This window comes from Cnephaeus nilssonii (assembly GCF_951640355.1).
Source record: "Cnephaeus nilssonii genome assembly, chromosome: X".
In the NCBI taxonomy this organism is placed as follows: Eukaryota; Metazoa; Chordata; class Mammalia; order Chiroptera; family Vespertilionidae; genus Cnephaeus; species Cnephaeus nilssonii.
This window is the reverse complement of record NC_137071.1, coordinates 94,401,157-94,473,245: the sequence shown is the minus strand read 5'-3', so window position 1 is coordinate 94,473,245 and position 72,089 is coordinate 94,401,157.

Below are 72,089 nucleotides of genomic sequence, written 5' to 3'. Positions count from 1 at the left end.
TATCACGTTTATTGATTTGCGGATATTGTACCATCCTTGCATTCCTGGTATAAAACCTACTTGGTCATGGTGTATGATCTTTCTGATGTACTGCTGGATCCGATTTGCTAGAATTTTGTGGAGGATTTTGGCATCTATGTTCATGAGGGATATTGCCTGTAATTCTCTTTCATTGTGTTGTCTTTATCTGGTTTTGGTATTAGGGTGATGCTGGCTTCATCGATGGAGACTGGAAGTGTTCCTTCCTCTTGAATTTTTTTGGAATTGTCTGAGGAGGATAGGTTTTAGTTCTTCCTTGAATGTTTGGTAAAACTCTCCTGTGAAGCCATCTGGCCCCAGGCTTTTGTTTACTGGAAACATTTGATGACTGCTTTAATTTCTTCTATAGTTACTGGCCTGTTGAGCTGTTTATATTCTTCCTGATTGAGTTTTGGAAGGTTGTATTTTCCTAGGAATATTTCCATTTCCTCCAGGTTGTCTAGTTTGTTGGAATAGAGTTGTTCATAATATTTTTTAACAATCCTTCGTATTTCGTCGGGGTCTGTTGTTATTTCAACTCTTTCATTTCTGATTTGGTTTATTTGGGTCCTCTCTCTTTGCTTCTTGGTGATCCTGGCTAGAGGTTCATCAATCTTGTTTATCCGTTCAAAGAACCAGCTCTTGGTTTTGTAGATCCTTTGTATTGTTTCTTTGGTCTATGTCGTTTATCTCCGCTCTGATCTTTATTATTTCTTTCCTTCTGCTTACACTGGGCTTTTCTTGTTGCTCTCTCTCTACCTCTTTGAGTTGTATGGTTAGGTAATTCATTACCATTGTTTCTTGTTTTTTGCAGTAGGCTTGTAGAGCTATGAACTTCCCTCTCAGGACTGTTTTCGCTGTGTCCCATAGATTTTGGATTGTTGTGTTTTCATTGTCATTTGTTGCCATGATGTTTTTTATTTCTTCCTTGATGTCTTTGGTAACCCAGTCATGGTTTAATAGCATGCTGTTTAGTCTCCATGTGTTTGATTTCTTTGGGTTGTTTTTATTGTAGTTGATTTCCAGTTTTATGCCACTGTGATCTGAGAAGATAGTTGATATGATTTCTATTTTCTTGAATTTGGAGAGACTTTGCCTATGTCCTAACATATGGTCTATCTTTGAAAATGACCCATGTGCACTTGAGAAGAATGTATATTCTGTTGCTTTGGGGTGAAATGTTCTGAAGATGTCGATTAATTCCATCTGGTCTAGTGAGTCATTTAGGATTGATGTTTCTTTGCTGATTTTTTGTTTAGAGGATTTGTCCAATGGTGGTAGTGGGGTATTGAAATCTCCTACTATGATTGTATTGCTGTCAATCTCTCCTTTGATATCTTCCAGGAGTTTTTTTTTTAATGTATTTTGGTGCTCCTGTATTGGATGCATTTATGTTTACCAGAGTTATTTCTTCTTGTTGCATTGCTCCCTTTAGTATTATGAAGTGGCCTTCATTATCTCTTGTTATGTCCTTGACTTTGAGATCTAATTTGTCAGATATAAGTATTGCTACCCCAGATTTTTTTGCATTTCCCTTCGCCTGGAAAACCTTTTTCCATCCCTTTACTCTCAGTCTGTATGCGTCCTTTTTTCTGAGTTGGGTTTCCTGTAGACAGCAGATATATGGGTTTTGTTTTCTAACCAAACTGTTACCCTGTGTCTTTTGATTGGGGAATTCAATCCATTTACATTTAAAGTTATTATTGATAGCCACTTATTTGTCGCCATTTTTATTCTATACCCCTGTGTTCCTTCTTTGCTTCCTATTTCTTTCTTTCTTTTTTTTTTTTTTTTTTACAGCAGACCTTTTAGCATTTCTTGCATTGCTGGTTTGGTGGTGATAAACTCCCTTAGTCCTTTTTTGTCTGTGAAGCTCCTGATTTCACCTTCAATTTTGATTGATATCCTTGCTGGGTACAGCATTCTTGGATTGAGTGCCTTCCTTTGCATGACTTTGTATATTTCATTCCATTCCCTTCTGGCCTGATGAGTTTCTGTTGAGAAATCAGTTGCTAGTCTGATTGGGGATCCTTTGTATGTAACTGTCTGTCTCTCTCTAGCCGCTTTTAAGATTCTTATTTTGTCGTTGGTGTTTGCCAATTTAATTATAATGTGCCTTGGCGTAGGTCTTTTGGGGTTCATTTTGCTTGGAACTCTGTGAGCTTCTTGGATTTGTGTGGGTTTTTCTTCCCTATATCAGGGAAGTTTTCTGTTATTATTTCTTCAAACAGGTTTTCTATTCCTGGCTCAGTTTCCTTCCCTTCTGGTACCCCTATTATCCTGATGTCGTTTTGTTTCGTGTTGTCCCAAAGTTCCCTTAGGCTCTTCTCATGCTTTCTAATTTTTGTTTCTAGAAGCTGTTGTACTTGGGTATTTTTTTCCATCTTGTCTTCTAGCTCACTTATGTGGTCCTCTGCTTCTTCTATTCTACTCTTGATGCTTTCTATTGTGTTCTTACAGCAGCGATGTCATTTTTCATTTCTTCTCGTTTCTTCTTCATTTCCTCTTGGTTCCTACTCATATTGTCAAATTTGTCTTCCATCCTTTTCAGCCACCTTATGACCATTTCTCTGAATTCTTTCTCTGATAGGTTGATTGCTTTTAATTCGTTTACTTCCTTTTCTGGTGATGCCTGCTTTTCTTTCCTATGGGGGGCTATTTCTTTGTCTCCCCATGGTCTCTCTTCTCTGGATGTCTGGTTATATAGTTCTCTCTCTCCTGTGTTGACTTAAATGTAGAAAATACAACACAACCAGGTACAACACACGAGGCACTGAACAGAATTGTATTCACAATATTAATAACTTCCAATAAAGGTGACCACCAGAGAAAGACAAATTAGGGAATAGGAGAGGAAGAGGAAGAGTAAAAAGAAAGAACAACAACAAAAAAAGTGTGTGAATATGAACTTGGGAAAAGAGAAGAAAAAATAGAAAAGGAAAAAAGTAAGAGAGACAAGAACGATACTAAGAGAGAAAAGGGGAACAAACTATATATATGGGGAGTAAACTCCAATAGAACAACCACTAATCCCAGCAAATTCCAGCAACACGAACCTGGAGATTAATACAAACTGCAACACCAACTAATATCAAGTGAGGCAAGGGAAACAGAAGTAAAAAACAAACAAAAACAAAGCAAACAAAAGAACCAAACAAACAAAAAGAATAATCAAAACAATTTCATAAAAAACATAAAAATTCAATCTAATCAACATTCAAGCACACAACAAGAAAAGGCCAGAGAGAAAATCAATTTTTATTTATTTATTTAAGGTAGCATAGAGAGAGGTTTGTATGGACTTGGAGAAGGGTGTTGGGAATTAGATATATAAGTAGGGTGAAATTTTAGCAGAGGGTAAACTGAAATAGTAGGGAAAATCTAAAGCCAGAAAGGGTTAAGATAAACAGGAGACCAAAAGGGGAAAGGTTAGGAGGAGAGTGATGGCATAAAGTTAGCGTTGAGATAGGGTAAAATGATTGTAGAGGAAAGATGCAAATAGGATGTAGGACACTAATCCCAAAATAAAACAAAGAGAAAATCAAATGACATTTAACAAAAAAAGTAAAATAATAGTAATAATAATGCTGAATGAAAATAAAAATGTAATAATTAAAAAGGTGAAAATCGAGTGTCGAAAAAGAAAAAAGTTTAGTTTCTTAAGTAAAAGATGCAAAAAAATTACAAAAAAATTACAAAAAAATTACAAAAATAATTTAAAATAAAAAATAGGAAGAATAAAATGTGCAGTAGCAGCTGTCATTCACTTCCTCTATTGTTCTGTTTGGTACGCCTGTTTCCCAGTCTGGGCTGTATTTCAGTTCCCTTTGTTCCACTGCTCCTCAGTGTTGTAAGCCAGTCCTGATTTTTCAGCAGGCCATGTCTTAATTTCTCGTATTTATTTTTTATTACACCAGAGACAATGTGTGTTTCAGCCCCTGGGTGGCAATGTTTCTGAATTGACTTCCGGGCCTCTCTAGCTTTTTTTTTTTTTCCCCCTCTATGGCACTCACTACTGGTTTGTGTAGGTGTGAGCCTCAGAGCTGCCTCTCTGATGGTCACACCCAGCTCTGCTCCCCAGGTTCCAGAAAAACAACTTCCCCCTGCAGTCTTTCAGGGTATTCCCAAACTCGGTTTTCCTATGTATTGGGCTTAGTAATCAGAGTCGGAAAGAGCCAAAGTGTGCTGACAGTGGGTTTGCGCGCAAGACTAAGGAGCCTGCACTCCTTTGAAAATTCTTAGTCTGACCCTCCTTGTCAGATTAAAATGAGTTGCTTTTTAGAGATCCCTTCTGTTAGCAGCTCAGAGGACCCCCTTCCACATTCACGGATCACAGCAGCTCCAACTGCTGCAGATTTTTCTAGGCACAGACCTCCCCGGTCCTGCCAGTCCCGTGGCTCACACGCTTCCCTCTCCTGCTGCAGGGATGAGAAACCACACCTTATCCCAGGCAAAATCTGACCTTTCCTTGGTGCAGTGAAGAGTTCCTTTGAATCTGCGCGTTTGCGCCGATTGGGGACCAGTGTTCTGGTGCTCACAGCTGTTCAGTGTTTGCAGTTGTCGCTGAAAGTCAGGTTTCCAATAAAATCCTCCTTCCCTTGCAAGATGGCGAGGTTTCCCCCTCTGAGCCTGCAGCTTTGGGAGGGGACGCAGCCGCTGTGGGTGCTGCACGGTCAGGGCGGGTATACACATTTTTAAATAAAAATCCATTTCATTCACTACTTCTATATGTTTGAAGCCATAAGGGGATGTTTTCTGTTAGCTTAGTTAACCATAATGACTAGAAGTTCAATAATGGATTATTTGCAGCCCTATAATTATATGAAGAGTATTTCAGCTTTGTGCTTTTTGTTCTGTTATTATTTTTCATCCACTTTTCCTGTTTCTGTCCTTTCCTTGATTGTTTTTATCTCTTTACCTTACTTGGCTGATTTTTCGTTCTCTACGTTTCTTTATACTCAATTCATATTAATATTTTGTACATTATAGAAAAATGAAAAGATGGCATTCTACTTATTATGCTTTCAATTCTATTTTAAGCCTTACATTTTCTAGTTGTCTCCAAAATATTGTTGGACCCTGTTGTCTCCACTCATTGAATGTATTCCCTCCACCATGCAAGTTCTTCAATTAGTTATATTTCACCATCTCTTCCGATGCTTATGCATACATCTTGTCACTTGCTGATTTCATTTGCTCCTCAGCTTGCTGCATTTGGGTAGTTTCCTGGAGAAAAATTCTGAACATTTCCCCCCCTATCCAGGATAGCAAAACTGAAACATTAAAACAAAACTGCTATAAAGTTACTTTTCAATGGAAATAACTTTTACTCCCATTTTAGCTAATTTTGTCCAATTTCCACAAGAAAGTAGAGTTATTTCAGCATAAAAAATGAAAGAAAAATATAAATTGAAAATATAAATTAATATGTTTCCAGCTTGTTTTTACTTAATATTTGAACCTGGGAAATTTGTATGACATTGTCAGTGTAACTGTAGGAGAAAATAGGCACTTGGATTCTCAGTGTTTATATTGAATAGTCTTTTGAAATTATTTAAAAATATTATTAGCTTTGCACATTCAGTTTAGAACAAATGGAATAAACCCTTCCCACTTATAAAGTTTTCATTTCTTCCTCTTTGTTTTTATTTTTGGTTTTCTAATATCATGTGTATCTTTTAAAAAAAATCTTTATTGTTGAAAGTAATCTTACCTAATAAAATAGCAATATGCAAATCAACCACACCTTCGCTATGCCCTGGCCACACCCACCAGCCAATCAGGGCAAGTATGCGAATTAACCCAACCAAGATGGCAGTTAATTTGCATACATACCTGGGTCCGGGGAACCTCTTCGGCACCCAAGCCACTCTCAGCCGGCCATCAGGCGGAGGCTTTAGGCTTGGGAAGGGGCCGAGCCTGCCATCAGAGGGGCAGGGTCCCCTTCCCAAGCCTAAAGCCTGGGGCAGAGGCTTTAAGTGTGGGAAGGGGACTAGCCTGCGATGGGAGAGGCAGGGTGTGTGGGGGGGAACCACTTCCCAAGCCTCAACCTGGGGCAGAGGCTTTAGGCTTGGGAAGGGGCCGAGCCTGCAATCAGAGGTGTGGGTGGGAAACCCCTTCCCAAACCTAAACCTGGGGTGGAGGCTTTAGGCTTGAGAAGGGGCCAAGCCTGCGATCAGAGGTACGATGGGGGGGAGTGGAGGGGCGAGGAAGGATGACTCCTTCCCAAGCCTAAACCTGGGGCAGTGGCTTTAGGCTTAGGAAGGGGCCAAGCCTATGATCAGAGGTGCCGGGGTGGGGGGGGCACCTTCCCAAGCCTAAAGCCTGGGGTGGAGGCTTTAGACTTGGGAAGGGGCTGAGCCTGCAATCGGAGATTCCGGGTGGGGGGTGGGGGGACGACCCCTTCCCAAGCCTAAACCTGGGGTGGAGGCTTTAGGCTTGGGAAGGGGCCAAGCCTATTATTGGAGGTGTGTGTGTGGGAGGGACCCCTTCCCAAGCATAAAGCCTGGGGCGGAGGCTTTAGGCTTGGGGAAGTGCTGGGGGAACCCCTTCCCAAGCCTAAACCTGGGGCGGAGGCTTTAGGCTTGGGGAAGTGCTGGGGGGAACCCCTTCCCAAGCCTAAAGCCTGGGGTGGAGGCTTTAGGCTTAGGCTTAGGAAGGGGCCAAGCCTATGATCAGAGGTGCGGGGGGGGGGCGGGGGCGGGGAACCCCTTCCCAAGCCTAAAGCCTGGGGTGGAGGCTTTAGGCTTGGGGAGGTGCTGGGGGGGACCCCTTCCCAAGCCTAAACCTGGGGAGGAGGCTTTTGGCTTGGGAAGGGGCTGAGCTTGGGATCAGAGGGAAGAGGAAAAAAGTCAATGGAAACATATCCTCAGGTGAGGATAAAAAGAAAAATAAAGAAATGTCATATTCTATGAAAGACACATCTTGAAAATGCTTAAAGAAATTTGTCATTTTTTCACGGTGAAGGGACTGGGGTCTGTGTTGATGAAAATACCTTGGCGGCTGCGATGACTGACAGTGGCTGCAGCAGAGGGGTGATGGGGCGGGCGCCTTCCCCTGATCAGCCTGGTAGCCTCAAGCAAAGGGAAGCCAGACTTCGGTTTAGGCTTAGGTCCATAGGACATCCCCTGAGGGCTCCCAGTATGTGAGAGGGGGCAGGCTGGGCTGAGGGACCGCTCCCCAGTGCACAAATTTCATGCACCGGGCCCCTAGTATGTATGTATGTATGTATATATATATATATATATATATTTATGTATATATATATATATATATATATATATATATATATATATATATACACCCCTTTTTTCCCATTGACCTCTATCCTCCTGTCCCCCCCCAGGCCTTCACCACACTATTGTCTGTGTTTATGGGTTATGCATATATACATTATATGCATATTAGTTCATTGGTTGATCTCTTCCCCTCAGACCCTCCCCTGCTTTCCCTCTGAGGTTTGACAGTCTGTTTGATGTTTCTGTGTCTCTGGTTCTATTTTTGTTCATCAGTTTATGTTGTTCATTAGATTCCATTTATGAGTGAGATCATGCTTAATGAATGAAGTTCCGTATGCTAAACCTCTATTCTTTTCATTTTCTCTGATTTTTGTCCATTCTCTTTCTTTTATTTTCATTTTCCTGAGGATTCTAGAAGGACTGTTAACAATCGTGTATGTTTAATCCAATATTTTTAATGACACACCCCCTCCTCTTTCCCCCCTTTTAAAAAAATCTACTTCAACTACCCTCTTATATTAACAGTACTTATTTGGAACTTGTTTATTAAGAGGTCACAAATAACACATCCATAAATAACTACACCCAATTCTCATTAGATTGTTATTCTCACTACCTTTGGCCGAGGGTAATTTTATGGTTATATTTTGACATAGAAATATTACTGATTATAAAAGTATATGTTCATTAAACTTTCAAAATCTGGATCAAAATTGTAGGGGTGTTGGAGGGTCTAAAGTGAAATGAGATTTCTTGCTTTTAGTTTTATTTTTATTTACTCTACACACCAGAATGAAGATATGTAGGCGTAAGATGGGCTCCACAGTGTAGACATGGACCCAAAGGGGAAACAGACTTTTAAGTCTATTGAATGCAATCTGAGAAGTTTTGAGCTTTGCCTGTGGGAAGATATTGGAACATAATTGAAAAGAGTAATAGGTTTGACCTTGGAATTTCCTACACTAGAATCTGACCTGCACCACATAGAGGTATCTGACTTTGAGCACTTCATTTTACTTTTCTGATTTTCATTTTTTTTTTGTACCTAAAATTAAGATAATTAAATGTACCCAAGTCATGTTTTTGCTGTGTTGTTTAAATGAAATATTATATGTAAATATAATATATCAAAGTATAAGCTTTCTGGAACACTAAATTATAGAAATTTATCCCAAGGAAACATGCAAGCATATCTGTACTAGGATTTCACTGAAAAGTTTATAATGGCAAAAAGGAAAAAAACAACCACAAAAATGTTTGTTGATTACTGATTGGTTATACAAATTATGATCCATTCATACAATGTAGTACTATCCATTTTATTTACTTAATTTTTAGTACCATGCCAATTTCAAAATGAAATTTAATTATTCTTTAAAGCACATAGCATAGTGGTTAAAAGTATGAACTCTAGAGGCCAACTACCGGGCTTTGCTTTCTGATGATCCACCTACATAACTGCATGATTTTAGACAAGCCATTCAACCTCTCTGTGCATTAGTTTTTTTATTTCATAAAAATGGTCAATATTAGTAGCTAACTCTTTGGTTAAAGGACTTAAAATATCACCTGGCATATAGTAAGTTCTTTTTTTATTTTTTAAAGTTTCTTTATTGATAAGGTATTACATATGTGTCCTCATCCTCCCATTACCTTCCCAACATCCCCCCACTCATGCCCTCACCCCCCTGTTGTCTGTGGCCATTGGTTAGGCTTATATGCATGCAGACAAGTCCTTAGGTTGGTCTCTCCTCCTTACCCCCACCCTCCCCTACCTTCCCTCTCAGGTGTGATGGTCTGATCAATGCTTCCCTGTCTCTGGATCTGTTTTTGTTCATCAGTTTATGTTGTTCATTATTTCCCATAGATGAGTAAGATCATGTCATATTTATCTTTCTCTGACTGGCTTATTTCGCTTAGCATAATGCTCTCCAGTTCCATCCATGTTGTTGCAAATGGTAAGAATTGTTTCTTTTTTACAGCAGTATAGTATTCCATTGTGTAGATGTACCACAGTTTTTTAATTCACTCATGTGCTGATGGGCACTTAGGCTGTTTCCAAATCTTAGCTTTGGTAAATTGTGCTGCTATAAACATAGGGGTGCATATATCCTTTCTGATTGGTCTTTCTAGTTTCTTGGGATATATTCCTAGAACTGGAATCACTGGGTCAAATGTGAGTTCCATTTTTAGTTTTTTGAGGAAACGCCATACTGTTCTCCACAGTGGCTGCACCAGTCTGCATTCCCACCAGCAGTGCAAGGGTTCCTCTTTATCCACATCCTCTCCAACACTTGCCATTTGTTTATTTGTTGATGATAGCCATTCTGACAGGTGTGAGATGGTACCGCATTGTCATTTTGATTTGCATCTCTCAGATAATTAGTGACTTTGAGCACGTTTTCATATGTTTCTTGGCCTTCCTTCTGTCTTCTTTGAAAAGTTTCTATTTAGGTCCGTTGCCCATTTTTTGATTGGATTGTTTATCTTCCCTTTGTTAAGTTGTATGATTTCCCTGTAAATGTTGGAGATTAAACCCTTATCGGTGATAACATTGGCAAATATGTTCTCCAATGGAGTGGGCTTTCTTGTAGTTTTGTTGATGGTTTCCTTTGCTGTGCAAAAGCTTTTTATTTTGATGTAGTCCCATTTGTTTATTTTCTCTTTAGTTTCCATTGGCCTAGAAGTGGTATCAGTGAAGAAATTGCTTCGGCATATGTCTGAGATTTTGCTGCCTGTGGATTACTCTAGTATTTTTACAGTTTCCAGTCTTATATTTAAGTCCTTTATCCACTTTGAGTTATTTTTGTGTATAGTGTAAGTTGGTGGTCTAGTTTCATTTTTTTGCATGTATCTGTTCAATTTTCCCAACACCATTTATTGAAGAGACTGTCTTGACTCCATGGTAAGTTCATGCCTCCTTTGTTTTACATAATCATTTATTGGCTGTTTATAGCCAGATAATAACATATATGTTGTTATGTTTTCAGAAATGCTTTGACTATTTCATTTTACAAATTGAATTCCTTAAGGTAGTTTTGCATATTTCAATATGCCTTATGTGTCAGGTGAAGTACCAAGTTCAGTAAGGCACAGACATTTGACAAAGGGCAGATAATAAGAAGCATGTTCTGGGAGCATTGTGTGGCTCTTTATTCTAGAACGCTGTTGACTCCATAAACATTTTCTAAGAGCAGATGTTCAGTAATACATCTGACCTTTGGTAAAAGAAAAATATGGAATTATGCAGAAGGCACATTGCCAATATAGAAATTATCCTTGAATAAATTCATGGGTAAGTTGATTGATTTGTATTACCATAATGAAATATGGGAAAATAGAAAACCTACTGCAGTGATCTGAATTACAGCTAGAAAAGCTAGGTAATATTTGTTTATTCCAATGTTCTTAGAAGGGTCATTTAATGGCCTTGCCTTTACATTTGCTGGCCCTCTCATCTGTAAATGTACTAGATAAACAGTGATACTAAAACATATATTTCCTTTAAGCTCCAGGTTGCTGGTTTTCAAAAATATCTTCTGGTCTAATCTTTACAACAAACAACTAGCATTGCTATGAATTAATTAAGTAGGATGGGTGGTTTATTCCCTTTGTATAGGTAAAGGAATAGGCATTCCTGCCTAAAATCACTTGTGTAGAAGCACACAAGCTGATAAACAATAAAACTGAGACTTCAATATCCTGAGCTGTTGAATTTAATCCAGTGGTCTTTGCACTATACAATTCACTTATTCATCCATTGAACTAGTGCAATAAACTTTGTGAAGACCTGTACAAAGTGGGATTCAAAGAAGTAGAAGGCAGTAGACAGTCTTTGAATCCGTAATGTCAAACCCTGTTAATTGGATTGGGGATACAAAATGCAAAATGGCTCATGAAGAATAGTATCATATGTAACAGTAGAAATGGTCATTTTGAGCTTATGATCTTCCATAAAGACCTAATGGAAGAGAATCCTATCTAATAAAAGAGTAATATGCAAATTAACCATCACTCTGCTACACCAACAAGCCACGCTCACCAACCACACCCACCAGCCAATCAGAAGTGAATATGCAAATAAACCTAACCAAGTTGGCTACCGCCACAGAGAGCAAGAGGGAGGCTTGGGTTTCCCCAGCAATGGAAGAAGCCAAGCTTTCCGCCTGCCCTTGCTGGCCTACGCCTCCACTCAAGGCTACAAAGTTTCAATGATAGAAGATACATAAATCCAAACAGAAATGGTGGCAGCCACGAAACTGGAAAGAGCAGGAGGTTAGGGTTGCCCTGGCGATGGAGGAAGCCAAGCTTTCCACACACCCTAGATGGCCAAGGCCTCCGCTTAAGGCTACAAAGTTTCAATTATAGAAGATACATAAATCCCAACAGAAATTGCTGCCACCACGGAGCAAGCAGAAGGCTTGGCTCTGCTCCAGGTTACAAAGTTTCAATTGTAGAAGATAAATAAACCCCAGATACCAGGGCCTCCACTTGGGTCACCAGGTGGCGTGGCCGGCCTGCAAACCATCACAGGCCCCTCGCCCAGGCCATCCCACGCCCCAAGGGAACCCCCACCCTGATCTGGGATATCCTTCAGTGCAAACCAGCTGGCCCCCACCCATGCACCAGGCTTCTATCCTATCTTTTTTTTTAATATGTTTTATTGATTTTTCACAGAGAGGAAGAGAGAAGGAAAGAGAGCCAGAAACATTGATGAGAGAGAAACATCGATCAGCTGCCTCCTGCACACCCCCCACCGGGGTCGTGCCCGCAACCAAGGTACATGCCCTTTACTGGAATCGAACCTGGGACCCCTGAATCTGCAGGCCGATGCTTTATCCACTGAGCCAAACTGGTTTCTGCATCTAATAAAAGAGTAATATGCAGATTTACCTTCACTCCAACACATGAGATGGCTGCCCCCATGTGGTCAAAGATGGCTGCCCCCATGTGGACACAAGATGGCCACCACAATATAGCCAGCAGGGGAGGGCAGTTGGGAGGGACCAGGCCTGCAAAGATGGACAGTTGAGGGTGATCAAGCCTGCAGGGGAGGGCAGTTAGGGATGACCAAGCCAGCAGAGGAGGGAAGTTGGGGGCGACCAGGCTTGCAGGGAAGGGCAGTTGGGAGGGACACAGGCCTGCAGGGGAGAGCAGTTGGGGGGGACCAGGCCTGCAGGTGAGGGCAGTTAGGGGCAAACAGGCTGGCAGGGGAGCAGTTAGGCATCAATCAGGCTGGCAGGGGAGTGGTTAGGGGGTGATCAGGCTGGCAGGCAGAAGCGGTTAGGGGCAATCAGGAAGGCAGGCAGGGGAGCAGTTGGGAGCCAGCAGTCCTGGATTGTGAGAGGGATTTCCAACTGCCCATTTGGGCAATCGGACATCCCTCGAGGGGTCCCAGATTGGAGAGGGTGCAAGCTGGGCTGAGGGACACCCCCCCATGCACGAATTTCATGCACCAGTCCTCTAGTCTATAATAAGAGGGAAATATGCTAATTAGACTGGAAATCTTCCGGACGTCATTCCGGACATCCTTCCTGATGAAGTCAGAGCCAGAGGGAAGCCAGCATGGGTCCCAAGTGCCAGCGGACAGACAGAGGAGGGAAGCTGCTCGGGTCCCAGGTGCTGGAGGGAAGCAGGATTGGATTGCTGGCAGCAGGGGGAAGGAAGGCCTACTCTTGCACAAATTTCTGTGCATCGGGCCTCTAGTGATTATATAGTCTCCTAGAAGTAATTATAAGTGTTAGGGTAATTGTGAAGGTTGAGAAAAGGTGGCAGATAACATTAAGTAGCAAAGGTCTGGAGTACAAAATAAACTTATTCACTGTGGAGAGGGACAAAAGGAGTGGAAGCAAGATGTGATGAGAAGACTACTGATTTTCAATTCTTCTCTCTCTCTCTTCTCCTTCCAGCAACCCCATGATGTGAATTTTGGTATATTTGAAGCTGTCCCAGAGGCTCCTTACACTATCCTCATTTTTTTGAATTCTTTCTTTTCTTTTCTTTTTTCCCCCCTCCTTTTCCTTTTCTTTTTTTTTTTTCTGTTCTGATTGGGTGTTTTCTGTTTCCTTATCTTCCAAATTTCTGATTTGATTCTCTGTTTATTTACTCCACTGTTGATTCCCTATAATGTATTCTTTATTTCAGTTCATGTATTCTTCATTTCTGATTGGCTCTTTTTAATTTTTTCTAGTTCTATTTTTATGTTTCTTATTTCTTTTTGAAGTTTTCACTAATTTCATCTACTCTTCCCCTTAAGTTCTGAACACCCTTATAAGCAGTATTTTAAACTCTGCATTTACTAGATTGCTTGTCTATGTTTTGTTTAGTTACTTTTCTGGAGTTTTGTTCTGTTCTTTCATTTGGGACATGTTTCTTTGTCTCTTCATTTTGGCAGCCTCCCTGTGTTTGTTTCTATGTATTAGGTAGAGCTGCTATATCTCCCAGGTTTGGTAGTAGCCTAATGAGCAGATGTCTCATTAGGATCAAATGGCACAGCCTCCCCATTCACCAAGCTCAGCACTCCAGGTTTCCCCCTAGGTGGGCTGTGTACACCTTCCTGTATTAGTTGAGCCTTGATAGCTATTAGCATGTCAATGGGAGTGATTTATCCACAAGCTTATTGGATACAAGGACTGACTGTAATCACCATGGAGGATCAGCTGTGCAGGGGCCCACCCCCAAAATCAAGACTTAATTCATCAGAGCTCTGGTGCCCGTTGAGTCTGCCCTTTGAGTGTGTCACTTGTGGATGTGGTTTGGGGGAGCTTTGACATGGTCTGAAGCTGTCCACCAAGTGAAGTTGGAAATAGTTTTGAAATTTTGATTTCAACATATTAGGTTTAACTGTGTTTTGTTATCAAAACATAGATATATTAGATTCATATTTTGTAATCATCTTTGAGTCATTCTAGTACTCTAATCCACCAGAGTGATTACCTTAAAATGTCAAGAAAACAAAAATCAGCAAATATATATTGATTTTTGATCATTATTTGAATTGAAAGGCCAAAGTTGACTTGCAGCTCAATAACATTCTAATCAAATTATATCTACTTTTTTCTAAATCAATTCTTCCCTCATGTACCAAAGCTACAATTAGTAGGATAATAAATATTATCTTTGATATACCATGAAATAAATGTTCATAAGCTTGTCTTTAAGATATTTATCTATAGACTAGGGGCCTGGTGCACAAAATTCGTGCACTGGGGGGGTGTCTCCTCAGCCCAGCCTGCCCCCTCTCACATACTGGGAGCCCTCAGGGGATGTTCTACTGACGGCTTAGGCCCGCTCCCCATAAGGAGCGGGCCTAAGCCGAAGTCTGGCCTCCTTTTGTGAGAGACAACCAGGCTGATCAGGGAAAGGCAGCAGCCCCATCACCCCACTGCTGGAGCCACTGCAAGTCACCACAGCCACCAAGGTGTTTTCATCAACACGGACTCCAGTCCCTTCACCAAGAAAAAATGACAACTTTCTTTAGGCATTTTCAAGATGTGTCTTTCATAGAATATGACATTTCTTTCTTTTATCCTCACCTGAGTATGTTTCCATTGACTTTTAGAGAATGTGAAAGAGAAAGGGAAAAACAGAGAGAAACATCAAAGTGAGAGGAATACTTAGATTGCTTGCCTCCTTCATAAGCCCTGACCTGTGCCCCAGCCAGGGAGGAGCCTGCAACTTAGGTACATGCCCTTGATCAGAATCTAACCTGGACTCTGTGGTTGGCAAACCTAGGCATTATCCACTGAGCCAAACCATGTAGGACAGGTTATGACATTTCTTAGCCCTCCAGCAGCGGACCTTCGTTTTTTTTTTCTCCAGGAGTGTGGTGGAAAAGCCCTAGATCACCTTTTTGGATTCTTATACCCAAGTTACTAAGAATATTACCAGTGGCATACAGGGAGCTTAGCCAATGAGCGGTCAGAAAAGGTATTTCCTCTGTAGTTCACACCTATCTCCTGTGATTTCCGGCTCCGCCCCTGCCAAGGCCTAAAGCCTACAGCCCTTGGCAGGGGACCCCCAGCTGGCTCGATCGCCAGGCTCCGCCCCTGGCCAAGGCCTCAAGCCTCTGTTTGAGGCTCGGGCCCTGGGGAGGGACCCCCAGCTGGTTCTGATCGCCCGCAGGGACCCACAGCTGGTGCAATCGCCCGGATCCACCACGGCCAAGGCTGCAAGCCTCTAGGCTTGGGCTCTGGGCAGGGACCCCCAGCTGGCTCCAATCGCCCTCAGGGGACCCCAGCTGGCTCTGATCACCAGGATCCGATCGCCAGGCTCTGCCCCAATGGCCAAGGCTGCAAGCCTCTGTCCAAGGCTTGGGCTCTGGGCAGGACCCCCAGCTGGCTCTGATCGCCCCGCTCCACCCCCAGCCAATGCCGCAAGCCTCTGTTTGAGGCTCGGGCCCTGGGCAGGGACCCCCAGCTGTCTCCCATCGTGGGTCTCCACCCCCAGCCAAGGCTGCAAGCCTCTGGCTGAGGCTTGGGCCCTGGTCAGGGATCCCCAGCTGGCTCCAATCACTGCAGGGGACCCCAGCTGGTTCCAATGACCCAGCTCCGCCCCCAGCCAATGCCGAAAGCCTCTGACTGAGGCTCAGGCCCTGGGCAGGGACCCCCAGCTGGCTCCGATCGCCTGCAGGGGACCCCAGCTGGCTCTGATCACCTGTGGGGGACTCCCGCTGGCTCCGATCTTCCCCTCTGATCTTCGACTCCAATATCCCAGTTCCAACAACCACCGCTCTCCGAGGCTGCAGCCATCTTGGTTAAGTGTATTTGCATATTCGCTTTCTGATTGGCTGGTAGGCGTGGCTTGTGAGTGTAGCGAAGTGATGATTTGCATATTACTGTTTTATTAGATAGGATTAAAATTTTTGGTTTCATGGAGTATAAATGCTAAATTGTCCATAAGTAAATATTTTACATAAGAAACATTTTGCAATCTAGAAAAACCATGTAATATATTCAAAAATGAAAAAGAAACCGTTAGCTAAATTTTATCCTCTTATAATATAGAAATGTTTTATATTAAAAAGAGTGGCTCCTCTAATGTTAAAGATGGTGATAACTGAGTATGGTTTAGGTATGAATATATATTTTGTAGCAGGGAGATAAGAGCATTCCCATCTGATACCTTACATTTTCTCTGTAAAGTTATTATGTACGATAATCTGTGAGTGGGAATGAGTTAAGTGGTAAGGGAGTTAATTGTGTTGATATTTATGGAGAGTGGGAATGTTGATTAAAGGGATGTGGTAGGCTTGCTAGGCAATGTTGAGGGCCCATTTACAGCTGATGGTTATGAATTTACAATGAAACCCATTGGTGTTTTTGTATGTAATATGGTGTCCAATATTATACCCACAAACATTTTTCAACAAGGGTCCCAGCTTGAGCCTAAAATGTGTTTCCTATGGGAACCATTCATGTCCACAGGGCCAGTTAGAGAAACTCATAGGTGTTAAGGGGTAAAGCATTCTTCTGTAGCAGCATCTAAAATATAACAAGAATGAAACTGATGTATAGAATTGCAATGTCTGTGTTAATTCAACCTAGCAGAGATAACCATACAAGTGCCAATAATACTTACGTTCCATCCCTTTCTGGAGCTAAGAGAAAATGATGAATTTAACTTGGATATTTCTGGAATGCAAGTTTAGGAAAACTTTCTTGGCAAATATGAGAAAGCAGAAATATGTTGCGGAGGCAGAAGAAGCTTATTGAAATTTTAAATCAGAAACATTCTAAAAATGAGAGAATGATGGATTCAAATATGGTAATTGTCATGTGTTTGCTTATCTCCTCTATAACAGGGTCTTTCCAGTGTCTCTAGTCCTGATTCCCAAGAGGGAGGATCTCTATCTGCCCTTTTCTGCACTCAACTGTCTATCAATGCCTTTTATGCAGAGTGAGCCACCATTAACATGCTTGCCTCCAAGAGTTTTCTGTGATGAATATGATTGAACCTCCTTCTTTAAACTCTATACTATCAAGGCATATGGGAAAAAGATGATGCTAGGTGTGGCTTTCTACAATTACTCCTAGTCCATTAGTCTGGGGGAAGGGTGGGTATTCCAAAGAAGTCCTGAATAAAGGATATATGTTCTCAGAGAAGTACTTATGAAACACATGGGGTTACACTTATTAATTAAAAATTATTTTGGTTTTAGCATTCCCTTTAAAATGTCCCTGGTACTGCTTCTCCTGTGCATCTGTAAATTTGAGAGGATGATAACTATGTAAGGTTCCCTTGAGATAATAGAACTGTGAAAGGTGCCCTTGAGATAATGGACAATAAAGTAATTTAAAACTGTAAAACAATAAGCAAATAGAATTTCCTATTTGCTAACCCAAATTTTCTTTCAACCAACAGCTATTTTATGCCCTCAGGTTTGAAAGCAGCTATCAATTGTGTTCAGCTTTTCCTTGCTCAATCTCTAATTATTCTAGAAATAATTTTCTCTCAAATTAATTCATCACATACTTAGTCCTTACCATGTATCAGGCAGTATGTACTAGGTACTGGGACACAGTGGTAACTATAACAAACATGGTCCCTGCTGCCATGAAGCTTATGTTCAGGTCATGTAAGCACCTCCTTTACCACTATATACCAAAATACCTTGGGAGAATTTCCATTTGGTCCTCTGAATGGGCTGACCTCTAATAGCAATAAAGTTGGTAACCTGGTAATAGCACCTTTAGGCTCCCATGCTTATTTGGCCTTTAACATTCCTTAGAGAAATGTGTATTTTTTCCTTAAAGTGTGTTTTGTGTTGAGTTCATTATCATTATTGATAGTATCTTTATCAGCATTGCTGATAACTGAGTTATCATCATTCCTTATGGAGTAAAATGTGTAATAACTTTAAGCTGTTCTGAGCCAAGGTTAATGGAGGAAAATACAGAGTAACCATTTGCATGGTGGTTTACATTTTTTGAGAAGGATGTGGTTTATTTGCTTTAGCTTGTTATCACTGGTGGAATCTGGACTTTTATTTACTGAATAGTGTGCAGATTTTCTGATTTTTATTTTACATAATACCTTGTTTTAGAGCATCAACAGAGTAGTTGCTAAGTAACCATATCGTTCCATTGGCCCTAAGATTTTAATGCAAGAGATATAAATGTATGCTGCTGTAGAAAGCATTTTCTTTAGATAAATGCTTTTTTTCTGTTATGCAATAGGATTCATTGTTTTTCTTCTAAGGCTTGTCTACAGAAGTGGAGAATTGAAGTGACCATTGCTTTCAAAATAAAAGCAGAAGTGTTGAGATAAATTAACCACTTGGCTGAACTTATTTATCAAATTCATCAATTAATTGCTGGAGTTTCTGCTTCATTGCCTGGCTATACTCAGGGCAGTTTTCAGGCTCAACAATGGCATATTGATATGAAGTCTTATGCAAATTAGCAGAATATTCTTTTGAGATACCTGTCAAGTGAAGGCAGGTTTACATACCCATTTGTAAACATAGATGTATGTTTACAAATGGGTATGTATACCCAAGAGTGTCCTGAATTTCTAAATAGATGTATACCCAAGAGTGTCCTGAATTTCTGTTGTTTTCTTAGAAAAATACTCTCCAAAACTTTCCCTGTTGGGGATAAAAAAAGCATGATAAAGGCAAAATTTGGGAAATATTGTCTTTTCAGCTTGTGCATCATTCTAGCTCTAATGTTCAAACCCTACTAATAGGGTTTGAAAGTGCTGGGTAAAAGAATTCACAGCTTGTGTCTTTAAGGAATCCACAATCCAATGAGAAAAAAAAAGCAAAGCACAGGCAGGGATAATTGCAGGGGTGGGATTATACTATAATACAAGTGTTGTGCTGCTATGAAAGTCTAGGGATGACAGCAAGCATATCTACTTGGTCAGGGAAGAATCAGGGAAGGCTTCAGACAGTATGATGTATTGAAAACAAATGGGGCTCCAGAAGGACTAAGAAATTTAGGCAGGCCTGTATCCCTCGACAAAAACATACATATTTTGTAATATACACTGAGTGACCAGATCATTATGATCTCTGAATGCATAATAATCTTGCTACTCAGTGTATATCCTATATAATAAAAGGCTAATATACAAATTGTCCCCTCGACCAGGAGTTCGACCAGCAAGCAGGCTGGCCAACTGCCCATGTCCCCTCCCCCTGGCCAGGCTGGTCAGACCCCACCCATGCATGAATTCATGCACCAGGCCTCTAATATATATATATATATATATATATATATATATATATATATACACACACACACACACTGAGTGGCCAGATTATTATGCATTCAGAGATCATAATAATCTGGCCACTCAGTGTATATATACTAGAGGCCCAGTGCATGAAAATTCATGCACTGCAGGGGGGTCCCTCAGCCTGGCCTGCACCCTCTCACAGTCCAGGAGCCCTCAGAGGTGGGAGGCGACCCAGTGATCAGGGAAAGGCGATGCCCCATCACACCTCTGCTGCTGCCACTGCCAGCAGCGCAAGCTTCGGCTGGCCCTGGTTACCTGAGCCTCGGGCCGGCTCTGGGCAGCTGGGCAGCCACCATCCAAGGTTTGCCTGTGCCTCGGGCCATCCCTGGACAGCTGGGGGGCTGAGGGGACTGGAGGACTCTGGAGGCAGGCGCAGTGGGGCTGAGAGGACTGGATCCTGCCATCTTATGGCTGTGGGTGCCGCCATCTTTGAGGGTGGGGCAGTCAATTAGCATATTCCCTCCTTATTGGCTGTGGGCACCGCCATCTTTGTGATGGCGTGAGGGTCAATTGGCATATTCCCTCTTTATTAGATAGAATACAGAGAGACAGAGAGAGAGAGAGAGAGAGAGAGAGAGAGAGAGAGGCAGAGAGTGAGAGGCAGAGAGACCTTTCCTCAGACTAAGTTAACAGAAATGAGGAGAAAAGTTAAGGTCTGAGCTGTGACTATAACCTGCTGTTTCATGATATCCCATAGGAATAAGAATTCCTGTATTAGTACGTAGGAGGCCAGAAGACTGGAATTGAGTTCCTTGGGAGAACTAACCTATTCCTACCTATGAAGCTAACATGTTTATAAAAATACACATTGCAAACTAGAAATTACCCTAATGACCTTGAACAGTGGAAAGGATAAATTGTAGTACAGTCAGACAATTAAATACAATGTAGCAATGAGTACTGATAAAATCCAACTGCATGTGACAACATTTAGGATTCTCAGAAACATAATGTCAGGAGAAAAAACACACAAAAGGTTTATATGACTCCATTTATATAAAGTTAAAAAACAGACAAAATTAATCTCTGTCATTAGAATTCAGAATAGTGGTTAACCTTGCTGGTGGGAAGATAGTGAATAGATAGGGACATTGAGGGCTTTTGGGGTGTGCAACATATTCTATTATTATTATCATTATTATTGTTATCATTATTATTATTATTTGGATGCTGATTACACATGTGAAAGTTTGTAAAAATTCTTTAAGTTGTATACCTGTAACTATACAGTATTTTTCTTTATTTATATTATCCTACCTAATAAAAGGGTAATATGCAAATAACCATCACTCCGCTACGCCCATGATTGGGCCGGTGGGAGGCTGGGGGCGGGACTCGGGGTGGCCTATCCGGCCATTGAGAAGATCAAGATGGCGGCGCCCAGTCCTCTTAGCCCCAGCAGAGTCCACCCAGTAGCAGCAGTCCAGGGTGTCCGGCTGGGAGGCACCAGCGCCCAGTGTGAGCCACAGGATCGCTGGCAAGTGGCGGCAGTTTGGGGGCGGGGGTCTCAGCCACCCCCAAGCCACAGGATCCCCTGGCAAGGTGGGGTGAGACCCCCGCTCCCAAGCCAAAGGATCTCCTGGCAAAGCGGGGCGGCTGGGGGGTAGGGCTTCTCAGCCGCCCCCAAGCCCTAGGATCACGGGCAAGCCAGAGCTGCTGGGGGGCGGGGGTCTCAGCCTCCCCCAAGCTGCAGGATCCCCTGGCAAGCTGGGCTGAGACCCCTGCTACAAAGCCGCAGGATCCCCTGGCAAGCCCGGCTGAGACCCCCACCCCAAAGCCTTGCAATCCTCTGGCAAGCCGGGGTGGCTCTGGGGTGGGGGGTCTCAGCCGCCCCCAAGCTGTAGGATCCCCTGGCAAGCCGGGGCGGTTTGGGGGCAGGGGTCTCAGCTACCCACAAGCCACAGGATCCCCTGGCAAGCTGCAGGATCCACTGGCAAGCCGGGGCAGCTTGGGGACAGGGTCTCAGCTGCCCCCAAGCTGCAGGATCCCCTGGCTGTGAGGACAGCTTGGGCTGGGGTCTCATGTCTGCAGGGCCCGGCACCTAAACCACAGGATCCCTTGGCCAGGCTTGCTGCTTGGGCTGCGGTCTCATGCCTGCAGGGCCGGGCACCCCCACTGCATGATCACCCAGCCAGTGGCAGCAGCCTGGGCTTGGGTCTCAGGCTGGGAGGGTGGTGCACCCCCACCATGCTATCTTCAGGCCAGCGAAGGCAGCCTGGGCTGGAGCTGTGCACCCCCACCGGGCTATCCCCAGCCAGGCTGAGATGGCAGCCTGGGCAGGGGTCTCAGCCTGGCTGGGCTGAGGCGGCAGCCTGGGCTGGGGTCTCAGCCTGGCCAGGGCTTGATCCTCTTCCAGTGGTGGCAGCCTGGGGTCTCAACCATTGAGTCACGCCAGCCAGGCAGATATGGAGGAATCTTAAATGTTGTTTTTTTATATAATGTATATTTTATTGATTTTTTTACAGAGAGGAGGGGAAAGGGATATAGAGCTAGAAACATCTATGAGAGAGAAACATTGATCAGCTGCCTCCTGCACACTCCCCACTGGGTATGTGCCCTCATCCAAGGTACATGCCCTTGACCAGAATCAAACCTGGGACCCTTGATTCTGCAGGCCAATGCTCCATCCACTGAGCCAAACCAGTTAGGACTGTCCAATATGCTAAAGAAAAAACCCTATCTAATAAAGAGGAAATATGCAAGGGAGGGCATTTGGGGGTGACCGTGGTATCAGGGGAGGGTAGTTAGGCATTGATCGGGCTGGCAGGGGAGTGGTTAGGGGGTGATCGGGCTGGCAAGCAGAGCAGTTAGGGGCAATCAGGAAGGCAGGCAGGCAAGTAGTTGGGAGACAGCAGTCCTAGATTGTGAAAGGGATGTCCGACTGCCTGTAAACAGGGTCCAATGGGTCCCAGATTGGAGAGGGTGCAGGTTGGGCGGAGAGACACCCCCCCCACCTCCCGTGCATGAATTTCGTGCACCAGGCCTCTAGTGCTTCAATAAAAAGTTTTAAAAGGGAAGTGGAAAAATTTCACTGATTGGCCTTGAAAGCAGCAAGGAAACTCAACCTCTATCTCCTTGCTCAAATTGTGTGGAAAGAAATAGAAAAGTCACCCAGATGTGTGCCACATACAAGCATGGGTTCTAATTTTATACTGCTTACATGGGTTAAATTCTACAAGTCTCAAAATAAAGTAAAAATGAAAGAAGGGGCATTAAAATCTGTTTGGGAGCCCACTTAAATGGGAAAAGAGAACTGCATTGTAAGGGCTGTTTTGCACCCCAAAGTGCTACTGTTGTAATTAAGTAGTTGTTAATAACAGGAAAGGAGAAAGGGAAGGCCAAATATTATAAGTATATCATTTGGGCAGCTTTAACAGAAAGCTAAAGAGTTATACTCACCAGAGAGCTACTGGTCACTGGACAGGGAGGAGACTAGATGGATGCCCAGTAAAGTTGGGGTGATGTCAGGAAGTTACTTGCTTGTCAGTCACAATTGGGGAAAAGTCATTGGTCAGAATGGGTGTCACCACTGCAAGGGCATGGAATTTGGGATATTTCATTCCCTAAACAAAGGAATTTACTCTCTTGTGCTCTTGTGCACTCTTGGTTGCTCTCTGGGTTCCTCTTATGCTCTTGGGACTCTTGTTGCAGGACACATGCTCTCTTGGCTCCCCTGCATTTACCCACATGGCCCTTGGCCATGTGGACCCCACACTCAGTGGACTGATGGACTGTAACTAGCCTGATGCTCCAACATGAAAAAGAAACTCTAGATTTCCTAAACTCTTTACTTCTATTTTAATGAAACGCCAGCTCCACTTCTTCCAGGACTAGATTAAGAGAAATGGGACTTTAGAATCCCAGAGATGTAATTCCATGCAAATAAAAATCACTCAGTCTCCCGTGCAAGTCTAAGAAAATTCCTTTTCTTGCGATATTGTAAAGATCTCACCCCAGCACCCAGTGAGGAATAGGACATCCCAATTTCTCTACTAACAAAAGCACATAAGAGTCAATGAGAATTGCAAAAGCAAATAAAGCAACTTTACGCTAGGGATTAGCCATATAAAAAAGAAATACAATGCATATGATGAAATTAGCCACCATGAGCAAGAGCCAACCAATATAAAAACTACAGATATAGTGAGGGTTAAAAAATTAATTTTCCTCCCAGCTTCTAAATTCTTCTAACTGGGCTAATAACCAAATTAACAGAGACAAAATAATAGGAGAAAATGTCCAAAGCTTATTATACAAATGTACATTCAGGATTCCATAAGCATATGAAAACTCAAAGAGTCATTGGGCATGTCAACCTAAAAAAATTCAAATCTGTAGATAATTTTTATTAGTTTATTTGAATGAAACTGACAACTGCAGGGAAGCAAAACCTCAAGGGATTGAGAAAATTCTCTGGAAAATGGCAGTTTTGCACCCTGCTTTATACATTACTGAAAAGTTAACATGGTGGTGCATAGGCAGACTAAATTGCCATCTCAGATGGTGGATAAAGAAAATTGAATTTATTTAAGGAAAGGAGATGGGGGATGGGCTATCCAAAGGAAAAAGCTACCCAGCACCTACGAAAGGGATATTGGGTCGATGATAGTAGCTCCCAGGTGTTGGAGTTTCATCCTTATATGCAGTCACTGGCAAGAAGCTCTTGTGATAAGTGGGTCTTAGGGCTGAATTGGTGGGCTTGGAACTTGGATGTGTGATCAGGTGTCTTTAGGACAGGTTTAATTCCTTATATAGTCTGCTTCCTGATGTCCAACACGTTTTCCTGGTTTTTGTCCTCCTATGGGGGGAAGTTTGGTCAAGTCTTCCTGGTCTTATTCTCCTGTGGAAGGATGCTTGTAAATGATTATATTGCCTATAGTCCTAACAATTACAATCAAAAGAGAAGATATAAGTGGGTTATATGAAATGCATTGGTGATAGATTAAGGAGGCAGGAGAAAGCAAAGGGGGTGGGACCTCTAGGACTGGATAAAATGTAAAATGATAGTCATTTTATCCTTAACTAACTAAGGGTAGTTAACAGTCAACAATTAAGATGATTATAATAACAACCAGAGGCCTGGTGCGTGAAATTCGTGCACGAGGGCGGTGTCCCTCAGCCCAGCCTGCACCCGCTCCAATCTGGGATCCCTCAAGAGATGTCCGACTGCTCGTTTAGGCCAGATCCCAGTAGGATCAGACCTAAACAGGCAGTCGGACATCCCTCTCACAATCCAGGACTGCTGGCTCCCAACTGCTCACCTGCCTGCCTTCCTGATTGCCCCTAACTGCTTTTGCCTGCCAGCCTGATCACCCCCTAACCAACTCCCCTGACAGCCTGTTTGCCCCTAACTGCCCTCCCTGGTAGGCCTGGTCACCCCTAACTGCCCTTCCCTGCAGGCCCAGTTGACCCAACTTCCCTCCTCTGCTGGCCTGGTCCCTCTCAACTGCCTTCCCCTGCTGGCCGTATTGCCCCCAACTGCCCTCCCTTGCAGGTCTGGTCCCTCCCAATTGCCCTCTCCTGCTGGCCATCTTGTGGCGGCCATCTCGTGTCCACATGGGGGCAGCCATCTTTGACCACATGGGGGCAACCATCTTGTGTGTTGGAATGACAGTCAATTTGCATATTACTCTTTTATTAGATAGGATAGAGGGCTAGTGCATGGGTGGGGACCAGCTGATTTGCCCTGAAGGGTGTCCCAGATCAGGGTGGGGGTTCCCTTGCAGCATGGGGCAGCCTGCGCGAGGGGCCTGTGGTGGTTTGCAGGCCGGCCACGGCCCCTGGAGACACAAGTGGAGGCCATGGTATCTGGGATTTATTTATCTTCTATAATTGAAACTTTGTAGCCTTGAGCGGAGGCCAGGGCCGACCAGGAAGCTTGGCTTCCTCCATTGTCGGTGGCAACCCAAGCCTCCTGCTCTCTCCAGCTCTGTGGCTGCCACCATTTTATTGGGATTTATTTATCTTCTATAATTGAAACTTTGTAGCCTTGAGTGGAGGCCAAGGCCAACCAAGAAGCTTGGCTTCCTCCATCGCCGGGGGCAACCCAAGCCTCCTGCTCTCTCCAGCTCTGTGGCTGCCACCATTTTATTGGGATTTATTTATCTTCTATAATTGAAACTTTGTAGCCTTGAGTGGAGGCCAGGGCCAGCCAGAGCGGGAGTGAAGCTTGGCTTCCTCCATTGCTGGGGAAACCCAATCCTCCTGCTTGCTCCATGGCTACAGCCATCTTGGTTGGGCTAATTTGCATACTTGCTCCTGATTGGCTGGTGGGTGTGGCTTGTGGGCATAGCAGAGGTACAGTCAATTTGCATGTTTCTCTTTTATTAGTGTAGATACCGGAGTTTGTGGTCTGCTCTGGGGATGTGCCAGTGCTTTGAGGGGTCTGGTAGAAGGGAATTTGCTTTGCAAAGGAATATTTATCAGTTATGTTATCCTAAATGCAAAAAGACAACAGACAGGCTTAGTGAAGGTGAAGATTGACCTTGTTAAGGAAAAATAGTGCCTTAGGACTTGACTACCCACTATGAACTACCTTTAATTAAAATCTTTTCATTTCAGACCATCTATGTAGTTGCTTTAGGTCTCTGGGTTTATAAGGCCACCATACAGGCCTCCCCAGTGTTTGTCAGATTTATTATGTGGCCCCTTTTTGTCCACAGGCACTTGAGGTTTATATGCCAGTTTGGACTAAGGAGAAAGGGAGGGGGCAGGGGTCTTGGAATTTAAGGGGAAATAGGCAATTTACAGGTGGCTAAGACAGAGCAGAACATGTGATAAACAAATTCCTGCTAGGCAACCCAGACACAGTGGGAGGGGGGCAGGATCTAGTTAACAGGATTCTGGTGGGTTTCTTCCTATCTAATGCTAGCATGAATATGTTAGAATCCTTTCCTGGAGCAGGGCTTGCCATCTTAATCTCTTAGGCAGGAAAGAAAGAGGGTCAAATTTTCTTTTTAAGTCTTATTTTTTCCTAATAATCAGTTTAGAATAAATATCCCAAAGGCACATGTTGGGGTGGTAAAACTTTGTTCCCTTCATTAGCAAACCAAGAAATGCAAGTAACAGAATAATCTGGAAAATATCTATAAAAATAGTATGTTTGAAATTATATAAAAGGTAAAAAATAAATATAAGTCATAATGGATTTAAGAGTATTTTTTAATAAAAGAACAAACAGAAGATCAATAAATAAAATGAAAATATAATTTGCATACACATAATCCAATAAATTCAATAAGCATGCTTGATTAATGGGCAGATATTGGGCATTTCACCTAACAAATAGAGAATATATATTTTTCAAACACATTTGTTGAAATATTTACCAAAAAAATTACCTTGAACAAGGCTACAAAAGAAGGTTAAATACTTACTAAAAGAATTATATCATGCAGATGACATTTTGTGATTACAACAAATTAAATAAATTTGAAAACTTAGATACAGTGAGATTTTGCTAGAAAAATATTTTTTACATTGAGACAGTATGTATATATCACTTGATTATACACAGTGCTTTTCTTTCTCAAATGATATCTAACAGTGAAATCTTAATTTTTAAAAATTGACAACTTTGTCAGTTTGTACAGCTATTTTTCATGTTTATAAAATTATCATATTATTTCAAAGTAAACATGCTATATTTAAATTTTTCTTCACATTCAAGATTAAACTCTATCTGAAAAAATTCTTAGCGCATACATTTGAGTTTGCAGATATTATTTAGTGGTTTTACTTTTTGGCAACCATACTAAGCATTCTGCTCTACCCAACAGTTCCCAGCATCACTTCCTTAATAAGAGCTTAAAAGAGCAAAGACCCATATTTCAAGGTTTCTATAAAATAATTGATTTCTTAGGGCATGATCCTATCATACCTGATGATATTCCAGGCTGGCATAGATTTAGACTTTTCCTCTGTCTTGCTAAAACTTACTGTATAATGCAAGAGTCATTTTATTGACCCACCTGATCCAATTAATCCATGCCTATATTTTTAACCTTATTACCTCATTGTAACTATGGGAAAGTATTTCAGTTTGACATATTTCTTACTCATCTTAACCTCTTGATATAAAAAGACAGAATTTCTTAGCAATAGATATTGCAATAAAATATATACACCAGAAAGAACTGGCATAAGTGAGATGATTTAAATCAACCCTGATAGAAAGAAATGTTGGAAATATGAAAGAAATGTTGCATTTCATATCACATAATTTATAAAGCAGGTACAAACATGATGCTACTGTGTACTTACGTATGTGGATGCACACCTACACACATCCATCTGCACTCACATCGAGACAGGGGAGCTAGGAAATGCATACATTATCACCTCATCCCATTTCACAATTGAATAAACAGACTCAAAGTTTAAGAGAACCTTATCAATGTCATATAGTTTAATATGCAAATATTTGTGGCAGAGTTCACAAGTTTTTTTTTTGTTGTTGTTAATTATATTTTATTGATTTTTCACAGAGAGGAAGGGAGAGGGATAGAGAGCTAGAAACATCTATGAGAGAGAGACATCGACCAGCCGCCTCCTGCACACCCCCCACCGGGGGATGTGCCCGCAACCAATGTACATGCCTTTGACTGGAATCGAACCTGGGACCTTCCAGTCCGCAGACCGACACTCTATCCACTGAGCCAAACCGGTTTCGGCAACAAGTATTTTCTTTTTACTGCACACTACAGACTAATCTAAGTTGAGGGTAGTTACTCATTGGGAGTAAGGAATGTCACTCATTTTCTCTCTGCTTTTATTGCTTACTTAATCACTATTTCTTAGTTGCCTACTATATGCCAGGAAATATAATTGAATCTTCAGTGCGTAACTGAATTCCCTTTTGCCTTATGGTCCTGCTTTTAATAGCTACATTGCCTTCCATGCTTCTTTGATTACTCTCTGACACTAACAATTTGATAATTTCAGCCACAAAGTAACCAAGTTCTATCAAAGCAAACCAGGGTGGTGAACTTCTGTAACTGGAGGTGGATCTTGGTAGGTGGTTTGTACTTTTGTGCAGAGAAATAATGGCTTACCCTAACCTGTTTGGCTCAGTGGATAGAGCGTCGGCCTGCAGATTGAAGGGTCCCAGGTTCGATTCCAGTCAAGGGCATGTACCTTGGTTGTGGGCACATCTCCAGTAGGGAGTGTGCAAGAGGCAGCTGATCAATGTTTCTCTCTCATTGATGTTTCTAACTCTCTATCCCTCTCCCTTCCTCTCTGTAAAAAAAATCAATAAAATATATTTTTTTAAAAAGAAAGAAATAATGACTATTTTCTGTGCAGAATGCTTCTCAGAATTGGGCCATAGATCAATTTCTTATGGAAAGGTAAGAGGGGGCACTTAAAATTGAGGGAAAAAAGTACCATCTACAAATTTAAATCCATATTGGGAAATTTTCTCAAATATCCTTGACACATTTTTACTAGATATTGGGAATTTAGCAAAACTATTAATTGGATAGGGACATTACATCTGCTCTGTTTGACACAACAAGGGCATGTGGCTGAAATCTACAAACATCATTTGGCTACTATGTGTAAGGTGACTCTGCATTATGGCTTCTGGCCAATTCATTATTATTATAGATGTCCAACCTTTGTATCTGACTGTAATTCCTTGGAAGGACTTGAATATGGTTGATTTTTAGACTGCCAAGAACCCTAATAAAAAATTATAAAATATCCCATTACTTCACAAAAACCTAGTTAGAAAGGAGTTGCTTGAATTTCACTTATTTTCAAAATATCCAGTTGTGTAACCAATTTTAAAGCCTTTTCTTTTTTTTAAAAAAAGGTTCTGCATATGCATCCACATAGCCAACCATTTCTCATTCCCAAGATGGGAAGCAACTGCAATTGGAGTCCCTATACTGTAATGGTTTGTGGCAGTTTTTCCTTATTAAAATACTGAAATTCATTGCAGTTTAGCAAAGGTGTCATAACAAAAGCATTTGTCTAGGTTCTTGAGAAAATACCGTCAGAACTCACAGAGAGAGACTGTGCATGAATACTACATGTTATTTTTATGTTTTAAGTCTTTAAAAAAATAAATACAAATATGTTTGAAAACAATAGAAACATATAATATTCAGTCTTTTTGAGAATGACTTGCAGTAAACAATGTCTATATCCTGTGAAGGTTGCAGTGGTCAGGGCTGATAGAACTGTCTGGGTGATGCTCCAGGCCCATGTTTATCTGTTGTGAACTTGTTTAGTTATTTGCCAAGTCCATTGCAAGCAGTCAGCATTGCCTTCTCATCCAGCCTGCTACATGTTAATATGCAGGACAAAACTTGCTGCAGATATTTAGGTCATTTAACTGCTGTAGTAAAATACAAATTAACAGGAAAATTGCTGACATCATTAGTATAAAGCATTAACATCTGCAGGTTACACCTGCCAAATGCATAATATCTGTTAATTATAGTTGTAATAGAAGACCATTTGGAGTATGAATCAGAATTTATGTAAACATATTTCTATTTTCAGAAATATAGATTTCTACTTGTATAAATTAATTTATAAAAATGAAGAAAATCCTATATGTGGGTAGGGATATAGGCGAATTAAATATTTTAAGTATATTTTTATTGATTTCAGAGAGGAAGGGAGAGGGAGAGAGAGATAGGAACATTAATGATGAGAGAATCATGGATATGCTGCCTCCTGCGGCCCCCTACTGGGGATCCAGCCCGCAACCTGGGCATGTGCCCTCAACTAGAATCAAACCTGGGACCCTTCAGTCCACAGGCTGATGCTCTATCCACTGAGCCAAACTGGCTAGGGCTGAATTAAATATTTTTGAGGATGAATCCAATCTGTCAATTCTTATATATTTTTCCCAAGAAAATTTTTTAAGTTTAATGTTGGAAATACAGAAACATAAACTTTCAATTTTTGTTTAAATTATACAGTGATTGTTTGGTTATAATAATTGACTTCTATGTTATCTTGTGTGACTTTCATTATTACATGTGACATAGTGATTCTTACTCCTCCCTACTGTTTTCAATGAACCTCAACATTTAAACATGAAACGTAGGAGTTTGGAGGATAGGAAAATCATCACTGTTATAAGTAACCAATGACTCTTCCTCAATTTGACAGACTTGACTTGTTTTTTTTTCCCTGAGTCCTGTCCTTGACAAAAGGAAATATCAGATAGCATTTAGGAAGTTCCTCTGCACAAAATTTTCCATGCAGTTAGTGATATATAGCCAGATTCCCCAAATGCCCTTTAAACAGACCTGTTACTGATTATCAGCTTTTCTCTACCAGCCAAATTTGCATTATTTTTCATAATTTTTATATTATCCTTTCCCTGGTTACACATACTCAAAAGAATTGATTAGATTAAAGTAACATTTGTACCCTGGAGGAAGTTTTCCTCAATAATTCTATGATAAATGGAGGGAATGCATTGGAAAAAGAACACACTAGAAGAACTGCAAATAGTGTGTAGAGATTATGGAAAATGACCATATAAATGAATAAGGATTAGGAAATTGATGAGCCAGAGATATGTTACAATAAAAATCCAGTAACATCTCAAAAGCTGCAGGGGTTAGATATAGTTACAGGACATCAAAGCATGACATTCTAGATGCAAATTAATTTCAGTCCACAAACAAGGCATGCAACTTTAACTTCATTTTCTAAAACAACCCACTTTTAAAAAATCTCAAAATGTAGGGTAACAAAAAATTCCTATCTATATAGGGTTCCTTCCTTTCCTTGGGGCTATGCTTGAATTCTGAAGGTCACTTTTGTCAAGGTGTCAAAGAGACTAATTTTGTCTTCTATTTCATGTGTATCCACCCTGATATTTAATGAAATGTCCACCAGTCCATCCTATCAGCCAAAAAAAAAAAAAAAAAAAAAAAAAAAGGCATACATGTCCCAAGGATGATACCTTCCATTGTTTACTTTCTGGTCCCTTTGGGTCCCTCTGTCCTCTACATTCTTCACATGTTGGGCATATAGAAAGCACTGTGCTGCCTCTGCCTCATATTTGGGAAAAGGAAAATCCCTAAGACTAAGGCTTGATTTTTTAAGGGAGTCACAGAGCGATCTCTACTTTATAATCTGCCCCTTCCCTGATCTGTGCCCTGGCCACAGGGCAGGATAGACTCACAAACCTCTAGGGCAGTGATGGGCAACCTTTTGAGCTTGGTGTGTCAAACTTTGCCAAAAAACTGAGCATAACTTGGGTAGTGTGTCACTTTGAGGAAAAAACATTATTTCGCAAATGTTTCATCCTCAGGAACAGCAAATGTTTCATCCTCGGCATGCGGCCGCCTCAGTGGCCGCGTGTTATCAGAAATGGCTACATGTGTCAGTGCTGAAACGCGTGTCATAGGTTCACCATCACTGTGATAGAGAATCATTGATGGGCTGCCTCTTGCCTTGCCCCCTACTGGGGATTGAGCCAGCAACCTGGGCATGCGCCCTGACCAAGAATCAAACTGTGACCTCCTGGTAAAAACAGAACCAGAGACATAGAAGCATTGATCAGGCCATCAAACCTCAAAGGGAAGGTAGGGGAGGGTGGGGGTAAAGGGGAGAGATCAACCAAAGGACTTGTATGCATGCATATAAGCCTAACCAATGAACACAGACACTAGGGGGGTAAGGGAATGAGTGGGGGAGAGAATGGGGGGATAGGACACATAAGTAATACCTTAATCAATAAAGAAAAAAAAAAGTCAATGCTCAACCACTGAACCACTACAGCTGGGGACACTCTGTATTTTTGACAAAGAATTTTTTTCCACAATACATAAATAACCTCTATAATTCATTAAAAAGAAGATAAAAAGAAAAACAATAAAATGGGCAAAGTATGTGAATGAGATACTTCTACACTCTTACCAGAATGGCTAAAATTTAAAAAGACTGGCAGTTCTAAATGTTGGTGAAAGGAAATGGAACTCAAACATTTTGAGAATGGAAACTAGTTTGGCAGTTTCATATGAAGTTAAACATGCACTTACCATACAGCCCAATACTGGTAATTTCACTCCAAGATATTTACCCAAGAGAAATGAAAATATATGTCCAGGAAAAGAATTGTTCATGAATGGCCACAGCCGTTTTATTCAAAATAGCCAAAATTGTAAACAAATCAAATGCCACAAAAAGATAAATAAATCAATCATGCTATATCCATACAATGGAATACTGATAAAAAGATAAAAATAAACAAATCATTGATACCTGCAATAACATGACTGAATTTCAAAAGAAGCCAGATGAATGAAGTAGGCTAGAAAAATACCTATTATAGTCCATTAATATGATATATTAAATAGTCTAAAATATAGTGAGAGAGAGCAGATAAGTAGTTGCCTGTAACTGGAGTTGAGGGAAATGTATTGGCCTGTAAAGAAGCACCAAGGAATTTGTTGATTTTTTGGTGCTGTTTTAAGTCTAGATTGTGGTGGTGGTTACCCAAGTCCATAAATTTATACCTCAATAAAATTGACAAAATACAATATGAACTGTCTTGGCTATGAAGAAAATTATAAAAGGCAAAAGACACCAATGCAACAAGATTCTCACCCACACCTGTCACAATGGCTATCATAAAGAAATCAACAAACAGCAAGTGCTGGCAAGGATGTGGACAAAATGGAACCCTTGTGCACTGTTTTATTTTATTTTTTTTGTTTTGTTTTGTTTTTTTTTTCGGGTTGAAGAGTTTTTTATTTTTTATTTTATTTTATTTTTATTTTATTTTATTTATTTTATTTTTTTTCAAATTCAAATTGTTTATTGTAAGTATATATTAATATAATTCTTTCTTTTACCTTCAATTAACTTTTTTTTTTTAATTTCTTTATTGATTAAGGTGTCACATATTTGTCCTCATCCCCCCATTCCCATCCCACACCCCTCCCCATGGATGCCCCAACCCTCTGTTGAACTTAAGCATTGGTTAGGCTCATATGCATGCACAAAAGACCTTTGGTTGATCTCTCCCCCCTCCCCCCACCCTCCCCTATCCTCCCTCTGAGGCCCGATAGTCCGATTGATGCCTCCTTGTTTCTGGTTCTGTTCTTGTTCATCAGTCTATGTTGTTCATCATTTCCCCTAGATGAGCGAAATCATGTGTCACTAGAGATATACTTATAAGAATTGAATGTGCGACGAGCAACAATAGTCATGCTGACAGGAAAATGAATCAGTCTGTAGTGAGTTTCTTTCTGGTCCAACAGTTCTTTTGAGACCCAATATCAATGTCCACCAGTTCCTTATGAGTACATGTCGGCACTGACCCCTCAGCTCTGGATGGTGGACAAATGATGGTAATGCAGGTCCGACTCCCTCTGGTTTGGTTTCGGCCGGATCCAGGGGCACGGCTTCACCCGGCTCCAGGGGCCCACGGCCTCACCCGGACCCGGGATCCAGCCTCACCCGGCTCCAGGGGCCCACGGCCTCACCCGGACCCGGGACCCAGGCTCACCCGGATCCAGGGGCCCACGGCCTCACCCGGACCCGGGACCCAGGCTCACCCGGATCCAGGGGCCCACGGCCTCACCCGGACCCGGGACCCAGGCTCACCCGGATCCAGGGGCCCACGGCCTCACCCGGACCCGGGACCCAGGCTCACCCGGATCCAGGGGCCCACGGCCTCACCCGGACCCGGGACCCAGGCTCACCCGGATCCAGGGGCCCACGGCCTCACCCGGACCCGGGACCCAGGCTCACCCGGATCCAGGGGCCCACGGCCTCACCCGGACCCGGGACCCAGGCTCACCCGGATCCAGGGGCCCACGGCCTCACCCGGACCCGGGACCCAGGCTCACCCGGATCCAGGGGCCCACGGCCTCACCCGGACCCGGGACCCAGGCTCACCCGGATCCAGGGGCCCACGGCCTCACCCGGACCCGGGACCCAGGCTCACCCGGATCCAGGGGCCCACGGCCTCACCCGGACCCGGGACCCAGGCTCACCCGGATCCAGGGGCCCACGGCCTCACCCGCCTTGTGCACTGTTGATGGGAATGCAGACTGGTGCAGACACTGTGGAAAACAGTATGGAGTTTCCTTAAAATGTAAAAATGAAACTGTCTTTGACCAAGCAATTCCACTTCTGGGGATTTATCTAAAGAAAACAAAAACACTAATTCAAAAGATATATGTACTCCTATGTTCATTGCAGCATTATTTACAACTAGAGGCCCGGTGCACGAAATTCGTGCACTGGGGAGGGTGTCCCTCAGCTCAGCTCGCACCCTCTCTAATATGGGACCCCTCGGGGGATGTCCAACTGCAGGTTTAGGCCCGATCCCTGTGGAATCGGGCCTAAACCTGCAGTTGGACATCCCTCTCACAATCCGGGACCGCTGGCTCCTAACCACTCACCTACCTGCCTGATTTCCCCCTAACTGCTCCCTTGCTGGCCTGATTGCCCCCTAACTGCTCCTCTGCGGGCCTGATTGCCCCCAAATACCCTCCCCTGCTGGCCTGATCACCCCCAAGGCTTTTATTAGTATAGATATGACCCTGCACAGAAAATTTTACTAACCCTGCTTTACAATAAGGGCTTGACGATTGAATCATTAGTACCAGACACCAAGATTTCCTTTCTTTGAATAGTGGAGGGAATACTTATCTTGTCTTTAAGTTGCCCGGAAATTAAAATGAGATAATGACTTAGAAAAGTATAAAAGCACCATATAAAGACAACTGTCTTTTTAATGAAGTGGCAAAATGAAAAACACTTTTTATTCTCCCCTTCCTTCCTTTACAGCTTTTATTTAAACTTTGAAATTTATAAAAATTTCACTCCAATTTTCATTTCTTTACATTCAACATTATTTTGTATTGGTTTCAGGTTTTATATTAGTTACAGAATAGTGGTTAGACAATCATATACTTTACAAAGTGTTCCCCGATATTTCTAGTACCCACCTGGCATCATACCATCATTACAACACTATTGACTATATTCCCTATTTAAGTGACAATGGGTTTATAGGTTCTTTTCAGTCTTTCTTTTGTGTTGCTTGTCCTTCCTTTTCTTTCTCACTTCTTCCCTCATTTTCTTTATATAGTATCTCAATTGGCCATCAAAGCTCAGTGAAGGCACTGGGACACGCTTAATCCATTTTACAGACCAGGAAACTGAGGCCAATTCCAGTTGGCTGTGGAACTTGACTCAGCACACAGGAAGCCCTCAGAGCCATGCTCTTTGCGCTTCCTAAGGGGGAGCAGCCCAGCAAACAGAAGAAACCTTCCAGTCAGGCTTCCGAGCCTCTTTCTCAAGCACCTCTTCATTGCGGATGCTCCACATTCTTTCCTCTCCCCCCATTCTTTACTGCCCCCCCCCTTCTCCGAAGCAGGTGGAAGGCTTCCCACTCACTGCCTAGGCATGCTCTGCTATGGGGCAGGGTGTAGCGAGCTTACTTTTGGGTCAAGGCAGGAGCAGGAGTCACTGCCTCTGAAGTGTGAAGGCCGCCTGAGCGAGGCCCATTAGCACTGGGAGCTTCTCTGAATCACATCAGTCAGTCCAGTACCCTGCAGTGCAGCACCCCTCCACTGAGGTGGCACCACCCCTCAACCCCCGCCTCAGGGGTGAGGGTCCTGGCCCTCTGCCAGGAGTCCTTCCATGCCCCCTGGTCCCTGGCTGGGCCCACCCACGTCTTGGGGGCACTGCAGAACCTCTGTCTCTCTGCAGATGAGGCAGATCCCTGCCCTAGGTCTCCGAAAAGCTATGAATCTGTGGCCAGAGGCCTGGTCTGGGTCTCAGCAACCACTTGCCTGCAATGTTCCCAGGGACCCTGGGAGCGGCTGGGCGAGTCCCGCCTCACCTCCCCGGGGTGCCGATCTCCCGAGGGACCCCTGGGAGAGGCTGGATGGGCTGGCTATGCCAGCCGGGTTGCCGATCTCCCGGCCATGCCCCCTAGGTTGCCGATCTCCCTAGGGACCCCCCTGAGAGGCTGGATGGGCCCGGCCACACCCCCCCAGGTTGGCAATCTCCCCAGGGACCCCGGGAGCGGCGGGATGGGCCGGGCCACGACCCCCCAGGTGGCCGATCGCCCCCGGGACCCCCGGGAGGGGCGGGATGGGCCTGGCCACGCCCCCCCCAGGCAGCCGATCGCCCCCAGGACCCCCGGGAGCGGCGGGATGGGCCCGGCCACACCCCCCAGGCGGCTGATCGCCCCCGGGACCCCTGGGAGCGGCGGGATGGGCCCGGCCACGCCCCCCCCATGTTGCCAATCTATCCGATACCCTCTTGAGTGTCTGGGCAGCCAGGTCTCACCTCCCCGGGGCAGCGATCTCCCCAGGGACCCCTGAACTAAGAGGACTGGGCGCCGCCATCTTGATCTTCTCAACGGCCGGATAGGCCACCTGGAGTCCCGCCGCGGGCGTAGCGGAGGTGCGGTCAAGTTGCATGTTTCTGTATTATAAGGTAGGATAACCAAGATATAGAAGTAACCTAAGCATCCATTGATAGATAAATGGGCAAAGAAGATGTGGTACATATATAAAATGGAATATTACTCAGTCATAACAAATGAAATCTTACCATTTGAAACAACATAAATGAACCTAAGGGGTATTATGCTAAGTGAAATGAGTCAGACAGAGAAATAAAAATACCATATTATTTCACTTATACTAGTACGTGGAAGAACAAAATACATGAGCAAACAAAACAAAAACAGAATCTTAGATTAAGAGAACAAATTAATGGTCATAGATAGGAGGATGGAAGGTGAAAGATATAAAGACATACAAATTGTCAGTTTTAAAAATGGTCATGTAGATGTAAAGTACAGCATAGGTAATATAGTCCATAATATTGTAATAACTATGGTTTTTATCAGATAGGTTCTAGACTTACAGTGGTAATTACTTTATAAGGTATATATACATGTCTAATCACTGTGTCTTACACCTAAATATTATATAATAGTATATGTAAACTGTAATGAAAAATAAATTAATAAAATCCCAAGATTCTCATTTGGGAAAAATATGTCTTATACAATGCCCAAATGTCCAGGATTATTTAAAATTTTTTATCAGATTGATGAGTAATGCAAACTAGGCATTTTCTAAAATAGAGGCACAGTAGATTTTAGGAAAGAAAAATTATAAGTACAGAGAAAATGTAAAATGGTATATGTATGTGCATGTACATATGTACACACTTATATATGTTTCCTGAAATAGAATGGAATTGTATGCTAGCAATGTGATTATTAAATTAGCAAAGGTGATTACACTATAAGCTAAGGCAGTGATGGCGAACCTATGACATGCGTGTCAGCACTGTCATGCGTAGCCATTTCTGATGACACGCGGCCACTGAGTAGGCCGCATGCCAAGGATGAAACATTTGGTGCTCCTGAAGATGAAACATTTGCGAAATAATGTTTTTTCCTCAAAGTGACATACTACCCGAGTTATGCTCAGTTTTTTGGCGAAGTTTGACACACCAAGCTCAAAAGGTTGCCCATCACTGCTCTATCATCATTGATGTTTCTATCTCTCTCTCCTTCTCCCTCTCCCTTATTCTCTGAAATCAATAAGAATATATAAAAAAATGCAGGGTGGACAAAAGAGGGTTTACAGTTGCTCATATAGATAATAATACAATTATTAATAAACTAGTGGTCCTGTGCATGAAATTCATACACAGGGGGAGGTGTCCATCAGTCCGACCTACACCCTCTCCAATCTGGGAACCTCAGGGGATGTCCAGCTGCCAGTTTAGACCCGATCCCTGTGGATCTAAACCAGCAGCTGGACATCCCTCTCGCAATCCGGGACCGCTGGCTCATAACCGCTCATCTGCCTGCCTGCCTGATTGCCCCTAACCACTCTGCCTGCCAGCCTTCTCGCCCCCAAATGCCCCCCCTTGCTGGCCTCATGGCCCCCAACTGCCTTCCCCAGCCCTCCTCATGGCCCGCAACTGCCCTCCCCTACTGGCCTCATTGACCCCAACTGCCCTCCCCTGCCAGCCTTATGGCCCACAACTGCCCTACCCAGCCAGCCTGATGGCCCCCAACTGCCCTTCCCAGCTGGCCTGATGGCCCCCAACTGCCCTCCCCAGCCTACCTCTTGGCCCCCAACTGCCTTCCCCAGCTTGCCTCATAGCCCCATCTGCCCCCCTGCTGGCCTGATCACCCCACCTGCCCCCTTGCCAGCCAGCTTGCCCCCAACTGCCCCCCCCGCTGGCCTGTTCACCCCTAACTGCCCCCCCCTGCCAGCTTGATTGCCACCACCTGCCCCCCTGCTGACCTGCTCGGCCTCAACTGCCCACTCTGCCGGCCAGCTCGCTACCAACTGCCCCCCCCCCATGCTGGCCTGCTTGCCCCCCAACTGCCCCCCTACCAGCATGGTTGCCCCCAACTTCCCCCCCTGCCACCCTGATAACCCCTAACTACCTCTGCCTTGGCCCCACCACCATGGCTTTGTCTGGAAGGATGTCCAGAAGGTCTCCTGGTCTAATTAGCATATTACTCTTTTATTAGTATAGATATATTATATAGAATAAGATTGCTTAAATGCGGGTGGGGGAGCCTTTTTCAGCAGGAGGAGATGCTCTTGGCAGACAAAAAAAACATAATCCCTATATCTGGACTGATAGCCAGCCATATGCACTATATTGCCAAAGCAGTCATTAAAAAATTGAACCACTTTCTTACACCTTACACCAAACAGTTGTGCCCTTAAAACCCCTCCTCAGCGCTCACCTTAGGTTCTGCCTTCATAGTTCACCAAGATTAGGTTCTGATTGGCCGGTTTCTATGCCAGTCAGCATCAAAAGCTCTGCCTCCTAGGCAGCCATTGACTCCTCACACTTCACCCAGATTTGGTTCTGATTGGTCAGTTTCTATGCCAGTCAGCGTCTCCAGGCCTATCTCTGGGCCTGACCAAAGAGGTGGGGCTGATCAGCAGCCCTGGGGAGGCCCAGAGAGAAAGAGAGGCATGGCTGCTGGTGAAGCCTGGAGAGAAAGAGAGAGGCAACGACTGATCAACAGCTGCCACTGAGGCTGCAGATCAGACCCTGCCTTTCTTTCTGCAGGCCTCTCTCCGGGGGTAATCTGCAGCCCCCTCAGCAGTCAGTGCTGGGTCGCTGCCCTGGCACCAGCTGCAGTCAGTGCTGGGTCGCCATGGCAACCCAGCACTGACTTCTGGTGTTAGGTCAAGCCTTCAGTTGCTACGGACCCTGGATCTTTATATATATATAGATAATAACTCAAAAATAAACTGTGTTTCACTTACAACTGTAAACCTACTTTTGCACCACCCTGTATATATTGTGAATATTTTCACCCAGTGGGAGGTTTACCTTTCCATTTTCTTAACAGTGTCTTTCCAGAAAATTTTAATATTGATAAAGTCCAATCTGTTCAGATTTTTTCTTTGGTCTGTGCTTTTTATGTTCTACCTAAGGAATATGCCTAGCTAAGGTTATGAAGATTTTCTTCCAAGAATTCTTCAATAAATTTTTGTTTTGGCTTTTACTTTTAGGTCTGTCATCTGTATCAATTAATTTCCATATTGTGAGGTAAGGGTCAATGTTCATTTTTTTTTCTAAGTAGATATCCAATTGTTTCAGCACCATTTGTTGTAAAGACTGTTTTTCCTCATTGAGTTACCTTGGCACTATTGTCAAAATCAATGTGTGGGCTTAGTTCTGGAATCTTTAGTGTGTTTCATTGGTTTGCATGTCACTCCCTTTCAGCAATACTATACTACCTTGATTACTGTAGCTTTATATTGTCTTGAAATCAGGTATTGGAAGTCCTCCAAATTGGCTCTGTTTTATTTTAAATTGATTTTGGAGAGAGAAAGAGAGAGAAACGAGAGAGAGAGAGAGAGAGAGAGAGAGAGAGAGAAGCTCTGTTTTATTTTTAAATTGATTTTGGAGAGAGAAAGAGAGAGAAATACGAGAGAGAAAGAGGGAGAGAGAGAGAGAGAGAGAGAGAGAGAGAGAGAGAGAGAGAGAGAAATATGGATGAGAAAAAAATTGAAAATCGAGCAGCTCCCTCCCATACACACCCCAGCCAAGGATTTAACCAACAACCCAGTTATGTGCCCTGAGGAAGAATTGAGCCTGAAACTTTTTGATGCAGGAGATGATGGTCCAACCAGTTGAGCCACACCGGTCAGGGCACAAATTGGCTTTTTTTCTAATTTATTTTAGCTATTTCTGGTCCTTTGATCTCAGTACAAATTTCAGAATTGGCTTATTGATTTATACAAACTATTTTATACATTTAGAATGAGACTATGTTCAATTGAGAGACCAATTTGGGGTCAGTTTACATCTTAACAATTGAGGTTTCTGATCCATAAATGTGGCATATCTCCACATATATGTTTCTTTAAAATTTCTCTCATCAATGTTTTATAGTTTTCAGGGTACCAGTATTACAAATATTTTATTAATATCTCTTGTTTTTTGTTGCCATTATAAATATTACTTCATAAATTTCATTTTCAAATTGTTCATTTTTTACTAGTATATACATAAATACCATTTATTTGTTTGTTTGTTTATTTATTTATTTTGTTAAGCCTCATCTGATGATATTTTTTCCCATTGATTTTCTTAGAGAGAGGGGAAGGGAAGGAAGAAGGGGGAGAGAGAAACATCAATGTGAGAGAGACATATCACTCGGTTGCTTCTCCCATGTGCTCTGAAAGGGTTGGGGATCCTATTACCCAGGTACATGCCCTAGACTGGGAACCCAACCCACAACCCCTCTGTCCAAGGGCCACTGAGCAAAACAGGCCAGGGCAGTACCATTTATTTTTTATATTGACCTTGTATCCTGAAACCTTTTGTATTTTCTATTTCTAATTGTTTTTTTTTTTTTTTGTAGATTCCTTCTATTTTTTTACATAGATAGTAATGCCATCTATGAATAAATTTAGTTTTATTTCTTCCTTTCTATTTTCTATGCTTTTCATTTCTTTTCCTTTTTTTATTTCACAACATATGGCTTTTAGTACATATTGAACACTTTCTGAAGGACTTATTTTGTTTTTTATTGTTTGTTTTTTTTTTGGTGATGTCAGTTAATTTGTCCAAATTGAATTGTATAGGGACTTTGTAATGGAGCCCCTGTGGCTATGGATAAGCTGTTAATTAGTAAGTTGATGCTCAATCACACTGGTCATCAGAAATACACAAATAAAAATAACAATGAGATATCATTTTATATCTATCAGATTTGCAAACTGTAGAGTACCAGATAATATCAAATGGTGATGATATGGGAAAAGGGAAGTCCATAAAACAGCTTTTGAGAATGTAACCTGGTACAACCATACTGGAGAGACATCTGTCTCTCATTAGTGAAATTAACAAATGTTTGTGCGTATTTACCTATACATCATCTGGGTATTTGCCTCAGATGAACTTTCATAGAAGTCCAATTACAAAATTCTGTATGGTAGTGGAAAGTTGTAGGCTAGATATCCATCACTAGGGGAATGAGTAAATATAATGTAATGGATGTACACCATAAAATGCTCTGCAGATATTAGAAGCAATGAAGTAGGTTTATATATCGCAACATGGATAAATCTTTAAAATTTATCATTTTATGAAATTAAAGTTGAATTCTAGAATATAAAGCAATTTATGTAAATAAAAGCCACATATACACTCATAACCATACTATCTTATATAATAAAGAGGTAATATTCAAATTGACCCTCATGCCCTCATAAGATGGCTACCTACGACCAGGCCAGAAGGGGGTTTAGTGAGGGACGACCAAATGACTGCACAAGCAGGCTGCATGGGCGACCAGACCAGCAGGGGTTTAGTGAAGGACGATCAAACGACTGAACAGCAGGCTGCATGGGGTGACCAGGCCAGCGGGGGGTGGGGCAGTTGGGGGCGATTAGGCTGGCAGGGGCGCAGAGAGGAGTGACTAGGCCATCAGGGGGCAGTTAGGGGTGACGAGGCTGGCAGGGGGCAGTTAGAAGCGACAAAGCTGGCAGGGAGGGGGCATTTGGGGGTGATCAGGCCAGCACACAGAGGCAGTGAGGGGCAATCAGGCTGGCTGGAGGGGGCAGTTAGGGGCAACCAGGCAGGCAGGCAAGTGAGTGATTAGGAGCCAGGGGTCCAGGATTGTGAGAGGGATGTCCTACTGCCAGTTTAGGCCCAATCCCACAGGGGTCCCAGATTGGAGAGGGTGCAGGCTGGGCTGAGGGGACCGCCCCCCATGCATGAATTTCGTACACTGGGCCTCTAGTATATTTTATAAAGGTACACACTATCCTATATAATAAAGACATAATATACAAATTGACCCTCGCACAAGATAGCCGCCCCCATGTGGTCAAAGATGTCTGCCACAAGATGGCCAGAAGGGAGGGGTAGTGTGGGCAATTAGTCCAGTAGGGGAGGGCAGTTAGGGGTGACCAGGCCAGCAGGGGAGGGAGGGCAGTTGGGGGGGACCAGACCAGCAGGGGGGGACAAAGCCTGCAGGGGAGGGCAGTTGGGGGGAACAGGCCTAGAGGGGAGGGCAGTTGGGGGTGACTGGACCGGCAGGGTAGGGCAGTTGGGGATTACCAGGCCAGCAGGGGAGGGCAGTTGGGGCAATTGGGCCAGCAGGGGAGCAGTTAAGTGTCCATCAGGCTGGCAGGGGAGTGGTTAGGGGGTGATCAGACTGGCAGGCAGGTGAGTGGTTGGGAGCCAGCAGTCCCGAATTGTGAGAAGATATCTAACTGACGGTTTAGGCTGGACCCCTGGGATTGGGCCTAAACCGGCAGTTGGACATCTCCCAAGGGGTCCCAGATTGGAGAGGGTGCACACTGGGTGAGGGAAACCACCACCCCCAGTGCATGAATTTCAGTAGAGTATGATATACACCAATATATATAATGTGATCCCAATTTTGTTTCATTTTATATATATGGCTTTAAAATGAAACAAAATTGGGATCACATGATATATATTAGTATATATCCTGCTATATATATATATAGTAGTAGTACTGTAAGGAACAGCATAACAGGAACATGGCTGGTAAAAGAAAGTGGTTTTGTCCTGGCCAGTGGTTAGAGCTTCGGCCCACACAGGAAAGGGTCTTGGGTTTGATTCCAGGTTAAGCACACATACCTGGGTTGCAGGTTCAATCCCCAGCCTGTGTTCGGGTGCGTGCAAAAGGCAACCAATCAATGTGTCTCTCTCACATCAATGTTTCTCTCTCTATTCCCTCCCTCTTTTACTCTCTAAAAATCAATGGAAAAATATCCTTGGGTGAGGATTAACAAAAAGTAAAGAAAGAATGGTTTTTAGTTTATCATTGTATCTTTCTCAGTTTTCCAAATTCTTCCCAATAACACTGTATAACTTTTATAATCAAAAGGATAACTGTTATTTTGCTAAAATCATATGAATAAGAAAACTAACAACATTTCTGCAAAGTAGCATGATCAGTATTATTCAATTGAAGTGAATAAACCCTTGTTTCAGGAGAGAGACCACCAATAATCCATAGAAAGATGGTTTGAGAAAATACCTGTCCTGAAGATGGTCAAGACATCACTTTTCCATTGATACAACAATTTCTCTTCACCTGAAGAAAGCATTGCTTAAATGCAGGTATTTTGTCTTTTGAGGATGATAATTAGTCTGTGGAGTAAGGGCTCTTTATCCAGACCAAGACTATCATATTAACTAGAGGCCCAGTGCATGATTTAATCATGCACGTGTAGGCTGTCTGTCCGCTGGTCAGGACCCGGTGTGGTTGGCAGCTCCAAAGTCCCTGGGCCCCTAGGGCGAGGCGGGGCGGGGGCATGGTCCTCCGGTGGCCGGAGCCCAGGCCAGGGTCTTGCCTTCGCCTCCCACCCAGGAATGCTGGGGCCGCCGCCGCCTCCTCTGCCTTTGTGGAAACCCGCGTCCTCTGCAGACACCGGGACACCGGGACACCGCTGCATGCTCCTGCGGCCCAACTGCCGCCAGACTCCTCCCCCGGGAGCCGCGTCGCCCGCCCACCCATGCCGCCTCCAAACCTCCAAAACGCCAGCTCGCTGCCCCAGAGGCCCATCTGTGCTGCAGCACAGCCATGGCACAGACGCTGAGCTCGCGTCACCGCTGGCAACGTGAGCTCAGCATCCTGCCGGCCCAATCACCACCCCAGCCACCCCGAGTCCCGCCCCCTGTGTCTCCCGCTGGCCCAATCGTGGGCATAGCGGAGTGATGGTAATTTACATATTACCTTTTTATTGTGTAGGATGTTTAGAAATGGCACAAGTTTAAGTATTATACTTCTAAAGGTGGAGTAAAATAAATTAATAAGATCACAAACCATTAAGAAGTAATCCTAATATATAAGAACCCTGGGTCGTAAACCAGTAATGACCAAGGCTCAACCAACCGCAAGTCAGTCCTGCAGTCAGCTCTGGATTGCCGTGGAAACCCAGCCACTGACTGCTTCCACTGCAGGTGTGGTGCCCCAGCACTGACTGCTGAGGGGGCTGTGATCAGGGCCAGAGAGAGGCCTGAAGAAAGAAGCAGGGACTTATCCGTTGCCTCTGAGGCAGCTTTTGATTAGCACTTGCCTCTCTCTTTCTCTCCCAGTCTGGCGAGCAGCCAGGCCTCCATTTCTGCACTGGGGCTGCTGATCAGCCCCAACTTTCTGATCAGGCCCTGTTGATAGGCCCAGAGACACTGACTGGCATAGGAACCAACCAATCAGAACTAAATGTGGGTGCTGTGGGAAGCCAATGACTGACTAGAAGGTGGAGCTTTTGATGCTGACTGGCATAGAAACTGACCAATCTAAACCAAATCTGGGTGCTGTGGGGAGCCAATGGCTGCCTAGGAGGTGGAACTTTTGATACTCACTGGCATAGAAACCGACCAATCAGAACCAAATCTGGGTGCTGTGGGGATCCAATGGCTGCCTAGGAGGTGGAGCTTTTCATGCTGACTGGCATAGAAACTGACCAATCAGAACCAAATTGGCCAGTAGAGGAGGGCGGTTGGGGGTGAGATCAGACCTACAGGGGAGGGCAGTTGGGGGCAAGATCAGGCCGGCAGGCAGAGGCAGTTAGGGGCGATTGGGCAGGCAGGCAGGTGAGCAGTTAAGAGCCAGCAGTCCCAGATTGCAAGAGGGATGTCCAACTGCCAGCAGTCGGACATCCCCCAAGAGGTCCCAAATTGGAGAGGGTGCAGGCTGGGCTGAGGGAATCCCCCCTCTATGCACAAATTTCGTGCACTGGGCCTCTAGTTATAAATATAAAAGCACTAAGAGGAAAAGCTAAAAACCAACTAATGGACTGTGGTGAGGATGGGAAAATGATGCTAGTATTGTGATAGAACCAGGAGTAGCCTTTAAACTGGAAAGATAATAAGATCTTAAGGTAATAGAAAACATTATTAAACACTAATAGAAATTAAGACATGAGTGTAATAAGAAAATATGTTTGTTTTTTATTCTTGACTAACCTGAATTTTTAAAAATTTTAAAAAAAATTTATTGGGGTGACATTAGTCAACATGAACATATAGGTTTCATTTGTGGATTATTAATTTTCAAAATCTGTATATAGAACCATGTGCACACCACCCAAAGTAAAATATTCTCCTGTCACCTCATATTAGGACCCCTTTCTTTCCCCCAACCCCCTCCCTCTGAAAACCACCACACTGCTGTTTGTGTTCATAAGTTTCAGTTTTATATTACACATGAGTTAAATCATATAGTTCTTAGATTTTTCTGTTTGACTTATTTCACTTCACATAATGTTCTCAAGGTCCATCCATGTTGTTGTAAATGATGCTATTTCATTCTTTCTTATGGCCATGTAGTACTCCATTGTGTACATATACCACATCGTCTTTATCCAGTCTTCTATTGTAGGACACTTTGGCTGTTTCCAACTCTTGGCCACCATGAATAATGCTGCAATGAACATAGGGACACATATATCCTTGCACATGCAAACAAATGAAACTGGATTGCAGTTTATGCCCATGTACAAAAATTAATTCAAAATGGAACAAAGACTTAAACATAAGACCCAAAACTATAAGTCACATAGAAAAAAAACAGGTAGCAAATTTATGGACCTGGGTGGTAGAGAACATTTTATGGACTTGACCCCAAAAGCAAGGGAGGTAAAGGCAAAAATAATGAATGGGACTATATCAAACTGAAGAGCTCCTGCATGGCAAAATAAACTGACAACAAAACAAACAGGCATCCAACAAGATGGGAGATGATATTTGCAAACAGTAGCTCTGACAAAATATAATTTCCAAAATATATAAAGAACTCCTAAAACTCAGCACCAAACAAATAAATAATCCAATCAAAAAGTGGGCAGAAAATATACAAACATATTCTCGACCAAAAGTTAATAAAAAGAGAAGCAGTCCAGAGACGGAAGACGCTGATGTGGCCTTCCCATACTAGCAGTTAGCAGCTGTGCATCACTGCAGATTGCCCAGGACCAAACCAGAGAGAGTCGGACCTGCATTACCACCATTTGTCCACCATCCAGAACTGAAATGTCAGTGCTGACATGTACACATAAGGAACTGTTGGACATTGAAATTGGGTCTCAAAAGAACTGTTGGCCCAGAAAGAAACTCACTACAGACATTCATTTGCCTGTCACCATAACCATTATTGCTTGTCTCATTTTCGGTTCTTATAAGTGTATTTCTAATAGCACATGATCTCACTCATCTAGGGGAAATAATGAACAACATAGACTGATGAACAAGAACAGACCCAGAAACAAGGAGGCATGGATCAGACTGTCGGGCCTCAGGGGGAGGGTAGGGAAGGGTGGGGGTAAAGGGGGAGATCAACCAAAGGACTTGTGTGCAGGCATATGAGCCTAACCGGCGGTTAAGGACAACAGGGGGGTGGGGGCATGTGTGGGGAGGGGGGTGGGATGGGAATGGGGGAACGAGGACAAATATGTGATACCTTAATCAATAAAGAAATTTAAAAAATAAAATAAAATAAAATAAAAATTAATTTTATAAAAAAAAAAAAGTGGGCAGAAGACCTGAAAATACACTGCTCCCAAGAAAACTTGCAAACAGCCAATAAATATATGAAAAGATGTTCAAGCTCACTGGCAATCAGGGAAACACATATTAAAACTACAAGGAGATACCAGCTTACAGCAGTTAGAGTGGCCATTATCAACAAGACAAGCAACAAGTGTTGGAGAAATTGTGAAGAAAAAAAAAGGAACCCTCATTCACTGCTGTTGGGAATGTAGACAGGTACAATCACTATGAAAAGCAGTCTGGTGATTCCTCAAAAAATTAAAAATAGAGATACCATACTACCCAAAATATGTTTTTTTTAAATTTCTTTATTGATTAAGGTATTACATATGTGTCCTTTATCCCCCATTACTCCCCAACACACCCATTCATGCCCTTACCCCCCTGTTGTCTATGTCCATTGATTAGGCTTATATGCATGCATATAAGCCCTTTGGTTGATCTCTCCCCCTTACCCCCACCCTCCCCTACCTTCCCTGAGATTTGACATTCTGATTGATGTTTCTCTGTCTCTGGATCTGTTTATGTTCATCAGTTTATGTTGTTCATTATATTCCACAAATGAGTGAGATCATGTCATATTTATCTTTCTCTGCCTGGCTTATTTCACTTAGCATAATGCTCTTCAGTTCCATCCATGTTGTTGCAAATGGTAAGAACTCCTTGTTTTTTACCACAGCCTAGAATTCCATTGTGTAGATGTACCACAGTTTTTTAATCCACTCATCTGCTGATGGGCACCTAGGCTGTTTCCAAATCTTAGCTATGGTGAATTGTGCTGCTATGAACATAGCGGTGCATATATCCTTTCTGATGGGTGTTTCTCAATTCTTGGGATATACTCCTAGAAGTAGGATTACTGGGTCAAATGGGAGTTCCATTTTTAGTTTTTTGAGGAAACTCCATACTGTGGCAGCACCAGTCTGCATTCCCACCAGCAGTGCACTAGGGTTCCTTTTTCTCTGCATCCTCGCCAGTACTTGTCATTTGTTGATTTGTTGATGATAGCCATTCTGACAGGTGTGAGATGGTACCGCATTGTTGTTTTGATTTGCATCTCTCTGATGATTAGTGACTTTGAGCAGGTTTTCATATGTCTCTTGGCCTTCCTTCTGTCTTCTTTCAAAAAGTGTCTATTTAGATCAGTTGCTCATTTTTTTGATTGGGTTGTTTATCTTCTTTTTGTTCAGTTGTATGAGTTCCCTGTAAATTTTGGAGATTAAACCCTTATTGTTGATATCATTGTCAAATATGTTCTCCCATGCAGGCTTTCTTGTTGTTTTGTTGATGGTTTCCTTTGCTGTGCAAAAGCTTTTTATTTTGATGTAGTCCCATTTGTTTATTTTCTCATTAGTTTCCATTGCCCTAGGAGCAGTATCAGTGAAGAAATTGCTTCAGCATATGTCTGAGATTTCTCTGCCTGTGGATTCCTCTAGTATTTTTACAGTTTCTAGTCTTATGTTTAAGTCCTTTATCCATTTTGAGTTTATTTTTGGGTATGGTGTAAGTTGGTGGTCTAGTTTCATTTTTTTGCATGTATCTGTGCAATTTTCCCAACACCATTTATTGAAGAGAGTGTCTTGACTCCATTTTATGTTCATGCCTCCTTTGTCAAATATTAATTGGGCATAGTAGTTTGGGTCGATTTCTGGGTTCTCTGTTCTATTCCATTGATCTATATGTCTGTTCTTGTGCCAGTAGCAGACTGTTTTAAATGGGGGCTGGCTGAGTGCTGCTGCAGTTCCTCAGATGGGACGGGCTGCTCATGGTGCCGCCGCTCGTTAGAGAGGGCAGGTTGTTTGCAGGGCTGCTGCTCCTCGTACAGGTGCGGGTTGCTCGTTCAGCTGCTTCTCCTTGGATGGGGGGCGTTCTGCTCATGCGGCTGCTGGTCCTCACGTGGGAGTGAGCAGCTCGTGCCGTTGATGCTTTTCAGATAGGATCGGGCCACTCACCTGTAGCATTCTTGTCGGACAGGTGCAGGCTGCTTGTAGGTGCTGCTCCTCGGACCAGTGCAGACTGAACAGAGCTGCTGCTCCTTGGAAATGGGCGATCTGCTTATGTGGCTCCTGCCCTCAGATGGGGGGAGGCTGCTGCTCCTCAGAAGGGGGTGGGCTGCTCACATAGCTGCTGCTCCTTGGATGTGAGCAGGTGGCTCCTGCATCTGTTGCTCCTCAGAAGGGGGTGGGCTGCTCACACAGGTGCTGCTCCTTGGAAGGGGGCTGGCTGCTCGTGCAGCACAGCTGCTGCTCTTTGGACAAGTGCAGGGTGCGGGCTGCGCGCAGCTCCTGCTCCTCAGATGGGGCCAGCTGCATGGGGCTGCCGCTCCTCAGTGGTGAGTGGGCTGCTCAAGTGGCTGCTGCTCCTTGGATGGGGCGAGTTGCTGGCGTGGTTGCTGCTCCTCAGATGGGGGAACTGACTGCTCACACAGATGCTGCTCCTTGGACAGAGGCAGGCCACGTGAAGCTGCTGCTCTTACGCCAGGGGTGGGTTGCTCGCTGGGCTGCTGCTCCTTGGACAGGAGCGGGCTGCTCACGTGTCTGCTGTTCACGTGGTTGCAGTGCCCTGGGCTAAAGCATTGGGCCTGCTAGAGGGGAGTGTGCTTCAGAACTCACAGGAGCCTGTGCCCGGGGTGGGTGGAGACTCGTTGACTGTGGGACCACAGCTGAGGTAGCAGGTCCCTGGCAGGGGTGGCTGTAGAGTCCCAGGTGTTATTTGAGGGCACTCTGGGTGGAGTTGAGGCTGGGAACCCAGTTATAGCAGCTCTCCCCTTTAAAAAGTCTAGGCCTCTGAGAACAAGCCGGCCTCCAGTACTGTTTGCAATGGTAGCAGAAGCTGCCTCTTTAGGCACGCCTGATTAGCCTGCCCCTGAAGGTCCTGTGGGATCTATCTGTGCCTCATTCACTCACACACACACACACACACACACACACACACCCCACCTGACCACACACTCCTCTTTTACTCCCTCAGTCACTCATGCTCTTTCCCTCACTGCCCCATTCTTCCTGCCTCTACAGTTGGGTCTGGGGTGTTATTGACCCGTTTGTGGATGGAGTTTCCTCTCCAGGTGTCTGCTTATGTGTCTTGCTCTCAATCCCCTTGGCCAGACAGGATAAAATTCACCTTAACAAGACACAACACAGAGGGAACTAAGCACAAATGTACTCACAACACCAATAACCCCATTATAAGTGACCACTTGAGAAAAGAGAATTAGAGCAGAGAAAAGAGAGCACAAATGCTATCAAAGAGAGAGGAAAAGATAAGAGATAAAAGACAAAGGAATAAAAAGGAGAATATATATGTATATATGTGTATATATATATGTATATATGTGTATATATATATATATCTTACCTTATAATAGACAAATATGCAAATTGACCGCACCTTCGCTACGCCCAAGCCACGCCCACCAACCAAGCCATGCCCACCAACCACGCCCACCAGGAAACCGTTGCAAGGACGCTGGGTGCGGCCCAGCCCAAGGCCGGGAAAGCTGCCCGAGGCTTTCCCGGCCTTGGACACCAGTGGGGAGCCTGCACCGATCGCAGGAAACCACTGGGGGTCGGCTCCTGCGATCGGTAGCAGGGACGCTGGGTGCGGCCTTGGGCACCAGCGGGGAGCCTGCAGGGATCGCAGGAAACCACTGGGGGTCGGCTCCTGCGATAGGTAGTAGGGATGCTGGGTGCAGCGAGCCCAAGGCCAGGAAAGCCCGGGGCGGAGGCTTTCCCGGCCTTGGGCACCAGTGGGCAGCCTGCACGGATTGCAGGAGACCACTGGGGGTCGGCTCCTGCGATCCTTAGCAGGGATGTTGGGTGCCGTCGAGCCCAAGGCCACTGCCCGGGGCCAAGCCACCACCCTGAAAAAGGCAGAAGGCGGTGGCCACAGCCAAGGCCTGGGTCCCAGGTGCCGGCAGAAAACTGGTGCAGGCAGCCAGGTGAATGAAAGTCTATTGCACGAATCTTCGTGCAAACGGGCTACTAGTATATATATATATGACACCACAGAACCAATAGATAAATAAAAAAAAAATACAAACACCACACACCCAGCAAAGAGGGTTGGGGCAGAATCTGTAGTGGCTGAGCTTATATACTGAAAATAAGATTAAGTATTGGATGAATATGTGGAGGACCTCAATTTAGTATTGAGGAAGTAGAAAGGGAATAAGTGGATGAGAAGAAAGAGAATGAGAAGAAAATAATAATAATAAATTTACAAAAAAATTGATTTCAAAAATGGTATAAAAAATTAAAAATAGCAAATAAAAAATAGTGATGGAAAAATAATGCAAAAAGAAATAGAAAATAAACAACAAACAAAAAAAGAACAACAAAGAAGATAAGAAGAACAAAAAGGGAAAAAAAGGGATAATAAAAAAATAAAAATAAAAGTGAAAAAAGTGAAGTGTCATTTCTTTGTCTGGCTTATGATCCCAGTGGTCTGTACTGTACTGTTTCTCAGTTTCCTGGTTGCTGGGGCTAAAGATTTCTCTTTAGGCCAGTTCCTATGACCTCAGGGAGTATTCAGATTCCTTTGTATTATTCAGGGTGGGATCTGGGTGTGGCTGTATTGGTTGCCTGGCGACTGGAGGGAGGGGCTATCTCTCAGGAGAAAATGGCCACCTGGCTCAGGTATGACTCAGCACCAGACTAGCTACCACCTCTCCTGGACCACTGCCCACTCTCCCCAGATTTCACAAGTCCACACCTTCTCCTGCACCTCAGCCACGGGTAAGTGTCTATATCCGATGGGTCCTGTGAACTAGGTTCAGTGAAGAAAGGCACAGGCCCCAGAGCGAGGAGGGACTGCGTCCCTGCACGCTCCTCTCTTGCCGGCACTGCACAGTCTGGCCAGCCCTTAAGGGCTGCCTCTGAGCTCAGATCCAAAATCCAGAGTCCAAGGTCCAAAATCTCCTACCTCCCACAGTCCAGTGGACCCTTTTTTCACAGTCAGACACTTTGCCTGTCCTTAGGGACGTGGCTTGTCGCCCTGTAGTTTCTCCCTGACCCTCTGGGTGCAGAGGTCCGGCAGACTCTCTTACCTAGATCCTTGATTTCACCTTTATCCAGGGGACCTCTGCTCTTCCCGGCTGCAAACTGTCTCACCAGCTGCATCTCCTTTGCCAATTTGGGCTGAATTCCACTCGTTTCAGCTGCTCACTCTATTTGCTCCAGGACAAGGCTCAGGATACGTCTGTCTATTCTGATGCCATTTTGTCTCTCCCCAAAATATGGTTTTAATTCAATAAAGGAAGTCTGTGGGAAAGCCTGAACAAGAACAGCTATAGACATGTGAGGGTCAAAACATCTCTTCACTTTTCCACATTTACCAGAGCTTATTTATAGAGTTGATGTTGAACTTCCTGGTGTTTACTGAGAGAGTGGAAGGTCTATATATTTCTATAAGATCCTACACAGTGAATTATGAATAATTAAAGTACAAGTATCACAATAATTTCCAGTTCTAAAAGTTAAAATGTTTTTATATTTTATTGTCTTTGAACTCAGTGTGTTTTCACCTCTGTTTCTAACATTAATTGCATATTCATCAGTTCTAAAGAAAACACTTTCTAAGCAGTTGAAAACCTCCACTTGTGCAATTTTGGAACAATATAATTCATTTGCAAACAGGTTATTCCCTGCCTAGTTGTACTGTCTAATTTTTTCTCAAAGTATGATTTCCTAGACCCTGACTGTCTGTATCAGAATAATTAGAGTGTGTATTTAAAAATGGATCTAGAGTTCATGTAGTTAACAAGTGTTTGAGAACTATTGCTCCAGGAACTTAGAGATCCTCTAGTTCCTTCCACTTTTAAGGAAAAGGAGTGTTGATGTAAATCCATAAAATTTGAAGGCCTGGGGATGGGTGGGTGTGGGGTGGAGGGAGTCAATGGGGAGAAAAGGGCTACATCTATAATACTTTCAATGATAAAGATGTATATTTTTAAAAAAGTACTAATTGGTTTCTTGTGATGGTGAGTGTAGACAATATGCCTTGTTCAAAGATATAGGATACTTTGATTTGACATCTTTTCTTTTGATTCCATGATGAAGCTGAGGTAAAAAGGTTGAGACCATATGCCTTCATTTCCTTCTTCCTCTTATATCCAGGAGGCTGTCTAAACTGAGAGGAGCTTAAGGTCAGCTCCCTCAAATTCTAAAGGCCTCTCTCTCTCTCTCTCTCTCTCTCTCTCTCTCTCTCTCTCATCACTCACTCACACATACACACACACACACACACACACACACACACACACACACGTTCTGCCTTCTCTTCTCCCATGTTTGCAGATTTGATTAGCTTGGCTCTAAGTATTGCAGGCAAAATGATTTCTTGTTCTCTTTAGATAGCATTATCCTAATACTGACAGGTGTTTTTAGACCAGCCTTTTCTCATCAACTAAGACAAGATTTGATATTAAGGTTTGAACTCAGGGAAAAAAGAGTGGTCTAGTGACCACCTCTGTTTTGTGTGCATGTGTATATTTCAGAAATTTTTTATTGTGATAAGAATACTTAACATGAGATGTGCCCTCTTAACAAAGGATCACCAGAAAATCCTGGCTGACCAAGTCCCCATGAGCATACTGAGACATTTACATTTTCAGAATAAGAATTTTGCTCTTTTGAGGAGTGATTTAAACTTGGGTAGACATCCTTATTCTATTTGCAAGAAAAGCAAGTTTGATTCTATAGCAATTCCAAGGGAAGTTAAGTTCAGAATAAGTCTTCTGAGTAAACCATTCAGCAAGCAGAAATGGTAAACATGCTTATCATGTTTGCATAAGTACTGCCTGTCATGTTTATATCACAGATGATGGCTATAACATACATATCACATGGAGTTAAAAAGAGCTATGGAGACAGAATGTGTTATTAAGACTTAATAACTACTGCAAATGAAATATTTTGTAGTATAAAGATGAAACTAATAACAGTCATTATATACCAACTAGAGGCCCAGTGCATGATTAAATCATGCACGTGTAGGCTGTCTGTCCGCTGGTCGGGACCCGGTGTGGCCGGCAGCTCCGAAGTCCCTGGGCCCCTAGGGTGAGGCGGGGTAGGGGCGTGGTCCTCCGGTGGCTGGAGCCCAGGCCGGGGTCTTGCCTTCGCCTCCAGCCCAGGAAGGCTGGGGCTGACGCCTCCTCCTCTGCCTTCCGGCTCCCTCATGAGCCCTCCCTCAGCTGGCTCGGGCTGCGGACACCGCCGCGCGCTCCTGTGGCCCAACTGCCGCCAGACTCCTCCCCCAGGAGCCACACCACCTGCCCGCCCGCACTGCCTCATTAGCCGGGGCCTCCAAAGGCCCGGCTCACTGCCCAGAGGCCCCTTCTGTGCCACAGCACAGCCATGGCGCAGACGCTGAGATCGCGCCGCTGCTGGCGATGCGAGCTCAGCGTCCTGCCGGCCCAATCACCACCCCGGCCACCCCGAGTCCCGCCCCCTGCACCTCCTGCTGGCCCAATCGTGGGCGTAGCGGAGTGATGGTAATTTACATATTACCTTTTTATTATGTAGGATACTGCTGCACTTAGGGACCAAGATTCCATTTGCTCTGAGAATTGAGAAGTCTATCTCTATAGTGGGTAATTTTGTAACCGTACCATTTAATATTTTAGAACCAATATTATATTTATTTGTTTTTGTTTCTTCTAGGGCAAGTAAAGTTGCAACTGTTTTTCTTCTGAGTTTATCAAGGTTGCCAAGTAAAGTTTTAAGTATGATTCTATATAATTTCTTGGATTTCTGCAGTAAATAAACATAAGGTAAGTCAAATAAATGTGTAGGGTTATCCCAGTGACTGACAGTCACCTCTGCTTTACATTGAAATAACCTGGAAACTTTAGGAAAGTACCTATGCCTGTGCCCAGCATATAGAGATTTTGATATAATTAGCATGTTATGGGTGTGAGCATTTTTAAAGAATCCCCAGGGAATTCTACCAGGATCGAGAACCACTGTTCCACATCTAAGAGCCAAATAGCAAAACTATCTACATATAAATGTGACTTGTTTATATAGCATAGTCCTAGTATTTGTTGCACAATGAAATTTCCAGTTACTAAGTCTCCCTAGAGAGTGTCTCCAACTAACTCTTATTCATTCTATCCTTTATTCAGGCTTCTAATGGGCTGTGGGTTATGGTATAGCCTATGTGATATGAATGATAAGAGACAAAGATGAAAAGTAAGGAACTCAGGAATTTCTTAATTTTCTCTCCAAATTGCCAAGAAAATAACACTGATATTCACATGAGTCCATATCATTTTATTTAAACAGATGTTGGTGATTGGGAGGAACTGCCTTATAGTGGTTAAGAGTAGAGGCTTTGTAGGCAAACTGTCTGACTTCAGTTCCAGGTTCAGTTAATGATTAGCTCTACTGATTGTAATAAGTTACTTACCCTCTCTGTTCCCTAGTTTTCTTATGTTAAAAACAGTGCTAACCAATTCACAAAATCATATGATTGGCATCAAGATTCAAAAGGAGGCTCCCATTTCTTGAGTGCCTTCTGTCTCCATTATACTGTTTTCTTATGTTAAAAACAGTACTAACATTATTTACACCCCCACAATAAGTGTTTTCTCTATCAAATATTATTATAATAATTTTGTGTTAGGTGAAAGCTATATCTGAAAGGTTCAGTGAGGAGGAGATTTGTCTTTATGGGAAAGCTATGGGCCCTGGTTCCAGGAATACTATAATACCTTTCCTGAGTGGTCTCATTTAATCCAATTAAAATAATTCTCATCTGTATGTAGGTGCTCTGGAATCAATATCTTCAACCCCAACCCTCTCTTTATTCAAGTTCCATACTTAAATTTCTTTGTGTCATCTCCAACTGAACATTCCCTAGGGACTTCCAATTCCTCAGGTGTAAACTCACATTTTCTCTGTCAGCCCAGTCTGCTACTCCCCTTACCTTCTGAACATTGGATTACAGCTTCAACATCCAACTCAGAAAAAAACTCCTACCATTTACCCACACCTGTAATAAGCCATGAATTACCTAAGTCTGTTGATTTTTGCCTTCAAGTGTCTTTAAATTTAATCCCTCCTCCCCATTCTTATTATGTCAGTTGTGAACAAAAGGGGGCCACAGGCTAACCTGACTAGCTTAGCGAAGGCCTGCATGGCAGCCTTGCAAACTCAGAGACCTAAAGTAACCACAAAGGATAGCCTGAGATTAAAACTTTTTAAATAAAAGCAGTTTATGGTGGGCAGTCATGTCCTAGGATGGTATCTTCCCTGACAAAGGTCAATCTTTACCTTAGCTGAATATGAAAACATATTCTTGGAAACAAATCTTCATTTTCCCAAAGCACAGGCACTGCTCTGTGGAGACCACACATTCCTTCATTGTTATTGCATTAATTGTGGACTGTTAACTATCCTGCACTCACCTAAGTAAAAGAAGTGTGTGTCTATCATTTTACTTTTTATACAATCCCAGAGGTTTTCCCACTTTGCTTTCTCCTGCTTCCCTAATCTATCACCAATGGAGTTCATGTAACCCACTTACATATCCTCTTTTGATTGTAATCTTATATAATAAAAGGCTAATATGCAAATTGCCTGAACAGTGGAATGACTGGTCGCTATGACATGCACTGACCACCAGGGGGGGCAGACAGTCAATGCAGGAACTGCCTCTTGGTAGTCAGTGCACTCCCACAGGGGGAGCACAGCTCAGCCAGAAACCAGGCTCATGGCTGCCAAGTGCAGCAGCAGTGGCAGGACCCTCTCCCGCCTCCACAGCAGCGCTAAGGATGTCCAATTGATGGTTTAGAAGTTCAAAAGACTAAGCCATCAGTCAGACATCCCCTGAGGGCTCCCGGACTGAGAAAGGGCACAGGCCAGGCTGAGGGACCACCCTCCTCTGTGCACGAATTTCGTGCACTGGGCCTCTAGTGTATAAAATACGGTGCAAAACTGCCTACCTCCTGAGCATTATCTCAATCCCTTGAGATTCTGCTTCCGGGCATTTGTCTGCAGCTTGGCTCAAATAAACACAAAAATTCTTCACAGGATTGAATGTTTCTTATGTTGACAATGTCTTACCCCAGGATTGAGGGCAACATGGCTGAGAAGAGAGTGATAAGTTACTTACCCAGTCACTTGTAAAATCATCTTGTAAAAACTACCTTTGACAGCCTGAGAAACAAAAGTGAAATGAGTGCAAGCCACAGAATCAGACTCCCGCTCTGCTCTTTACTTGCTGTGTTACCTTGGCAAGGTTATGAAACTTTTATCTTCAGTTTATTCATCTGTAAAATGGTGATCCTAATACCTATCATGTGTGTAAAACCCAGTATAAAGGAGGCAGAAGGCATTCAAGAATCTGTTGATACACATCATCTGGTCTTATAAGCAGCAGCCAAAGGAAATTTTAAAATAATCTTATTCTTTACTACCTTCTCTTGCAGAGTGTTAATGTGAGGTCTAATTCCTAATCTATAGAAATATACCTTAAAATCTCCTTCTTACATTCCTTCTATTCTCTTGTATCTCCATCTGCTCCAGAGCCTTTCCCATGTCAAAATTCTCTCTCCAACTCAAACTTTACTCAATATGGTTAAAAATAAACAAGCAAAGAAAAAAACCACCTCTATTGCATTATCAACTCCTCTGCTTTTTATAATATAGATCTGTTTGTCCTCTTCTCCCAGAAAGCAAGGCTCCTTCGCCTTCAGAATGAGAAAGGAGGAAAGGAAATGGGTGTGGGGGGAGGAGCTAGAGTAAGAACAAACCAAGAGGGCAAATAGAGGGTTCTCTGTTCCTTGCAGGGGGTGGTAGTCTGTAAAACCTCATAAGTCAGCAATGTTTGTCCTGTCACAAGAGTTATTAGTCAAAACATTAACATATTTTGCTTTGTCTATTGCAACCACTTCTTAACCCACTTTCCATCTCCCCCTAGTCTCTCCATGCCTCATGTCCCCTCTTTGGCCCCCATAAACCAATCCATCTTTCATACTGCCACAAGAGTAATATTTTTCAAGATACTAGCTCTCACTATAGCAGTCTTTCTCGTCTATCCCTTAAAAATAGTACATAAAGTGAGGCACAGTCCACCTTTCCAATATGTGTCCTGCCTCTTTTCCAGTTCTCCAATTACCTCCCCTGTCTCTGCATTCATTCAGGGTACTAACTAGTGAGAACATACTATCCAATTTCAGGTCTCAATGAATCTGCACATATTGGTCCCTCTTCCTGAAACATTATTCTATCTTTTTGTTCACAGTATATTTGTATTTTCATACTTGAGAGTACTGAGAATCACTATGCTTTTCTTTTTCTTATAATTCACAGGGACATCTATTTCTGATATTTTGTAAAATACATTTATTAGAAAACACATAGTTATCAAGTTCCTCCACAAGCCAGGTCACACAGTTCTCCTAGAACAGATCTAGAAGTAGAAATCTTGCTTCTCTTTGTCTTTCCAGTTCTGTGTTCTTTCCACTAAATACACCATGTTGCATTCTAAGTGCCAGGTGCTATCTCAGGCAGTAATGATTAAATTATATTGGGATTGCCATCTGTTATTAAATCTCCTTAGAAAATATAATGTCTGCTTTACCTGAGTTGTAACTAGACTTTTTTTTTGATGTTTCTTAGTGGCATTTGGGAGTCGAGTCCTAATGCTAGTGTCCTCTTATATTTTTCTATAATTGTATCTCACCCTATTAGGTCACATAATTAACCAAAACCAATACATAATTTTGAGATTTTTTTAGTGATGGTTACATGCATCTCTTTATATCACCAATGGAAATGCATCTATAATTTTACTAGCCCTTCCATGCAAGGAAAAAAACAGAATGACCTTGCACAGCCTCACTGAGGGGAGGGTATGAAACACCAGCTGTAGCAAAGAATTTTAATTTACTGCCACTCTGTTGATTATATGCTTGTATATTTCCTAAAATAGTGAAAAGCTGTCCAGTCTATAAAACAAATGGAAGACAGACAAAATGGCTGATTCTGGGGGCTTTGTAATCTGGGTGAATATAGTGAATTAAGCATTGGGTATTTGTATTGATGTTCTCAAAATGTATGAGGGATATTTATACCACTTAGAAATCATTGAGTAAGGTATGATTTCTTTTTGAAGACTTCCTAATTTAAGGTAAAGCGGTAAATGGTCTGACACTACATTAGCTACCAGAAAAGAGGTACTGTCACATCAAACACCACAGTATTTGGAAAGCCTGTAATTATGGCACTCATATTTACCATCCTTTTTAGCTTAGAGGTTTCTTTTATAATTGCTATATAATTTGACCTGAGTGACAACTGTAATGTAAAGATAGTTATAATTATCATTATCGTTCCCATGAGGTAACTGAGGCACAGAGTGGAGATGACTTGCCCAAAGTCATTCAGATTGTCAGTAGTGGAACCCAGATAAGAATCCAGGTCTGTCATTTCACAGTATAACACTGCTGATTTTCTCTTTAATAATGCATTCTTTTTGGGGGTGTGAATTCTTGTCTTAGTATATTCATTAAAATATTATCAGACAGTGACAAAATCAGATGAAGAGACAGATACTTTTTATAAAAGCATAAGGTGGGGAAGATGACAACCAAAGTGAACTCATTCTAATGAATACCCATCAGTAAGAGGAAATGTTTAATTTTATACTACTCTCTAGAATATGCTGATTTCCTCAAAGCAATTGGGAAAACAATTTTCCAATTTTATATCTTCCTATATTTTTAATAATGCACCATTTATAAGACCAGAGGACTGATTGTGAAGAGGAGGAGAAGGGAACTACCAGTTTGGAACTTTAACTGTGAGCCAGATTACAAGCTTGTTGCTTTTCGTTTCATCTCATTTCAACCTCACAACAATCTATATAGTCCTTATCTTTCTGGGACCAGTGGGGATTCCAGGATGCAGTACTTTCAGTGCCAAATTCAGGAAGATGTGCTTAACATACATGAGGTAAATAGTATAAGTTAAATTCCATTAAATGGATGTGACATCTGATGCTTGGTGTGACTGCGTAATTGCCTCCAAAAGTGTGTGGTTCTTATGGGATATTTGAACATGTAAAGTAAATAATTTCATAATAATTTCCTCCTTGAAATACATGATCTAAGTTTATGTTTGGTGGAAATTAAGATCTTGTGTTGGAAACATGAAAATCAGAGTGTTAAATAAAGACTTGGTTTAAAAATACACTTGACTAAAATATGAGCATTTATATAATTTAGAATCTGACTCCTAATACAGTTTTATAATTTAAATATCAAGAGTAAAGGTACAGCAGAAGCCGGTTTGGCTCAGTGGATAGAGCGTCGGCCTGCGGACTCAAGGGTCCCAGGTTCGATTCCGGTCAAGGGCATGTACCTTTGTTGCGGGCACATACCCAGTGGGGAGTGTGCACGAGGCAGCTGATGGACGTTTCTCTCTCATCGATGTTTCTAACTCTCTATCCCTCTCCCTTCATCTCTGTAAAAATCAATAAAATAAAATAAAATAAAATAAAAGAATAAGGATGCAGAACTCATAGGAAAACATAATATGAAAATTAAACTTTAAAAGAACTCATAGGAAAACATAATATGAAAATTAAACTTTAAAGGAAAAGGGCTAAAGGAGGGGAAAACTGAAAGTGTATAAGAAAAAAAATGAATAGTGATTTAAAAAATAATGGCTTTTAAATTGATGGTTGAAGAAAAATTAAGAATATGTTTAATAAAAGAAACCTTATTAAACAGTCACCTGCAAATATAAAATAAATTCTGGGACTATTTACCTGGAAGGGGGAGCTTCGTGATTGAGGAGTGATTTGAAATGAGCAGTGATACAGGGAAAGAAGCTGGTGTATAATAATAGTGATACTCTGGGACCCTGTGGCCAGTTTGAGGGTGTAAACAACCTATAAGTATGGGTTTAGTGTTTTTTCCACCAACAGAAGTTCTATTTACATGACTGTATTGTCACTGGTCATATCTCTGGTTAGAAAACTAAATGGGTACAGAACTAAAACATGTCATGATGCATACAGCCTGAAATTCCTGACATGGAGGTCACAGCCATAACCCACTTTCTCTTTCAGGGAGCTTGTGCCTCAATTTAAATCCTGATTAGTAATGTTTAACTAATGCTGCCACCAGGAGACTGCAAGTGTCTAGAACCTGAATAGGTCTGACAGAGAAGTCTAGGCAATTGGGGAATTCACACAAAACCTATTTTCTGAAGCAATTCACGTAAGTGACAGGAGGCTGTCAATTTATACCAGAAATCCAACTATTTATAAACTCTGAAATGTACTTAAGCCTAAGAATGGCTTCAATAATACATGAAATGATAAAAGAAGCCTTATAAGTAAGAAGTACTTTGTAGACCTGTTTCAACATGAGGTAATCAAATATATAAAATAATAGTAAACTATATAATGTTCACACATTTTTTCCTTATTTCCTTTGGAATTGTTGATAAGGCTGTTACTCATCTCAACTGTATGTTAAATCTAAACCCCCATTTCTTTCTCCAAGGAGATTCTGGCAAAGGACTAATATATTTGAACTTTTAAAATGTAGATGCTCCTTTAGCCTAATTAAGGATGCATTAAGTTAATTGGGTTATGTATAATATCCTTTCGTTTACAATCAACCTCAAGCCTGGAGATTTCTACTCCCTCAGTAATGTTTCTTGCATTTCCTTTACCTGTCATCTCTCTAGAGAGCTCCTGTCAGTTTTCTTCATCCTCTGTCAGAAAATGGAGCCAACCTCCTCTCTTCTTTCTTTAACTGTGTTCTCAACATAATCTTATACAAGATTATAAACACCTTAATTCCTTGCTTTCAAGCAATTACACCATAAATGACTAAATGTTTTTGTTATCACCCTTGTCATGGTGAAAGCATTCAATAAATATTTGTTGACTGTTTTCTTATTGAACATAAGAAGTGTTCTTCCTATAAAATGTACCTTTGGCAGCCTGAGAAGCTTCTCCACCCAGCAATATAATAATAATAAGGGATGTAGCTTTTCTGTTGAAGAATTGGATATATAAATGCCCTAAGCCTGTAACACATTAATATCACACCTTTAAGAAATATATGAAATGTCAAAAAAGTTGCATAAACAAGTGATCAAATTATGAATTGACTACTCTGTGAGTTTACACTTTTTCACTTATACTTAACTATCACATACATATTTCTTCTAAAGTATACCTTTCTTATTTTAATTCTCTCCTTCAAACTCAAAGAGGATAATTTAACATCACTAGAGGCCCAGGGCTCGAAATTTGTGCATGGGTAGGGTCTCTGGCCTGGCCTGTGATCAAGGCCAAATGGGGCCTTCCGGATGCTGGCTGGGGCCTCCCTCCCCAGCTGCAGGCTGTCAGCTGCCAGCCAGGGATTTCCTTTGTTTTGCACCACCCCCTGGGGGTCAGCGCACATCATAGTGAGCTAGTGAACTCCCTGTCTCCCAGTGGAACACCAGAGGAGACACTTTGCATATTCACCTTTTATATATATACTAGAGGCCCGGTGCACAAAATTCGTGCATGGGGGGTGTGTCCCTCAGCCCAGCCTGCACCCTCTCCAATCTGGGACCCCTTGAGGGATGTCTGATCACCCAAACGGGTGGTCGGACATCCTTCTTACAATCCAGGACTGCTGGCTTCCAACTGCCCTCCCCTGCAGGCCTTCCCCCCCCCCAACTGCCCTCCCCTGTTAGCCTAGTCTCCCCCAACTTCTCCCCCATGCAGGCCTGAACCCCCCCAACTGCCCTCCACTGCAGGCCTGGTCCCCCCCAACTGACCTCCCCTGCTGGCTTGGTCCCCGCCAACTGCCCTCCCCTACAGGCCTGGGTCCCCCCCAACTGTCCTCCACTGCAGGCCTGGTCACCCCTAACTTCCCACAACTGCCCTCCCCTGCAGGCCATCTTGTGGTGGCCATCTTGTGGCAGCCATCTTGTGTCCACATGGGGGCAGCCATCTTTGACCACATGGGGGCATCCATCTTTGACCACATGGGGGTGGCCATCTTGTGTCTTGGTGTGACGGTCAATTTGCATATTATTCTTATTAGATAGGATAGACTAGAGGCCTGGTGCACAAAATTCGTGCATGGGGGGTCCCCTCAGCCCAGCCTGCACCCTCTCCAATCCAGGACCCCTCGGGGGATGTCTTACTGGCGGTTTAGGCCTGATCCCGGGGGTTGGGCCTAAACTGGCAATCCAACATCCCTCTTACAATCTGGGACTGCTGGCTCCTACCTGCCTGCCTGCCTGATCGCCCCTAACTGCCCTTCCTGCCAGCCTGATCACCTTTAACCGCCTCTGCCTGCCAGCCTTGTCGTCCCCAACTGCGCACACCCTGCCAGCCTTGTCACCCCACGCAGCCTGCTGTTCAGTCGTTTGTTCATCCCTCACTAACCCCCCTGCCGGACTTGTTGCCCCACGCAGCCTGCTGTTCAGTTGTCCATCCGATTGTTTTGGTTGTGATGGCCCCTGGCTTTTTATATATTAGGATTATACACTGTATCTAGCACACCATTGGCTTAGTGACCAATTATGACTGGAAAGAAGTGTGTCTTTTTTAAGGTGTTTTTTTATTAAATTACACTCTATATCCCTAATGAAATGGAGGAATTAGATAAAGGTATGCCAGGCACAAGGTGATCTGGTTTTTCTCTAGTCCCAAGCCCCTTTGCAAGCCCTCTCAGAGTTAGTGAGCATTATGGTGTCATATATATATTTCCTTTTTAATTTATTATTATTTTTTATTTATTTATTTTTTATTGATTAAGGTATTGCATATGTGTGCATATCCCCCATTGCCCTCCCACTCCCGTACATGCCCTCACCCCCCTGCTTTCTCTGTCCATTGGTTATTCTTATATGCATGCATACAAGTCTTTTGGTTGATCTCTCCACCTTACCCCCACCCTCCCCTACCTTCCCTCTGAGGTTTGAGCATCTGATCAATACTTCTCTGTCTCTGTTGTTGAAAGTATTACATAATCTCCTCCCCTTTATGCCCCATTGACCTCTTCCAGCCATCTCCTGTCACCCTCTCCCCCCGCAGGCCCTCACCACCCCATTGTCTGTGTCTACTGATTACATATATATGATGCATACAAGTTCATTGGTTAATCTCTTCCCACCTACCCTCCCCCTGCATTCCCTCTGAGGTTGGACAGTCTGTTCATGCTTCTATGTCTCTGGGTTTATTTTTGTTATCAGTTTATTTTGTTCATTAGATTCCACATATGAGATCATGGTGTCTTTCTTAATGCAGAAACACATGAATACCACAGAAGATCTGTCTTGTTTATAGTAAAATGTTCACAATGTTTTACAAGTAAAATTGTTCATAAAAAGATGAGGCATCTTTTGCTCCTACTGATGGAATAAATGAAAAGCCATTTAAAATAGAAAGAAAAGAAAATCTGCCTTAGCTGGTTTGGCTCAGTTGATAGAGTGTTGGCCTGTGGACTGAAGGGCATTCTGTTTAAGGTCACATGCCTGGGTTGCAGGCTCAATCCCCAGTGGGCAGCATGCAGGAGGAAGCCAATCAATGGTTCTCTCTCATCATTGATGTTTATCTCTCTCTCTCCCTTCCCCATACTCTCTGAAATCAATAAAAATATATTAAGAAAATAAAATCCTTTCCCATTCTCAGACATCATTAATGAGTCCATCCTGGTGACTCAATGAATGCTTTCATTTAGCTGGCCCTTCATTACTTGCCTTTACAATATGATCTTCAACTTAACTATACAGGCAGTCCTTGGGTTACATAGGACTCAATGTATGTCGTTTTGTGGTTATGTTGCCATCTACCATTTATTTATAATAAAAAGAAAAGTTCCGTCATTTTGACGTATGTCAATATGTGCTTTATATTTTTTATTATTTATTTACCACAAGTAAAGGTCAGGAATTGTTATCTTTCTTTTAATTTTTTTTCTGTTTCACTTCATTACTGCTGTGTATGTGCTCCATGTGAGTGACATAGGTGCTTATGTAGGTGGGTTCCAACATATGGCGAAAATTGTGTTACATCGCGCTGTAGGAATGGATCTCTGACATAACCCGAGGACCTACTTTATAAGCAGTGGGGCAATAGTTATTCTTAATATTTGTAAAAATCTTAAATTTAGTATCTGTCCAATGTTAGGTGCTTTTGGGATTTGGGTTTTCTACCTCCAAATTAATTATATCTGGATTCCAGGTTAGGTTAAATCTGAGAATCAATTCTTTCCTGTTGGTTTTATGAATTGTTGTTGATGTTATTCTTAGATAGGTTTTTTAGTATGTTATTGTAGATATTCTATTCATTAGCTGATCATTGAATAATAGGCTTTTCTTTTTTAATTTTATTTTATAATTACAATTGACATTCAATATTATTTTATATTAGCTTCAGGTGTACAGCATAGTAGTTAGACAATCATATACCTTACAACTTGTTCCCCCTGATATTTCTAGTACCCTCCTGGCACCATATATAGTTATTAAAACTTTATTGGCTATATTCCCTGTACTCTATATCCCCATGACTATTTTGTAACTGCCAATTTCCACTTTTTAATCCCTTCACATTTTTTACCTAGTCACCCAACCACCCTCCCCTGTGGCAACCATCAGTCTGTTCTCTGTGTCTATGAGTCTAGTTCAATTTTTTGTTTGTTTATTTTGTTCCTTAGATTCTATTTATAAGTGAAATCATATGGTATTTGTCTTTCTCTGATTGACTTATGTCACTTAGACTAATACCCTCTAGGCCCATCCATACTGTTTCAAAAGGTAATATTTAATTATTTTTTATGGCCAAGGAATACTCCATTGTGTATATGTACCATGGCTTTTTTATCCACTTGTCTATTGATGGGAACTTGGGTTGCTTCCATAGTTTGGCTATTGTAAATAACACTACAATAAACATAGGGGTGCATATATTTTTTGAATTTGTGTTTTGGGTTTCTTCAGATATATTCCCAAAAGTGGAATCACTAGGTCATAAGGCAATTCCATTTCTAATTTTTTTAGGTAACTCCATACTATTTTCCACAGTGGTTGCACCAATCTGCATTCCAACCAACATTACATGAGGGTTCCTTTTTCTCCACATCCTCGACAACACTTGTTGTTTGTGGATTTATTAATGATAGCCATTTTGACAGCTGTGAGGTAACATATCATTGTGGTTTGAATTTGCATTTATCTGACATTGAGCATATTTTCATATGTCTATTGGTCATCTCTATGTCCTCTTTGCAGAAGTGTTTAGTTAGGTCCTTTCTGACAGACTTTTCTTGTTTTACCTCTTTCTATTTCCCCTCACCTGAAGTTTTATTTGCCTCTAGAAAAAAACACACTATACACCAATTTATAAATTAGTTTTTCCACTCTATTAGAACATTAAAATTTCCAAATTCCCCCAGAATTTTCTCCATTAAATTAAAATGTCCCACTTTCTCCTTACTCCTCTAGGAGAGCCATACCTTTGTTTATAATGTCCAACTTCTGGTTTCAGTTTCTAAGAGACTTTCCTTAATCTGCAAAATAATGTTGAAATAGATGTGGATCATGTATTAAATATTTCATTAATGTTTAAACCTCCCGTTTTTATTTTTATTTCTGATAACTTTATCTTTATTATGCCTAATTATCAAATTTAGCATGTCTTCTAAGTTAGAAAGGTTATAAGAACATTTTGGAAAGTCTATTTTACCTTATCATCTTTCTAAGAAACTACAATAACAGCAAACTTATCTTTGTTAGTTTATAAATGAGAAGGAACAGGAGACAGTAAAAAAAATGATAGAGAAATTGAGAAATCAAAAGAACCAAGCAGGTGGGTATATTTCCTCTGAGAGGGAGAAGGAAAAAAAACCACACAACTTAGCATGCAATTAAGTGGGGACAAGAAAGAAAAATAGCATATGCCAAATAATAAAATTAAGAGGAAAAATGAAAGAGACATCTGGGGCTCTGGTGAAGAAGTTTGCAGTCTAAGCTTGTTATCAATGCCTGTCATGCACATCTACAGAAGAGAGAGGGGGAAGAGAGAAAAGAGGAGATGTGTAAAGGGTGAGGAAAGGGAGAAAGGAAAGAGGGTGAACAGAGTCGGAGGAGGAGGAAGAGGAGAAGGAGGAGGAGGAGGAGGAGGAGGAGGAGGAGGAGGAGGAGGAGAGAGAGAGAGAGAGAGAGAGAGAGAGAGAGAGAGAGAGAGAGAGAAGCAAAAGAGAATAAGAGAGAGGTGAGAGAGGGATGGAGGGCGAGAGAGAAGAGAAAGGATGAATATAGGAGGCAGAAATGGATGGGAAGGAGGAGAGAAGAGTGAGAGAATGGAAGGTGGAGATAAAGTTGGAGGGAAAGGAAGAAAGAAAAAGAGGAGGATAAGGGAGAAATAGAAAAAAGAAAGAGAGAGTAGGAGAAGGAGGGGAAGAGAGAAAGAGGGAGAGAGAATATAGTTTTGGAAACTTGTGGTCTAAACAGGTCTTGGTTGCATTCGACAACCATGTATTATTATCAACCAGACAATGCAGGGCATAAACAAATGTTTAAAGTTCAGTTGAACAAGCTCCCCATTAGTATTTAATTAGCTGAGTTGGAAGTTGACTGAATTTTTGATCAGAGAATGTTTCTGCACATAGTATATGGGCAGCCAAATCTGTTTGATGCAATTGCATTTGAGAGAAAGATTGCATCGTCATCAATTGCTCTGGAAAATATTGTTTCTTATGGTCCAGTGAAACCTCAAATCCAAAACTGACATTGCATATTTAAGGACATCATTTGCTATAAAGATTTTAAATTCATACACACTGTTTTTTATAATTGTTGATGTTTTAACTTCCAACTGTTAGTAATCAAAGCTTTCAGTAACATCATCATAATGTAAAGAACTTAGTGAGGTATCTCTTTCCCTGGTGAAGCATTCCTGGGTTGAAATCATTGGGTTAGCTACTGTAAAGAGCATTATTTGATTTGGATCAAAATACAATGTCATAACTGAGTGCCATAATCTGGAGACAAACTTCCTGGCTTGAAATCCCAGCTTCATAATTTGATGATTTATTGAATGAGAGTGACTTCACAAGATGGAAAAGGGATGAACATTCTTAAAATGTGTGCACATGTTACTCATCATGAATACATAATATTTCCTTGGGTGTATGTTTCCAAGCCATAGGAAACCTGTGCAGGCAGCACATCTGTCCCTCAGCTTTTGTTACACAAACACAAAGACCAAATGACTTTCTGAAGGTGGGGGCATAGGAGATTTTATAGTTATTAAAACATGTAATTTATTGTCTTTTGATCCTCATGACAACACTGTTCATTAAGCAAGACAAGTGTTTTATCCCACATTATCTACTTTATAGGTTTTTGTTGTTTTTAAAGATATTAGTACTTGTCTAAGTCTCAACCAGGCTTTCTGACTTCTGTTTCATATTACTTTGGGGAATCTTTTAATGTTAAGCCTGAATCCTCTTTTGTGACTAAGTTATTTTAACTTTTGGAATTTACAAAATAGAAGATAATATGATTTCACAGGGTTGCTGGGGAACGGAAGGGGATGACAGAAAGTGCCTAGTATCTTTGTCTAGTTCCTTTTAGGCAGACAAAAACAGTAGATACTTTTATTTGTGGAACATTACTCTGCCTTTAACTAAAAGTATCATATTTTAATGATAACATTTCTTGGTATTTTCCTAATCATTCTAATAATATTATTTCATTGTTGAAGATATATAAAATTCAAGTGAGAACAACAAAAAATTTAAAATAACCCATAATTTTACCACTCTGAAATACCTATTAACATTTTGGTATTTGGGTGTACAACATTCTAGTCTATATAATGTATGCACACACAAAGGTGGCTTCATGGATGTGCAGCCAGTGCAGCCACAAAGGGCTCCCACATTTAGAAGAGACATGTGCTTAGTTTAATGCTCTGCTGTTTCCATCTTGAAGTTCTTAAGTTTTGAACTCAGGGCCCTACATTTTTACTCTGCACTTGGCTTCATAAATTATGTAACTAGCAGAACATTCACATTAGAAGTAAAAAAATTTGAATGTTGCTTGAAATAAAAATTGGAACACATATATTTTTGGTAACCTAAATCTTGCATGTAACAAATTGTTGATATTTTCCTATATCACAAATTATTTTTCTATTACATGATTTGCATGACTACATGGGTTTTACTGCACAGGCCAATGGGACTACAATGTTTACAGTTTGGATTGTTCACACTACTATTGGCTTCAGTTTAGTAAGAATCCATTATAAGTCCTAAAGAGATGTAATTGCACATTACTGAAAATAAAGAATTTCAATATATTTATTATATACCATTTACTAGTAAATAGGTAGTTATATAAAACTAATTTTCATACTGTTAATCCCCAAAAATGCTATGTCTTGCAAACTGTGTCAAGGGTGCATTTTACCTATTGAAAGGGTAAGTAGTAGGAAATATTACCTTTTTATGTGAGTGGAATTTGTGGATGGACACCATTAAACAAAACATTAGGGAATGTCAAAGAAAATCTTACCTCCATGCTTTTATGGAGATAGGATTTTACTTGCCTTTCTAAATTCATACTAATTGAGGGAGGAATAAAGAATGTATATCTGATTTAACACTAAAACATTACCTGAAGTACTCCATGAGGAAGATAGTGTAATACTTTATTCTGAATAAAAAATTTTAGGCTTGGTAATAAAATACGATAAAGTAACTATTTTAACAAATAGTTAAAAAGTAGAAAATTTTTTTCCAGTACCTAAGCAGTAAAAAAAATGATAAGAAAGAACATTTGAAAATGAGACCAATAAAAGATTCTCTAATTACAGAAAAGAGTTTCAAAAGTGATTTTGCAAATAAAAGGGCATTTAGGATTAGACCTCAAAATGAAGACTGGCATCCTACATCTTTATCAGAGCAAGAATGATGAACCAAGCATGCTTAAAAGGTGGTCACGTAAAAGAGGGAAGAGAATGGAATCTTGATTGTAGTAAGTTTAAAATTGGCTTGACTAGAAATGGTAAGTTTAGCAGAAAGGCAATGGAAATTACACTGAAATGTGGCATAGCTCTTAGAATATAGATTCAATGAATAATAGCAGTCACACTCTCATGGCTTTAAGAGCTCTTAGAATCATCAATATACATGCATATTTTCTATAAAAAGCCTTGATTTCCATCCATCTTTGATTTGGAGAATGTCTTTACAGATTCAGTTATGCCAGTTATATTAATCTATTACAAATTTGATTAATTTTAAATAATGTGACTTCTAGTCTCTTCAAGAATCTTGCTAAACTGAAGCCTGTAACAGTGTTAAGTGTCCAAACTGTGAACATTGGGGACCCATTGGACTTCATTTAATAATGCTTGTCCAAGACTTCCTCTAACATAAAAACTAATGTTTTTCCTACCACTCATACTCTCAGTGGGAAGAGTGGACCCTTGACACAATTTACAAGATATAGCATTTCCATGTTTTTATCCCACACACATAGGTTTAGACTAGATTGTTCTGCATCTCTGCCCCTCCTACCTATCTCACTATGTCTTATTCTTTATAACCTTATTTGTAGGATTTCTGGTCAGCTAGATATTAGGTGTTTCTGAATGATGGTTGTTCTGCAGTTTAATTGTAATTTTGTTGTGGTTATGGGAGGATTTGAGTACCACATTTACCTACACTTTCATCTTTACCAGAAGCTCATTTTTACTTCCCCTGAATGTCCCAACTATCTTTTGGAAATTCTAGGACAAATGGAACACAGAAATCATTTGATCAGAAGATTTTTAGGTGATTTTATTTATCTGTGACACCTGTTATGCCATGGCTAAGCCAGATTTAAGAGAGGAAAACTTTCACAAAGAGTTTTTGTTGTTGTTGTTGTTTAAAACTGAAATACTATAGTATCTTATTCAGTTTAGTCTCTCTACTCCCATTATAATGGCAAAATGGCAGAAAAATAGAATCCTATTTCTATCTTGCTGTACCAACTTTGTTTAATCCTTTAAAATACCAAGATTTACACTACCACCAACCAATTGTCATTATATCTTGAAAATACCAGATAATCTAAATTTATATGTAAAAGGAGATACCTATTAGATATATATGATAAATGGCAAATTCAATTAAACACAATTCTCTGCAAATGAAATGAGCTGGTAAGTCAATTTGTACATTTGTGCTAGTGTCAATTATTTTGCCTTAAGGAAATAATGGTGGTAGAGCACAAATGCAAAAGTTTTCTGCCTTTTCGATCTCCTTGATTAATATCAGGCTTTGGCAATCTTAAATATTCATATTCTTGATCATTTTGATAGGTTAAATATTAATTTATATTTTATTCAGAGTTTTCATGTCTTTTGCAATTTACTTAGCTATTTAATCTATCTGAAATTTACTTTGGCATTTTATTTAGGGTGAGCATTTACTTAAGTGGTTTCCAAGTGGTTATCTTCTTTCCTTGAAGGGATACGTTTCCATTAGTTTGTAGTAATTGATTTTTATTGTGCTGAGTTTGTTTTTATAAT